Source organism: Calidris pugnax, unplaced genomic scaffold (genome assembly GCF_001431845.1).
Source record: "Calidris pugnax isolate Ruff unplaced genomic scaffold, ASM143184v1 scaffold133, whole genome shotgun sequence".
In the NCBI taxonomy this organism is placed as follows: Eukaryota; Metazoa; Chordata; class Aves; order Charadriiformes; family Scolopacidae; genus Calidris; species Calidris pugnax.
This window is the reverse complement of record NW_015090977.1, coordinates 5,855,635-5,927,723: the sequence shown is the minus strand read 5'-3', so window position 1 is coordinate 5,927,723 and position 72,089 is coordinate 5,855,635. Positions and strand designations below refer to the sequence as shown.

The following is a 72,089-nucleotide window of genomic DNA, read 5'->3' as shown; positions in this document are numbered from 1 at the left end:
GGAAAGATATTTTATTTCTTTGCACTACTGGCCCTAAACATCTGAACTGAGGGCCACAAACCACATTATATAAATGAAAAAAAGATGCTATCAGTACTGGCTCAAGTTGGCTTTTAGTGGGGATGTAAATGAAAGTGCACCATCAGCCAGAATGGCTGCTGCCCAGTTGAGTCCTCTTTCTGAAGCCATTGAGAGGAGTTTATCCAGGGTCTATCAGGCACTGTAGCAGCAGGAAATACATTATCATGGAACAACTCACAAGAAAATAGCTTAGATTTATGATGCAACTGGGTGAACTGGGAAATTAAGTCGCCCCAGGTGTAGCCTGAGAGAGCTCCCTGTAGCAGGAAGCAAAACTGAGCAAAAACTACGCAGCAACATCTCCAGGAAATGGTGCCTCTTGTTTTCCTAGAGATTTAATATCTTTTTAATATTAAGAATTGTACATTTTATCCAAATTCCTACCATAATCTTATGCGCATAGAACAAATGCTTTGACTCGCTATATACATGGATAGAAACATAAATCCATTTGCAACTAATATTGTGCAGATATAGCAAGTTTCATTCCTGTATGCAAACGATTCTTTCCCAAAATATTCACGTCCATGCTGTTGTTTGTATGTGTCTTTACGAAATAAGTCTAGACTACACACAGAAACACCATTGTGAGGGGATCACAGCCCCGCGCTGTCATAATGACATGATGCTAAATGCTCATATCATGTTGAAGACTCAGTGAAGTGAGGAGTCTGGTTTACATACTTCTAGAGCAAAAACCAACAGGAAAAAGAGAAGAAAAAAGAAAAAGAAGAGAAAAACAACACCTGCAAGCTTTACCACAGCAGTCAAAATAAAATAAATAAACAAATCAAGGGAAAAATATCAAGTGTGTCCAGCATTGCGCACTAAAAATTGCATTACATGGTTGAGCAAACACAGTGAAATACTCCCAGGAGCTCTTTACCCTTCCTGGAGGGCAATCTGCATCCCAGAATAAGGTTCAGCTTCAGCTCCCCCGTGTACATCTGGAGGGGAGGAAGCATCAGGGGGGCAAACCCTTCCTCCTGGGCAGGAGCTACCTGCATTGTAACACCTTTTGCAGGATAACACACGATGTGGAGCTGCTGCTGCCACCCAAAGAGAGACAGAGCAATCCTGTGCACGTGGATTTCTTTTTCCACCTCACAGAGCTCAGCAGTAATTCTTAAACCAACGCAGATGTGGGAATAGCCTGCACTAGCAAGGGAGCCAGCATTGCTTACCTCTGCCTGTAGCAAAGGACTCAGGATGATTAAACCACAGCACAATCCTGGCTCTGCCTCTGTGACAGCCAAACCAGCACCTTTTCCTCAGGCTGGACATCCCAGCACAGCTCTGCAAGTCTGCCCGAGGAACCTCCCTGCACATAATATCCCCAATGGCATCTTCAATTATTTACAGGGCAAAGGATTCCACATTTGTCTTTTACACAGCGTAATTGGCATGTCTATCTTGGGGAAAAAGCTAAATGATATTTTATTGTCACACTTCCCCTCCCCACACTTCCATTTTCTACATACATTCACAGATCTCAATCACAGAACGACTCCAGCAGACCAAAACTCAGAGGCTTTTTGAACTAGTCCTCAAGGGTTAGTTCTGCTCACGTCTAAGGTATAAGGCAAAAAAAACCCAACAAAACCCCAAACCCAACAAAACTCCCCACCAAAATTTAAGTGAAGAAAAATCAGCGTTACTTCAGTACTGACTAGCATTGTGGGGTAATTACTAGATGGCTGCACAGCACCAGGACAAGACTTGAGGGAACCTGGACACTTCCCTCAGGTCAGAGGGGATGGGGTGTATTAGCTTTGACAGGCTTTTCTGATCTAAGAACTGGAGTATGCCCGTGGAGAAGGCAAGGATGCTAGGATTTACGCTCTTAGATTAGCCCATTTTATTCACTTTCCTCTGATCCCAGGACAGCAGGAGTCCAGCACCCCCATAGAGCCCACTTCTTTAAGTGTCTGGCTTCAGCGATCCGAGTTGGAAAGTGGCAACTTATCCTGAGAACGTATGAAGAATAAAGCACTTCCATTTTGCCTCTTATTCAGAGCCATATCCTGGAACAGTTTGAGTCATAACCAAAGATGTCAATCCATGGCCAGTTAATTTATGCATTTCATTCAAGGATTTGACCTGGAGATGGCAGGAAAATGCATATATTCTGCCTCAACTTGTGGACAAAAGCCATTCCAATACCTTAGCACATAAACAACAACCTAGCATCACTTAGAAAACAAGTCTTACTTCTGTACAGCATTCATGTTTTGGGGCCTACAGCTATGAAAAAATACCCATCAGGACAAAGCAGACTAAAATCCAGGTTCTGACAAGACCAGGTGCATGTAAATGAAGTGCCTCCCTGCAAAGGAATAATCCCTTGGCTTCTTGGTATAAGGAAAAGTGTGGATCGAATGTTTCTTTATAAAAAGGAAGCCTGGAAACCATGTGTGCAAACTTGCCCTCTTTGTCAGATGAGAACTATCCCATGAAACCAGGAGAACCAGTCAATAAACACAGGGTGTTTGTTCACTCAAAATCAATGTTCTGCCATCAGTGATGAAGGCACCTCCCCAGGAAGCTACAGCTTCAAAAGCAGCTAATGGCAGGAGTGGAAACCACAGTGAGTGTGTGTTTGACCCTCCAAGAGGTCACATAAAGGTCCTCCAACACTCCCCTTCACACAACAGGGAGTTTGTGGAGAGATGCAAGTTGAGGGATGATGTAGTATCACAGATTTACCCCCCCCCCCCAGTATCTCTGCATTTCTAAAGCCAAGTCCTATAAATGAGCAAGTTTTTACTGTTCCTATTACATTTGGATTTGCATACAAACCGTTACAAACAAAACCATTACAAGGTATTTACATACATAATATACGAAATTCCTCCATTGCATCTGCATGACCTTGACTGTTATCTGTCCTGCTTCTCTTACATAATTTGGATCTGTAAAGCCATATTTTTCATGCTCCAACAATTTTGCCCTGCCTAATCCTAAAGTATCTTATTTTCATTAAGGCATCTTGGGTCCCAGCAGGTAAATGATGAGTGCTTTTGAGACAGATTTACCAAAGGCAAACCTGAAAATTCTGATTTGCACATCAAGAAGCATCTCATCTGTAGCGTCAGGTACATGAAGTTGAATACAACAGGGACATTTTTCTTTTCCAAGGCTGAGTTCCAAAGCTCACCGTGCTCACTGCTCCAATTTTGAGCTCTGTGCAAGGGAGCAAGCAAAACCTACACAATTATCCTCTCAAAACAGGCTCATTTATATTAAGAGCAAATGAAAGTACATCTGAGATGAACATCCTTATCCTGACAGAGGAGCAATGCCTCTGCATTTTGGTAATAAGACAAGTTGTTAGAGGAACACTGGTTTGTAATATGGTTCCATTTATGAAAATACTGCAAACACCTCTTAAATGTGTTGACCTCTTAAAGGCAATCACCAACTTAATGATTACAGTTCAGATCAGTAATATATTGTGCTTAGCCCTCAGAAATATTCAAGAAGAGGAATCTAATTGAACTTTCATGTCTTCTGTCTGTACTTCCCTTGTGCCTCCCAACAGAAAACCCAGAGCGCTTTAGTGTGAAACCCTGGGATGTCTCTGCTGGAAGGTCCTTCTCTGCTGGACTGTAACAATGCACACATATGGCTAAACTGACTACAGAGACTGAAAGGCAGCCTCCTTTCATGGGAAAGAAAATGCTTCTTTACATCATCTAACTTACCTAGGGAAAATCAGGGTGGCAAAGAAAATTTAGCATGTGTTAAGGAAAAGCAGTAGATTATAGGTAAAAGTGTATTTCCTCAGGAGATAACCAGAACAGTGTCCAGGTGAAACAAACCTGCACAGTTCTCCTTTTTACTGGGGCAAAATTAATCACTCTTGTGGAAGAGCTGAGCAAGTCTGGTCCCTCCTTAGGGTTGCCTCTCAGCTAGAAGAATTCCAGTGGAAATCTGGCCTATCACTTGCTTCACAAGCTGCTCCAGCAGGGAGTGTAGGAAGAACATCCACATCTGTCAGTAGAGCATGACAATCTCTTGGAGAAATCATGCTCTGGGGGGAGTTACAGAATGGACACTATTTCTGCGCCATCCTGTAGTGATCTGTGGTGATGCAAACACCAATTACACACGTGGCTGCATCCTCACAAGACTAGGGAAGAATATTGCAAGTTTATGTGCAGAGAAGTCCCAGACACCCATTAGCAGAACTTCCCTGTGCCTCTATTGGGATTGTTTCACTTCAAACATTACACACCCAGCAGCCTACTGCCTTGTCTCCACCAAGGGATGCCAAAATTAAGAGCATGAAGAAAAAGAGTAAGCAGACAAAAAGCAGAAAGTATAATTCAAAGAAATGCCCCTATCACATTGCAAATATCATTCTAATGCTTTGTTGGTTTTTTTAGGAAAATTTTTTACACTGAAATGGTTATTAAACCTTGGAATGGGCTGCCCAGGGAAAGGGTTGAGGCACCATCCCTGGAGATATTTAAAAGATGGGTTGATATAGTGCTTAGAGACATGGTTTGGTGATGGTTTTTATCAGAGTTAGGATGATGGTTGGACTCGATGATCTTAAAGGACCCTTCCAACCTGGCAATTCTATGATTTTATGTTGGAAGTCAAGTAACTTCCTTGTCACAAGGAGGACAGAGGCCTTGGTCAGGACTCAGACGATTGCTCCTCAGAAATAGTTCACCATACAGTGACACTCAGTCAATAAAAGCCTAAAATGCTTGTGTATCATGACATTTGGCCAGTCAGATCCATGATGTATTTAACACTGAGTCCTTCCTGCCTCCTGGTAGAATCAAAGTTACAAAGGCCTGCAGGCCCTGGCCAGTCAGATCCATGATGTATTTAACACCGAATCCTTCCTGCCTCCTGGTAGGATCAAAGTTACAAATAAATACAATGGGAGGGATTAATTTCCACAGCAAAAAAAACATATCACTTCAAATTCCAATTCTAGCCATAACGCAGGTGTTCTCAAATGCTCAGTATTGCTCGTGGTGGCGAAACATTTACACGTGGCAGATGAGAAGCAGCTGGAAGGGAATGACTTGGCTGCTCCCAGGCTTTGCAAAACCATGAACGAGGCAACTTCATTGTCCTACCAAAACCTGGCTGCAGTCAGAGCTCCTGAGCAAGGAATTCCCACTGAAAGGCACTGCTGGAGTCAATGCATTTTGAAAACCATGCAGAGTGTAAGCTCCTATTGTCCTGCAGGCCGTTGTCCCGTTGCAGCCTCTTCAATCCTCTCACCTCGGGGGGTTATAGTACAAGGAAACACAGGAGTAGCTCAGCTTAGCATCCTTAATGCTTATGGTTTGTGTTTTCTTTCCTCCTTCAGATCATAAAGTGCTTTCACACAGAAGCATTGCCACTCATCTTACATATGGCCAAACCACAGATCTTTGTTTTCCAGCCAAAGCCACCCAGTTTCACCCAAAGAAACCCAGTACCCCAGCCCCTGGTACAATTCAGATATCCTCCTCTTGCTCAAAGGCTACACACGTGGGACACAGCAAGAAAACCACTGAAACATTGCACCTGGAACCACGCAGAATACCTAGATATAGAACTTCCTTGTCACAATTTGGAGCAGCACAATCCCAAAAGAGGACCCCTCCCACAGGACTGCTGGTAAGAAAGGCTGAGTAAATCAGCCTCAGACACGTTTCTGAGAGAAGCTCTCAAAACCACATTATTTAAAATCAGAAAATGAAGCTTTATTCAAGTCTTTTGGCATTGATCTCTCCTTGTGATACTTTATCCTGAGTCCCTATTAGAAGGCCATTTAAGCATCACAGAAATCACTGACAAAATAGACCAGGAACTCCTTGGACCACACCTTTCAGCTATTTAAACCAACCTAGTGTAGCATGGAATCAAATATTCCCTATGGCCTGGAAGGATGCACAGGGTCACTTTAAAGCATCAATAGTACAATGTCTCTGTCATTAAAGTAATTCATGTCTCTTGCTGCTGTCTGGAAAACAAATCTTTAGCTGATGATGGCCCTAAGCTTTGCATGTTATCAGTCAGGACTCTAATTCTGTTGTTTGCTCACTCAGACTTTACTTTGCTGCTCTGTGTATCACAGCCCAAATTTATCCCAGAGGTCACCCCATTTTTAATCAGCATTTTGAAATCTCTGTGAATGGAAAACACTACAGAAAGTGTCAAAGGGTTTTCTTTTCTGCCTTTTTTTTTTTTCTAAATGAACTGCTGTTCTGTTTCTTTAATAGGTTTAGTTCTCACCAGTGCCCAATTCTTACTGATTTGTTAAGTTTAATTAGTCAGTACTCAAATGTGCCATGCATTAATTTGGACACTGCTCAAATCCCACACAGATTTCATATGAAAATGGATTATTTGAATTTTAAACACAGTCTGTTCCTCCAATTCTGACACATTAAGCAAGCTCACAAGCCATTAAAGCCATAAAATGCTAGTTGACCCAACAACCTGCAGTGGTAGGGAATGAACAAAGCTATTGACCTTATTAACTGATGCTCAGGAGCAAGAGCTACTTCCGCGCTCTGATTCTGTATCCTTTGATCTCTCCAAGATTTGGGTGAACTCCAGATGCCAGACTCCTTCAGCCTCTGCACAGAGCTGTTGGCCATTCCAACGCAGCAGCAGAGCCCTGAGATTCCCCAGTGCCAGAAAACACTCCAGCTTTCTCAGGCTACAGCCACAGAATACAAATCAGCCTGCCCGCTTCGCCTTGTTAATATGATAATTAACTCATTTTAGCTAATGGGCTTTAAATACATCTTTTAGAGTAGTCTAGACAACTCGTGGAGACTACTCCTTAGCGTTGTCTTCAGAGCAAGGAGGTACCTCTTGTATTTTTGTGCCAGTTTGTATTGGAGAAAAGGCAGAGTCTGGTCAGAACTCAGTGAAGGCCCAGCAGCACCAGTGAAGGCCCAGCAGCACCAGTGAAGGCCCAGCAGCAGCCCCCACTCCTCTCACTGATGCTAGCCGCAGTCAAGTTTACCAAGGTTTTGCCACTGTTATGATTTCTACTCTTAGTTTTGGGTTGAAATTCTCCTTTTTGAGGTGAAGGAAGAGTCATACCCACCAGCCTTTCAAGGCTCACCCGTTGCCTCTGGCACATAGATCTATGGACATTGGCTTGTCTAGACTAGGAATGCAGGGGGTGGTAGTTAAACTATTGATGTTAGCATAGAGAAAAAGTGCATTTTAACACACACATTAAGGCGTGCTCTATTTCTGCTAATGCCTTTTAGCAATCTAGCACAGACACTGCCTCTTCGAGTCAGTCTAGACAAGGCCATAGAGACTCTTTGGAATCTGGGCTGAGCTCTCGACATCCGTTTCCCAGAATTGCAATAGCTTTATTTTAATTCAGCACGATAGCACCTTCCAAACACAGCAACCTGCAAAATAAATGTTTCAGGGTTCATATCGGGGTTAGCCCGACTCCTGCGGCAACACTTCCTCCTCCAAATAAGTGCAGAAATTACAGGAGAAAAGCACATCCACCCAAACGATGGCAGGAATCCAGGACAGGAATGATTAGTAAAATTACCTTCAGGTGGAAAAAAATAAAGAGGACTGCTAAAATCTTGATAAATTACAAGCCCTGTAATTCCACCACTGAACCTTCCATAAGGCAGCAATATTCAGAAAGGTGATAGTATCCTCCAATTATGGAGTAATAAATGAAAGGGAAACTATTTGAGCTCAGATTATCTCTCCACAAAGCATCGGAAAAAAGCAAAGGAAAACCTCAGGGACAAATAGGGTGGTTTTGGCTGCCACAGTCTCTAGACACAACTGAGTTGGTGGCTCTTTTCAGAACGAACATGGGACTGGGTAGAGAAAGGGGGTGGCAAATCACCCACAAAACGTTGTTTCACAGCTCTGCCCTGGCAACAGGATCAGTTCCTTGTATCAGGACAACAGGAAAACTGATTAACATTCTTTAGGTCCTATAAACCCAGAAATGAACAAATAAAGGATTACGTTTTTACTTCATTAATGGAATTGCACATAAATATGAATTTGAGGGGTGGGAGAGAAAAATTGGAAGGGGGGGGAAGGGAGAAGCACGACAGATTTGCTTTGGGGTAAACAAGTAGACAATTTTTCCAGATGCAAGAAAAAAGCCCTTGGCTTTTGACCAAAGAGCATCTCTCTAGCCCAAATGAAGTATTTTACTTGGCCTTTGCAATATATAACACTTAAGAAAAACCCTAAGACTGATATTTTTTCCATTTCAAATTTTACATTTCCTAAGTGAAAGTCATTTTTTTCAACTGAAAGTCTTAAAGCAAAATGCTCTGGTGTTTTAAAAGCACCATCCTTTTTCCTTTTTGTCATTTTTAGCTAAAATTATTTGCGAGCTGCTTCACTCTTTCCTCAGTAAATCTGGAAGCCGGCAGAGCCGCTCAGGCATTTAGTGCTGAGCACAGCAATGGTGTTTCTTATTGCAGCTGTCCCCTGGGATTAAGGCACATTGTAGGACGGACACATCCTTAAGTCATCATGTCTGATAACATTTTTTAAGCTCTCAAGGACTGCCTATTATGAACACTCCATATCCAGAAACCTGGTCTTTTTTTTTTGCAATTCCTATTTTGGTCTGTCTTAAATCTTCTGGAAGCCTGGACCTATGAGGAATGACAGAATGGCTAAAGCTCCCCATGTCTGAATGTACCTAATTGTGTCTTTACTGCCCATTTTTTTTTCTGCAGCAACCGTCCTCCCAGAATAGCTTTTATCTGGATATAATTAAGCTGGTAAGTGGCAAAGAAGAAACTGAAGAGCTCTGTCTGATCACCGTAGTGGAGATGAAACAAAAGCTATTGTATAGGAGACACCTGGATTTTCCTCATGCAGGTGCCAGCTGTGAGCACTTCACTAGTGAGGAAGAGCCCAAACTGTAAACAACAAGAGAAGACACTGTCTCAAGGGCTTGGTATCTTTTTTTTCTTTTTTTCCAAGAGATGGCCAGTAACAAGAGAGCAAAGACATTGCTTTGTTGTGCTGCTCTCTCCTGCCTTGGAGTAGCTTTGCCCTGCAGCACTGACCCAGAAGATGGGCACTCAAGGGAGCAGATCAACCATGTTTCTGCACCTTCTGGAGCACCGTGTTCACTCATCTCTGAGGTACCACCCACAGCTTTCCTCCCAGCAACACTATGAGCTGCTCCAGGATCGATTTCCCCATGAACTGTAGGAAATTACGCATCTTTCTGTGCAGAAGAAAAGACTTGTGAGAGCTCATCAGGAAACCATGAAATGATTTTATAATTTATACTGCAATGTGGAAGGACACCAGACTTCATGGTACCAGCATTTCAGCACTTGCCATGCCCCTAATATGCCAGTTAGTTGGGGCTGGAATCACCCCTGAGCTCACCTGATGGCTGAAGGGGAAAGGGACTGCACCCTTGTAGGGGCACCATCATGCCCAGAAGGCCACAGCTGTGGGCAACTGGTCAAGCAGCTTTACAGCTGGTTGGGTGGACATCTTATTAGCGATGGTCTGATCCCCACCATCTCTCTGCTGCTGCTGTTTGCAAACACCCAGCTGCTGTGATGCCAGCTTTCCTGTGGCCAAGGAGCAGATCATCAGACTCAATCACAAGGCAGATCTTCAAAAATACTGATTTTTCTCTCCGCTCTTTGCATCTTAATGAAACATTTGGGATTGCTGATATCACAAGCAGAAGGAAAGAAATCTTTCCCTTCAGAACAATCCTAGCAGGAACCTTCTACATCTCCCTATGAGAAGAAATGCTATTATGTTATGCTTAATGACTGAGCAACCACCCAGCAGCGCAACAGGCAAGAGTCATCTGCTGAGATAACAAGCCCCACTCTCCACACGTTGGGATTCTCCACATCTCAGGCACTTGTGAGCTTTCATACGGCTCCCAGAGCTGCTGAGGATCTGCCTCTCAACGCCTTCACCATCCCAACTGCCAGCTGGTAAGCCTATGGGAAGCAAAGACAGTGAATTTGACTGTCACTTGCTCACATAAGTCAGTGCCAACATGGGTCTAGAGTTTAGATTTTTAAACTGCTTTCTCCATCCTCACCGAAATCTACTTTGCAAGCAAGACTTGCCAAGGCTTCAAATCTTAACCAAATGTCCTGCTTCCACAACACCAAACAATCAATGAAAATGATAAAAACCAGAAAAAATAGAAACTGAAGAAATTTTTTAAAGCACAAAGCTGTTGAGCCACACAGGCAGATGAGGCCATATGTGTAAGAAATAGGCTCTGCTGTCTGAATGGGAAAATGATGAATAATGGGCTACGTTTTGCAATGGAGGATCAAGCTTCTATTACCCTTGCCATTCATAGGTCAAAATCATCGAAACTCACTAAAGGAGGAAGGAAAGAGATGCACCTATGCTACTAGAGAATGAAACATGAGGAGAAAAAAATAAAAATAGAGGTGTAGAGGCCTTTGACATTACTCAGGAGAGAAAGGAGTTTTTTTATGGATTTAAATTAAAACTGTGCAAGGAGAGCACTTTGCTGGTAAAAGATGGATGGCTGTCATTAGCATGAATAAGCTTGTCTGACACATTTTGTCTGCAACCCTTCGCTGTAACAGGGAAGGCAAGACCTCACCAGATTGTTGTGGCTCAAAAAATTCACCAGAATAATGGTGAAACAAAGACACTGAAAAAAATAATACTTTTTTTTTTAAATCCACTTATCACAGTGCTATTAAGGATTCAACTCCAACACATATTTCTTTCTAGAAACAGGAAAAAGGTTCTTTTTGCTTGACTTACAAAGGAAATGAGGCATATGCAATTGTGATCTGTGCATCTATTAGTATCTCTGCCCTCTGCTGCCAGAATTGCTCAAATCTCTGCCAAAAGGTTACCAGTTTCATCCTAGTAAAGTGAAAGGTCTGTCTCTGGATGATGAAAATGGAAACGGGGGCCAAAGAGTACCTTATGAAATGCAACTCTAAACTACATTTCCCAAGACAGCAAAACGTTTGGTTTTGGAAAGAGCTTGATGAGGGTCTGAGGCAGGAATGGGTCTGGCAGTCAGGAACGTGCACCGTCCCACAAAGCAGCAATGGACAATCCATGGGCTGGTTGGTTTGGGGAGTTTGGGGCAGGGGGGGAGGCAGGGGGAGAAGCCAGAGGAATGATCTGTTTTCTCCACATGTTTAAGTATTGGTTAAGCACTATGAACTTGCTCAGTCAGTGTTTGGTAGCAGTTATAGGAGTGTTTTGTCTCCTCCATACCCTGCTGCATGCACGTGTCCATTTTGGAGTACAGACTGCCTCGGTTTGCAGGCAGGGAACAACAGGCACTGACACTGGCAACAGGACAACCTAAAATTAGAATTCTCCACTAGACCTAGGCCTTGTGGAAGGTCAAACCCCATCCATCAACAGTGGAACTCTGTTTAAAATGAGACACAAATTTCTACCGCAGTTGGAGGAGCAGAGAACAGCATGTTTGTAAGACAGGTTTACATTCAGAGTGGTATTTTATCCCATAAATTTGATGTTAGTGAAGGGCATCTGATGTCTCTGATCCATTTTGCTTCCACACTAGAACTGCAGAGCAGGCAAAAGCAGGACAGGTTCTGGGTGCCTGCCTGACCAGAAAAATAAGGCTTCCATGCACTTTCCTTGACCTTCTCAATCTTTGGACCCCACCAGGTCTGCTGACGGAGCGTGCCAGCTACTGCTAGTGGGAGAACACTGCCAGGTACTAGAAGGATTTGTGCTCTCAAGGTAATCACATCTCACTTCCATAACAAATGCAGCTTTATTTCACAACCTTAGCATGGGTGGAGGTTTGTCGAGCAATCCTGACTGGATCCAACACTGTATCCTCTGTGTGACAGTTCATCATTCCATTCCCAAAACACCCTCAAACCCCTTAGGTGTTACTAATGAGGAGTGAAGCACTACACTTCTCAGTTGTGAAACACTTCAGGCAGATACTGTATTGCACTAGAGATGAGAATATATTTAACTTGTACCATCTTTCCCCTGTTTTCACTGAATTTCACTGAATTTTAGAGTTGGAAGGGACCATAGAGATCATCTAGTCCAACTCCCCTGCTGAAGCAGGATTGCCTAGAGCTTGTCCGAGCATGGTGTTCAGGAGCATCCAGGTGGGTCTTGAAAATCTCCAGAGAAGGGGACTCCACACCCTCCCTGGGCAGCCTGTTCCAGGGCTCTGTCACCCTCACTGTGAAGAAGTTTCTCCTCATATTTGAGTGGAACCTCTTCTGTTCCAACTTGTGCCCGTTGCCCCTCGTCCTCTCACTGGGAACCACTGAAAAGAGTCTGGCTCCTTTCTCCTTCAACCCTCCCTTGAGATACTTGTAGGCATTGATAAGGTCTCCCCTCAGTTTTCCAAGCAAAATGTAAGCTGGAGACATACGACACAGACTGGTTCTGTTTGCTGGCTGACAGGGGGATATTACATGAGGTTACATCAACGTGGTGCAATCCTGGCAGCACAGCCTTTCCCACAGAGGAGAGCTCAGATAAGCACATGTCAGAAGGGAAGAGGAGGTATTTCCGTCTAACTTTGTTCTTTCAATGTGTTTGGAGAAGATGTAAATACTCAGCACTCTGGAGAAGGGGTGAGCAGCTCTCCCTCCTATGATGAGGTCGGCTCTTCGTTAGTCACAGGCAGCCCTCCAAAGCTCCCTGGTACATCTTGAGCTTCCAGCCTGCTTCCTGCTGTGCTGTCTGCTTCATTTATATTTTATTCTGTTCCCTTCAGGACAGCACTCTGTCCTCCTCCCTCTGAAGGCAACCCCCGTGCAATGAGCACAAGCGCTTGGTAAAGGCTGAGTCCAACATGTACCATCTGCTGAGGGGCAAGAGGCACCCAAAGAGAGGAGCTTGGCTCAAGCAGTGACCTGGCACTCAGTATCAAAGCCTCATGCAAACCCCCGAGGCTCACAAACACAGATTCCTAGCAAGACAGAAGTTTAACAGTAACAGGAGAAAAGCTCAGGAGTTTCTCCATGTTCCAGCACACTGGAAGTCATAAAGATCAAAGGAAATACTTGCTATGTGCGGGAGGAAACGTTCCTCAGCCCAGCTTTTCTGTGATGCTGAAGTCAATTATCACCGTTAGCATGACAAATTAGGAGAATTAACAGTGTAGAGTTGCTGTTAAAGGTCTCAAAATTTCCAAGGGCAATAGGGAAAAAAAAACCACCCTCCAAACCCATCACAGAGGGTTTGCAGTTAGAGATCCTTTAAAGGTCACTTTCCAGAAAGCTCAATATTCCATATGCCACACTGTTGCAAATACCCAGCATGTATTTAGGGTAACAGAAAAGACGTTTTCCTAACACTGATGCCAAATGCAACTGCTGCAGCCTTGATAACATAATTCCTACAGCTTCCTGCAAAAACGCAGGGAATAGATATCAGGCAGCTTGTAAACAGCAAAATAGGTCAGACCTATAATCTACTGAAGTCCCAATGCTTAACAGAAGAAAACTTGCAGATATTAGATAATACAACTCTGGAAAATGCTGTGGTTTTTCTCCAGCCCACAGTCAAAGGAATAGATATATTTTGGAGAGTTCTCCCTCTCCTAAATTGCTATAGTTATTATTTACTGTATTAAAAATGGCCTGGACAGGCAGTATTTAAGGAACTGGTGCACAGAAAGATTCCTTCCACGTGATCAGCATGGAGGTGCAGTAAACTCACAGTGCAACATGAGTTCTTTCTTCTAGAAAGAACTTCTTTGCTGTGAGGGTGGTGAGAGCCTGGCCCAGGTTGCCCAGAGAAGCTGTGGCTGCCCCATCCCTGGAGGGGTTCAAGGCCAGGCTGGATGGGGCTTGGAGCAACCTGGTCTGGTGGGAGGTGTCCCTGCCCAGGGCAGGGGGTGGGACTCTTACCATTCTGTGATGCTATGAAGCTTTGTATCAGACAGGTATGAATTTCTTCCTGATTAGAGTAGAAGAGAAGGCACAGACACTTAACACACAGAGGAGAAAGTCTCCTTAACTATTTAGATACCTCCTTCTGGCGATGCAGGGGGTAATGTATTAAATCTTGTGCTGGTGGTTCTACATAAACTAGGGATTTGACTATCTGTTTCTAACTGTTTTTATTCTACCTAAATAATAAGACCTCTCCAATAGTCAGTAGCATTTCCCTCTAAGCAGGGACCCAGCGACATTAACAGTGTAAAAATTCAGCTTCACAAATGTCAAAATTTGCACTTTTGCTTCCATCCTGACCTGAAATAAAGCAAAGGCTTTTTAATACCAACAAAGCAGCCTCAACCCAAAGTAGGTACTTTGCTACTAGCTAAGGTGCTACAGAGAAAATCCTGGTTCTAATTTGTGCTATTTCTTATATATATATATATATAAGATATATATTTCTTATATATATAGATTTGGCTCTAAATCCACTTTAGGCGGGGGTTGAGACTAGCCCATGAGTTCATCTCAGATATTTTAAAAAAAAAAAAAAAGAAAAAAGTTGTGGATTTGTCCAAAAGAATGATGTGCTGAACTGTGCTCTAGAATGTCAGACCTTCCCTTCCTGAGCAGAGCTTTTGAATATCATTGAAAATTCCTGAAATCTAATTTTTTTTTTTTTAAATTGCTCAGATGTTTTCCAGGAAATAACATTTAAAGCTGATGTCAGACAATGGAATTGATTAAGCTGCTTCAGAAGCAGCAACCAGCATTTTGTCAGTAAGCAGTAATGGCTATTACACATGAGAGCTCAGGATAGAAATCAGTTCTCCTTCATGTGATCTCATTTTCCTGATGAAAATAACCTTTTATTTAAAAAAGCATTGCAATTGGTTTTCTCCTGCAGCAGCTCTACTGACTTACTGTGTAAAGAGAAGCTGCTGCAGAGAGAACAAGTCAATTAAAGAAAGAATAAGTTGCCCCACAATCTTTCAGAGAGGTTGTATGATTACAAAAGTTAAATCAAGACATTAATCCAATTCTCTTTTGCACTGTTTGCCAACAAAAGCTTATGCATGACATGGAACAGTTTCTTCACTTTTTAACCAAAGTCTGAAATGCAAATTCAGTTTTTCTTTTCTCTTCTGAGAGATCAGTCTAGAATTAGAGGAAGACCACAAAAGGAACCGTTCCAGGTTTTAATTCACTACTATGACCCTTTCACTAGTGGTGTCCTGAGGCACCAGCTCAGATCAGATACATCCTTCAGTGCCAGGTACTGGGTGCACTCCTATAAACAAAGCAGTGCTACTTTACTTCCCAAAATAGCTTATATTTCACCAACAGACAGGCCATCAGTCATCTCCCTGCATGCTGGGCTTCGCTACGAGACACTCCAACTCCCTTCACTGGCCAGAGGTTTGACAGCAGCAGTGAATTTTTAGCAAGTAATAGAGAAAGTTGAATAAACAGGGCGCCGCAGAGAGCACTTTCACCGTGGCCATAACTCTCAGCTCATACAGCGGCGAGAGCGCGCCCAGGCTCACCCGGGATTACTCAGGGCTGTTCTCACACAGCTCGTTTCAGATGGTTTATGGAGTTCAGAGAAAATTGTGATGAGTAAGAAGCAGCCTACGCACTGACAGCTCAATCAGAACGTGCTTTGCGTGGCGAGAGCTTCACAAGAGAGGTCCCAGCACCCTTCACTCAATGTGGATTAACGCCACGTCGCAGCCTTCAGTCAGGTGAGGAGGCCTCACTCGTTTCAAGAGCCAGCAGCCTGGTGCAAGGCACACTCCTTTTGTCCTGGTTTTGGAACCGATGCAAATACAACCAGTAAAGAGTTGTCAAATCTCCAACATTCAATTTATGGCACTATGGTAAGAGTCAAAATTAAGCTGGATCCAGGGGTAAGCAATTAAAATTACGACTGGGGAAAGGTCCTACTCACATCTACCTCTGGCATCTCTATCTGCTACAGAAACACGTTGGTGTGATCCCTGCAGGGTTCAGAGGGCCAGAGAGCCACCTCAGCAGTGCGCCGTTACAGGCTTTGAAGTTGCGCCAGCAGCCTGGTGCAAGGCACACTCCTTTTGTCCTGGTTTTGAAACTGATGCAAATATGGCCAGTAAAGAGTTGTCAAATCTCCAACATTCAATTTATGGCACTATGGTAAGAGTCAAAATTAAGCTGGATCCAGGGGTAAGCAGGGAAAGGTCCTACTCACATCTACCTCAGGCATCTCTATCTGCTACAGAAACACGTTGGTGTGATCCCTGCAGGGTTCAGAGGGCCAGAGACCCTCCTCAGCAGTGCGCCGTTACGGGCTTTGAAGTTGAAAAGCTACATGAATGCTAAAGGGAGCATTTTGTTCATCCTGATGCCATTCACTGCAGGAATCGTTACTGGAAACATAAATGAGACATGGGTGTAGGACAAAGTCTGTAACAGAGTCCAACGGCTTTACATCCCCTGCCTGCTGGGGAAGCAGCTCTACTACCCGTATTCGCTGCCTGACAATAGCAGTGACTTTCAGTTTGGAGGTATTTTTAGTGGGTGGTTTAGGTTTTTTTAATCTACAAAATTGATAAATTCGCTTTTCAGCATTTACCTGACATAAATTTTAGGAGAAACTTGGATAGGTTGCAACCAGCCAGCTTTCTTGAAGGTTAATGTGGCAGTGGAGAAGCAACAGAGAGGAGCAGTAGTGCTGGGGCCTCCCGTTAGGCAGGAACTGATCTTTCCATTCAACACACTAAACAAGGAGTAGAACATTCACGTAGGTTGTCCATGGCAGAACCAAGAATGGAAACCTGCCTGCTGGGGAAGCAGCTCTACTACCCATATTCACTGCCTGACAATAGTAGTGGCTTTCAGTTTGAAGGTATTTTAGTGGGTGGTTTAGTTTTTTTTAATCTACACAGTTGTTAAATTCACTTTTGCACATTTACCTGACATAAATTTTAGGAGAAACTTGGATAGGTTGCAACCAGCCAGCTTTCTTGAAGGTTAATGTGGCAGTGGAGAAGCAACAGAGAGGAGCAGTAGTGCTGGGGCCTCCCGTTAGGCAGGAACTGATCTTTCCATTCAACACACTAAACAAGGAGTAGAACATTCACGTAGGTTGTCCATGGCAGAACCAAGAATGGAAATCCATTTCTGATAATAATTTCTGGAGAGGGCCTGCCTTACATAAACCATAAAAGGCGGGTGAATTGTTGGGGAATCCATTTCTGATAATAATTTCTGGAGAGGACCTGCCTTACATAAACCATAAAAGACCCCGCAAATAGTGTCCTTTCTACCAAAGCAGCTCGTCGGACCTCTGTGCAAGCTCCAGGCAGGAGCAACCCTCTGAGTGGGAAGTGTTATGTTTCTCCAGCAGGTGAGAAAAATACAATAAATTTCATATATTTTCTTAAAGGAATCCTGGATTCTAGCACATTTCCCCAGCCAGCAGCAGCCCCTTCCCTCCTGTTCTTAAACAGCAGCACACACAGGGCAGCGCACATGGGCTGGTGTGCGGGTGAATTGTTGGGGAAAAGCTGGCTCCAAGCCCTCTTTCAAGATGAAGTGGAAAACAGCATAATCTCCGGTTATCTATTATTATTCATTATTAGAGAAAGGAGAATCTTACGGTGATAGCTCACATAGTGAGACATCTCCAAAACTAAATTAGCTGTCATGCCACAGCTATTTCATCTTATTCTCTTCTACCTGCTCTGCCAGCTCATCTCAGCGCAGTCAGCAGAACGCAGCACGTATACCAGCCACTTCTTCATGCTCCACAGTGGGAAGGTACCTACGAGCCACTTGTAGGGCCTCTCCAGCCTTTTTCCCCAGTCACACAGGGGACCCAGAGCTTATGGAGCTGGGAAACATCCTATTTTCTTTTGATGCTATTGGGTTCATCACCTGGCCTTCAAGGACCTTGCTGTCACTCGTAAGTGAAGGGATTTTGGTGGGTGTGTGATTCATTAGCAAAAATTATGCTCAAAGCAAATACCTGGCAAATCACATGGGGGAAAAAAACCCCAAATTATCTCCATGAGAGGAGATTCCCAAACCACCACAACCAGCCCTTCAGTTATTAGAAAAGTATTTTGGGGAGGAAACGGAGTCAAACAAAGGCTGTGCCATACGTAGTGTGCAACATTTTCAGCGGCGCGATGTGTTCTCGTTCAGAATAGTGTCACTTACAGCACGAGTTAAACAAGATGTTACAGAAAACGAGCTTGTCAGCCCAACGAGGATCTCAGGCAATATCCTAATTCTTGAACACAGCCTATTGACAGTGATCTACATATGACAGGAAAGCTCCCTAGCAAATGGGGAACTGGCAGGCTGTTTTGATAGCTGTAGCCCAAGGAAAATTGCCACTGAAAACTCTGACAGTTCTATAGCAGCACAGACAAACTAAATACGCAAACTGTAAATATAATTAAAAGGACTAGAGGGATTGGCTACCAAGGGAGAACTAGGAGGGTTTGAAAGGTACGTGTGGAAATATTTAGGCTAACACATAGGAATTGTACGACAACATTAAAATACAAGAAACATGAGTATCAGGAAAATTCATGGCGAAAACCACGAGGCTGTTTACTAAAGCTACAGATACACTTAACTATGATAATTAAAAGCTATAAGCAGATATGACATTCAGGGGAAAAGACTATAGGAAACAATCTGGCATCAGCAAAGAAAAAGTGATCCAATGTAGTTTTCATGATTAAGTCTTGCAAAGGACACACTGCAGCCCGCACACGACACACACAGTTGCCATCTCCCCACATTTACTTGGTTCCTACATTTTTAGGACTCTTGGTTCACCACTGACATCGTCATTTCTCATATGATTTTAGGACTTGTCTTCTCAGAGTCAACAGCACGGAGATTTGCCTGTCAGAAACACATACACAGACCCCAACATGTGCCCGTGGTAGGAATTGGCCGGATCAGCCCATTCCTGAGGGTCAGACACCCTGCAACAGCACAGGATCCAGCATGAGTGAGCCAGCAGCCCTGGCACGGATGACACTCGTCCCAGATGGATGGGCCAGCACAGCAGGCACTCACCGTGCTCCACAGAGCGTCCAGACAGCCTGTCTACAGACAGGGATGCTGTCAGTTAAAGTAAGCAGATGACAAAAAAAGGCTCTGTACAGAGTTTACTCTTTCACCTGACAAGCGGCAAACAGATTGCGCATCCATTCAAGGTGTATATTAATTTTCCTCTTTGTTGTACTACTCATTAGGTATTGCTTTTACACTAGACATAAAGAGAATATGATGAAGACTAACAGGGATGTCTGACTTCAGACCCCCCCTAACCAAAGGAAAGCTCTGGAGAGCCCTGCAAGCAACAACAGAGAGAGCATCCAGTGTGATGAGGGACAGAAACCAGTAACGCTGCTGGGGGTGTGGAAGTTATACATGAACCCACACTCTCTTCTTGCATGAACACCAGGTCACCCCCCAAACATGTGACAGACAGTTGTACACTTCATCTTCAGTTTTTGTACCTGAGATTAATTAGTCACAGGCCAACAACTCATTCAAGGCATAGTTAACAAACATAAACTTACCAACATCATGGTGAAGATTCCCTTCTACAGAAAGCTGTCTTCTTGTAGCCAGGGGGATACATTTCCTGAAGGATCCTTTATTTTCCTTCCCTCCCAGGACTGTTCTTTGTTTTATCATGCTTCTTACACCTCTGCTCTCAGGCAGAAAGCCTGAAGCTGTTTGACTTGCTGTTTCTCTGCAGATACAGAAACCTGTCTTAATACTTCAGGGCTTTTTTGGTATATCTAAAGCCAGCCTCGAGCATCCCAACACATACCTGTTACTGGAGACTCCAGTCAGTGATATCCTGGGCATGACAAACTAAAAATGCTTCCTAAACAAAGCAGCATCAAAGTAGTCATTATTTACAATAAAAAAATTTACTTCTTAGGGAGACATACAAACAGAAAATAACTGAGAAGCCTAGCTAACATCCTATGAGTTCTTACAAGAATTAAAAATCCACCTGCACTTGGGACAGGACTGAAGTAAGTTTGCAGTGCTCTAATTTAACATGAGTGAGAACACCTGGTGGCTATTAAAGGCATAATCAGCGTAAGGAAAGTCACCTGTAACATGCAGAGCATTTGCAGACTAGGTAATAAGGCTGTCTGAGCACCACATGCCTTTCTAAACCATTAGCAAAGTTAGTATTTGACAAGTCTTTGGTAAAATTTTACAATAGGAGTAATGCAAGTGCAACATAAAATGCCCACTAAATATGGGCAAAATACACACTCTAATTTAACATGAGTGAGAACACCTGGTTGCTATTAAAGGTGTAATCAGCATAAGGAAAGTCACCTGTAACACATAGAGCATTTGCAGACTAGATAATAAGGCTGTCTGAGCACCATGTGCCTTTCTAAACCATTAGCAAAGTCAGTATTTGACAAGTGTGTCTTTGGTAAAATTTTACTATAGGAGCAATGCAAGCACAACATAAAGTGATTGATGAAGGTACACTAAATATGGACAAAACACACGGCCCAAGATAGAGTTTAGAAGTATGTAAAATATGCAATTTATGTATTAAAAGCTACACTTCTGGTTTTAGCAGATTTCCTGCAAAGAGATCAGTCTTGAATACCTCTTCCTGCTACTCCCCTACTAAATCAAAGAGATCGGGACTGAAATGGTTAGGGTGTGGATGTTAGTAATGAGGGTTTAACATCCCTCTTCTGGTTTCTGCTATACAAACATAACGTAACGTTATTAATTTTCACAGAACTTTTTTTTGGGTGAAATGTAATTAAATGACATCTATATAACTGCATTGTCTGGCAGCACTGTGAGTGACTGCTAGGGACAAGTATTGCAATAAAAGCACTGCCACCCCTGAGCTTGTCCTTCAGAGGAGCTTCTCTGAGAAACAGAGAGTTGGGAGCTGCCATGCCAGGGGTTGAACCAGGACTTTATCACACGGGTGAGTAATTCCTACCCTGGAGACAGACAGACAGACAGACAGACTCACACAGAGATGTTAAAGTAACACCACCCTTAGCTTGCTAGGAGTGTGTAGCTCTTTCACTCCCTTGCAACCAGTTTAGCATCTTCCCTTTAGAAGCAGGTGTATATATATTTCCTTTGCCTCTTTTCACCACAGAGCAGATCACAACTCTTGTTTTTAAAACCAGTGTGTCTGGTGAACACCCTCTGCTGCCTTTGGCAAGTCTCCCTGCGTGCGTGAGTGTTTCTTCTCGACAGACTGAGACACACTCCAGCCACCTATGGAAATGAATCTTCATTCATATTTCATCTCTCCACTTAAGCAATTCCCTTTCTACTTTGGGTCACTATAGTTATTTTTAAAAGTAATCAGCACACGTGTCCTTTAGTGCGTGTTTTATCCTGTAATACAGAAAATGGGCTTGTTGCCACCGAAGCTCTATGAAAATACTTCTAAAGCTGATTTTCACTAGATGAGGTTTTTTAGAAGCAGGAGCCGTGTCTGCCCAGTAGACACTTTTCTGTGTTCCCTGTGTCCCTTCTGCTGTCTCAGAAAGACAGATGGCCCTTCTGAGCTCCATGTAAAACTCAAGTCTCTCTCAAGCTCCAACTGCTCAGGAGCAATGGTCAAAGCTCAGTTCCACTCGCCTTACCCCACTGCAATTAATAAGTGACCAGATTTTCCAAACTCTTCTGCACAGTATATCCATCCTGTAGGGATGCTGGCCAAAAGTGTAACAATCTCAGCTGAGGATGCAAAATGTTTTGGAAAACTCAGCATGTCCTTAGGTAGCTCCTAGGGATTGGGCAATGAGTTTTCCAGTGGTTAAATCCATATACTCCTAAAGCATCAAATTCACTTAAAGTGAGATCTTGCACCTTGTCCGACCGGAGCATAACAATATAACACAATTCAATGTTTGTTTTAAACTGTACATCATTATTGGGTATCAACATTTTTTGCAGATATTAACAAAAATCTTGCTTCCACTGAAATTTTGGCAGCATCTTCAGTCAGGGGAGACACAGGAGTAATTTTGTCAGATCAGACCAGTGAAAAACTAATATCTTGCCTCCATCAGGGACCAGCCTGGGTTACTTCAGGGAAAAATGCAAGAAACACTGTGTAGGGTTTAAAACTACTGTATAATGTTGTAAAAAAACAGTTCCATAAGAAACTTCAAAATAACTGTTGTTCACCTCATGGATTTTTTTCTTGTTGCTCTCCACAACCTTTGGAAATGTTTCTTTGTATTTAAGTCTCAGTGCTGCTGGTACAGAGGAAGATATCCAGTGGTCTTCTCTTTTGGTTTTATTTTGGGGGTGGGAAATGCTTTCCTTCAAGAAGTCTTACAATCGTTTTGGACAAGAGTTCCATGAACCCATTGTGCGAGGACAAAATAAACAGCTTGGATTTTAACTTCACAACCTTCTGTGATTTCATCCTCTCATGGTTCTTTGCTCTTTTATTATGAGTGAGGGTGGTGCAGCCTGTAAACAACCTCATCTTTGTTGAGATCGAGTGGTGAAGTTTTAGAAAATCTTTTTCTATCAGGCACTACATAACTGCAGCCCTTGCTCTCTGGTCTTATTTTAATCCTCTTCAGAGGAAGTCACAACAATTCAGGAGATACCTCTTCTGAGTAATTTTGGCATTTGAGTGATGCACACAGATTTCTCACTTGTCATATCTTGGGTGAGGGGGCACAGAGGTATCTGACTGCTATAGGTATTCCACTGCCTCAAGTGCAACTATCTTCTTAATACTGTATTTTGCGTGTATATATATATTTAAGCATCAGACTGCAATTTTTTATCTACCCATAAAATTACAATGCAACCAGTAACAGACACTTAATGAACAACACCCTGATTTTATAAACAGACCTAAATTTTCTCCAAATTCACTACACCATTTTCAAAAGCAGTATCACAGACATCATACTTTTAAAATGACAAACACAGCCTGGGGTTATTGCCAGGTGTGAAGCAAAGCAATGTTTGGATAGCAACTACAACATTCTTCACTGTTACATATAAATACGTATTACTTTATATAATTACCTATAAATATCAGAGGAATACAAATTACTTTGATCTAAGGAAGAGGCAGTGCAGTATTCCAGGTAGAGTTTAGCAGACATTTATTTCATGAAAAGCTTCATTAGCCTGAATCATTTTACACCACATTAGCTTCAGACACTCTGGTTTAGCATATGTTCACTTTCTTCCACTCTTACATTCCTTCCTCATCTGTCAAATCCTTCCAGAATGCTTTTCCTATACACCATCATTAGCTTCCACCACCACCTCTTGAACTCTACACCATTAAAAGATGCTGATTCAGAAAATACTTCATCTGGCACTAAAGATACCCTCTAAGCTGGAAGCAGGATTCGTCTTGGCTACAGAAAAATTATTTGTCTAAAGTTTAAACTTACATACCATGCTAGACAGAATTCCCTTTCACATCCTTCATGAGACAGGATCTAGTTAACAAAAATTGGTGAGACTTCCACATCCCCTGGTTGCAGACATCACTACACTCAAGAGACAGAGGCCGTCAAGTCTTTGCCCTGGAATTCCCATGTGAAAGCCAATAGCTTTTTACCTAACTGGAGTAGACCTTTTAATCAGCCATTTGGCAGCCCCTTTTCTCCTTTTTGTGGATCCCAAATACCTGCCCCTAATCCTGCCATCTCTCCTTTGATTTTTCCACCTTCGGCTTTCTTGTTGTTGCAGTCCTGGCTTTGTGTGCCTTTCCCTACTTTTAAGTTAGGGCACTAAGCCTGTTTAAATTCCTGCCAATTAAAGCTGCAGAGCAGTGAGCCCTCCAGAGAAAACTCACCTGTTTTCTGCTGGTTTAGGCTATAAGAGCTGAGCATCTGAAAGCTTTTCTGTAGTCTCTGTGAAGATCTGATCTTGAAGCTGGCACTCTCCGTTGGCCCTTTGCTGCCCACATCCCCTGCTCTGGTGGCTGTTATTTCAAAGCCATTCGGAACAGTTTTCTCCCCAGCTCCTCTCCCAGCAAAAGCAGCAGGTAAATCCAGTGAGGGGGTCTCAGGAAGCAATCTGAAGCAATCTGTGTGGAAGGCATGTGTGGCTTCGCTCGCCAAGGCTGATAGGCTTCAAGTTCCCTTGGTGGCTGCTTTGTACATTCAGAATTCTCAGAACAAGCAATCTGTGTGGAAGGCATGTGTGGCTTCACTCACCAAGGCTGATAGGCTTCAGGTTCCCTGGGTGGTTGGCAAACATTTTTCCTTTTTTTTTTTTTAAAGATAAAAAAGAGAAACTGAAGAAATCTGGAGGAAAGTCAGCACTTAAATGTTATGAAACAACCATGGCTTAGGTACTCCGTCTTAACTCATTGCAGGACGTTTTTCTGGTTCTAAAAGGCAGAGCAAGATAATTGAAATCTCACCTGCTCTGGCAACACTATCAGTGAATACCACTGGGAACATTTTTAATTAGCATTTTAATTATTGGCATCTACTTTAGAGCCCTCTTAAAATCTTTCGAAACAGATCTGTGCAATGAGAAGCTTACTACCACGTGAAGATGCAAGGCTGGATCACAGTTTCTTTGGGTTTCCATCCCTTCCAATGCATCAGCCAATTTGCTGCAGTAAATGGGCAGTAATGCTCAGTTACTCCTCCCACCTCCGTTAGGAATAGCACTGTAAATCCACAGGCAAAGCTGCAAGGGACAAGCCTAAAGGACACTGTGAACCATCCACAGGCAAAGCTGCAAGGGACAAGCCTGAAGGACACTGTGAACCCACCTGTGGTTGCTGCAAGAAGAGCAAGATAATTGAAATCTCACCTGCTCTGGCAACACTATCAGTGAATACCACTGGGAACATTTTTAATTAGCATTTTAATTATTGGCATCTACTTTAGAGCCCTCTTAAAATCTTTCGAAACAGATCTGTGCAATGAGAAGCTTACTACCACGTGAAGATGCAAGGCTGGATCACAGTTTCTTTGGGTTTCCATCCCTTCCAATGCATCAGCCAATTTGCTGCAGTAAATGGGCAGTAATGCTCAGTTACTCCTCCCACCTCCGTTAGGAATAGCACTGTAAATTCAGATATAACTGGTGAAGGGACAAGCCTGAAGGACACTGTGAACCCACCTGTGGTTGCTGCAACACCTCTGGACACTCACCAGAAGAGTTAAAACAGTCAAGTTCAAATCCCCGCTGTACCTTGACTAATCCACTTCTCTGGGCTTTGTTGCCATTAAAAAACCCACAGATGACACTTACCCATCTTCGTGAAATACTACTTGGCATTTTTTTGGCTAGTTACAAGTAAACTGAGTGTTATATTCTTCCCTCCTTCCCATTTCACTCTTTTTTTTAAACCGACATATCTCATAAGGTGGAAAAAAAGTACAATACTGGTGCCAAAGTCTTCTCGTCGGTCTCTGCAGAAGCTGAGAGAACTACTGGCAGTAGCCCAGGAAAAGCAACAAAGAATAGTACAAGTTTGGGTAGCAGCTAGACTTGCAAACCTAAGAGCAATGCACAGGATGCCAAACATGAAAGAGAAGGATGATTGGCAGAGATATGACTCCTCTACTGCTGGAAATAAAAGTGCTATGAATAATTAGCCACCTCTGACCCAGGAAAACATTGACTTCATTTGCAGCACAAAACTGATTGCAGATGGTATTGGGGAGGAGAATCAAGCTATTCACTGTGCTTTCCCCTCATCAGAAAAATTCATTTCCTCTCCACTGTTGAGCAATGAAATACACCTGATTGGATCTGCTGAGATGACTTCCCATAGGAGATTTGGAATGAAGAATTAAAGAGCCCATGGGGTGAGCTAAAGGTAATCCTGCTAGAACAGTGGGCTAAAGGAGAAAACGCACATATATCTCCTATTTAAATAAAGAATTAAAATAAATCCCTAAAGGAACAGATTTATTTGGACATTTCTTTGAAATCCTAACGCCACGGTTGCTGAATGGGATGCTGGATATCAGTGCACAAACGAGGACATTTCTCATTCCCTCCTCCTCCTCTGTGTTCCCGTTACTGCTCGCTTCTTCCCCCACTGCCAGCTGCTCCCTGCCTCCCTCGGCAGCCTTCCCCGCACGCCTGCCAGCCCTCGCTCCATCTGCCTCACCACGTCCCTGCTCAGCGCCAGCTCCTGCCCAGCCTTGGCTGCTGGAAGGTCTCACCTCCACAGGGATGAAATTCTGGGCTCTCGGCACCCCCTGGCCACTGTCACACATTTCCTATAGTCACGGCTCCGAGGGCAGAGAGACAAAGCAAAGACCCACTCCTACAGTGGGCTGAGATACCCATCTCAGAATCACAGAATCACAGAATTATCTAGGCTGGAAGAGACCCTCAGGATCATCGAGTCCAGCCATCCACCCTACTCTAATGTCCTCCCCTACACCATATCCCCCAACACCACATCTAACCCGTTCTTAAACACAGCCAGGGATGGTGACTCAACCCCCTCCCTGGGCAGCCTGTTCCAATGCCCGACCACTCTTTCTGTGAAGAATTGTTTCCTAATGTCCAGTCTAAACCTACCCTGGCGCAACTTGAAGCCATTACCCCTTGTCCTGTCATCTGTAACTTGGGAGAAGAGACCGACCCCCGCCTCTCTACACCCTCCTTTCAGGGAGCTGTACAGAGCGAGAAGGACTTCCCTCAGTCTCCTCTTCCCCAGACTGAACACCCCCAGCTCCCTCAGCCTTCCCTCCAGACCCCTCACAAGCTTCATTGCCCCATGTTCTCCTCTGTGCTCCTTGTTTGTTGTGTGGGTGTCTATTTTTGTCAGGTTGACGGTTGGACAAGATGATCTTTAAGGTCCCTTCCAACCTAGAAGATTCTGTGATTCTGTGATTCTGTGCTCTTGTCAAGCACCTGGGCCTTTCCTCAGCTGACATCAGAGGAGTGAGGCATCTCAGCCTGGAAATAAGCCTGAAGATAAAGAACAACATCATCCCTTATCATCCCTTGCCACAGCCTTTGGCTAGGGGAGGGTAGGATGGAGAAAAGCCTGAGTGGGAAGAAAATACAAATGGCTCAAACTAACTGTCTCTCTGGCAATATGCGTCGCCTTCAGCGTGTACGTGTCTGACGTATGCAGAAATCAGATATTCCAGCCTGATATTCTGCTGAACGCTGCCACACAACAAATGAGTTTTAATACCGGCTTTCCAGGGCCATTAGAAGTAAAGACTAAAGGTGAGGAGGAGGAGGCGGCATCTGGACCCTTTTCTTGCACTTCCGCAGCATCACTGGAGGGCAGAGGTTTCTCACATCAGGAAGAAAAACAGGCACCTTGAAGCCTGCAGCTCAGCTTGGTTTTAAGGCAAGTTTGCAACGCTCAGTGAAATGTAATTACTTGTCGTGAGTCTGCTCTGGAATTGTTGAGATCACAAAAAATCCAACCATTTGTTGAGGCAGACCCATCCTCTGGCCACACCTCCTCTTGAGGCAGTTACAAGCTCCCTACCAGATCTCTTTCTTCACTGAAAAAAGCTATTCTTTTCTGGTTAAACATTTGCTTTTTTGGATCCAAATCTTCCCCCTTTTCCTCCCATATCTTGCCTTTAAAAAAACATAAAAGTTCCTCAGTAAAGTTGGCAAGTCCAGGCAACCCCAGTAAGGATGAAGATTTTCTTCTCCCCCAAGGACAGATAACTGGCTTCCTTCAAAGCCACCAACGTCCACAATTTGGTCTTGTTGTTTGTGTCAGTCTCCCCCTTTCCAGGAGCACTTTGAGCCTCCGGTGAAGTGCACCAAAGAACATTAGTCATCTGACTAAATCAGGAGACACAGACCCCCCAGGACAACATGACAGTGTTTAACAATACAAACTAAATTTACAGGAGAAAGCAGCTGGTATGAAAATAACTGCATCTGCTTCACTACCAACGTTCTCCCACTTGCATGCGCTTCGCGGAGGTGACGATGAATCACGTTTAATCACATGCTATTAGAGGAAGATCAGACCACACAGTGTGACCAGGTTAATAGGTTGGAGATACACATATCTGATGCCCAATTAATACAATCCTAAAAATAGAACTGCAATTTTCTTTAGGAGCTGTGCCTCCTCACTTTACAGATCAGGCAAGCAGCTCTGTCTTCTATGACTTCCAGGCAAACAGAGAGCCAAAGAAAAATAATTCCCTTGTTCAGGAGTTTACCATGTAATTCCCACTGGATTATTCTAGGTTGCCCAGATTAATGGGAGGGATGACTAAGGGAGACTGCTGGCTTGCAGAGGCTTTTGTGGCAAAAATCAGACCATGAACATAATTTTCTAGAAGATACTGTTTAATCATGATCTATCTGCCATTAACCATCCTCTAGGTGAACCAACTCTAGTCATTCCTAATAGAAAACCCAGGCTAATACGTTTACTATGAAAAGAACAGGATCACTTAAACAGCATTTCTCATCAGTCACCTCTCCTCTTCGTCCCATGCTCATGCTCACGTACCTCCTTCCATCACGCCACACTGCTGCCTTCCTGCAGTGTCTTAAAAATCATTGGTGGGGAATCTGCGATCTGCATTTTATTCTACTACCAGATGAATCCACAGAGTTCTCCAAAATGGGCTGAAGAAACATCTTTTCGCCTGGTTTTACCGAGGAAATATTCTCAGCAGGAACTCAGGTGTCCTTTTTCACTCCATGTCCTCTTTTACCACAGCTCTGTCTGCTCCCCGCTCGGACATGACATACCAGTGACATCTCCTCTGCAGTGGGTTGTCAACACACATGAAGAACAAGGTCCTTCACTGAAAATGAAAACTGTAAAGGCAAAAAGCTATGAAGAAGTTAACATTTGCAATATCTACCAGACTGAAGATTAAGAAGTACTCGCAGACCTGCATTTCTTTAAGTGATGTTTTCATTTAGCAGGATAGAGATATTCCTGGAAAAGATGCCTACAGTGAAGATTTCAAAAATTAAGTGCCTAAGATTCAGCTCTGAAACCCATAATTAAGTCTTTAAGTAAATGGCCTGATTTTCCTGAGTTTTGAACACACAGCTGCTCAGAGTGCCTTCCCTAGGAACAGAGGGAGGCCAGGCTCTGAAAAAAAGGCGTGAAGAAAGAAAAGAGTCAGGCCAGTCTCCAGGGTGCTTTATGATGGCATGAAATAGCTAGCTTGAAGTCAGTACTTTCAAAAATGGTTCCCCTTTTTACATCAGTTTCAAAACTACGGCTCAACACATTAAATACTGAAAAGAAAATTACACCAGCATACATGAATGCAGGAATTTACCTTTCAATTCCATTTAAAAGCTTTTTTTGTAGCAGTATAGAAAATCATTAACTATAGGAAACAAACCACCACAGTGTATGAGCAGATAAAATCAGGTCTTAGCACCACAATATGAGCAAAGTCCTATACAGATGCATTGCTTTTACAGAATCCCAGTTTTATGGAGGCAGCGCGTGTCTCCAGCCCTGCTCTCGCTCCCTCGGCAGGGTTAGACCCACTGGGACTCAGGCACATTCCAAATCTGTGTACGTTTAACTGTGCAAACTAACAAAGGACCTTTCTGCAGTGGGATTTGACAGGACTTACATTAATCGCCCAAAATTGCAGCCATTTTATTACTGCAGGATATGTAGTCAATTTACATACTAATAAGAAAAGTATTATGCCCACATTAAATTACACAAAGCAAGACCGACGCAATTTTGGTCAGCTACACAGCATTAGGATCAAGAGCCTTTTTGTATCAACCTTTGCTTCCTTTATAAACAAAAAGCTTTCTAAGAACCTTTCCAAGGCTTTATTGGATTACAATGGAGATAATTATAGAACTGAGACGGACCCAGTGGCTCTCTTGCAATGGAAGACAGCCAGGTCCAGCTGCTTGGATGCCAGCACAACTTGGCAGGGACTCACAGATGTTGTTCTTTCATCGCTTATTTTGGCCTGTCTCAAGGCAGGAGGTGACTTCTCTCCAGGTCCCAGGCACCCTCCCAGACAGCAGGGTAGGAGAACTCAGTGCTCGAAGGAGGTCTGAAGAGTGAACAACGTTTGCAGAACAGCAGAAGGATCTCTGGGGAAAACTTTTGCCATAAAGGGTTTGGGATAATGGAGGATTTTTAGGTTTCTTAGTTATTTCAGAATTTACTTCAACAGACTCTGTATCTGCATTTTAATGTTAGGAGGGGAAGGTAAAAAAGCAGAGAGGATGGATCTCCTGGTAAGAAAACACTAATATCAGCTACAGCAAAAATTTGGCTGATCTGACCTTTCTGTGCTCATATTATGTTATTGTCAGGTAGAAAGTGTCTACTTCTTTTAGCTTACTTTCCAAAGAGGAATCAGTTGATTATTCTACAGATTCTAAACTAAGAGGACATCTGTACCTAATGACAAAGGTAGAAGGTGAATCTCTGGTCACTGGACAATGGAGGGAGTACAAGGGGAGACAAGAGCCGGGGAGACAAGAGCCAGGGAGACGAGCAAGAGAGAATTCAGCCAATTCTTCTGCAATAGAATAGGAGGGGGGCACTGCCAATTCTTCATCGAGGGAGTACTGACACCTGGGAAGCTGCTAAAGTCTTCTTCAGTGGAAGTTAGGGAAGAGTCAGTAAAAAAAACCAGCTCTGGGGGTTGGTACTGTCACAACTGGTCCAGTCTCATCAGAGGTCTCTCAGAATGAAGCAGCAACCCAGAGCCACAGTTGTTCTGCAAAATATTTTGCAAAAGGCAATTCAGCTGCAAAAATGATTATGGCAAAGAGAAATAAAACACAAGAGCTTCTGAGGAGGGAGCAGCCTGGACAGAATATATAAATGTGCAGCCTGGAAAGCTGCGGTCTGCCATCTGCACACCTTCAGCCACAGAAGAGAGTCTTCTTCAGGGCTGCGAAACCCCTTTCAGGAGCAGAGCCCAGGGCAGCATTTGCTTGGAAAGGAAAGGAAAAAGTTGCATAAAAGGTCTTTGACAATTAAAATTCTGCTGATAGCACCTCACACAACATCTCTGGTGGAAGCAATCACGCTGGGGAAGCAGTTACACACCACGGTGCTGTTGTATCTTAGCCATGTCCCACCCACTTGATGCCTTTTTACAGGCATTTAGCAGGAGCTAGAAATAAGCACCACTTTGAAGGCAATTTTTATGCCAAGCAGAGTTCTAAAACTTCCTTAACAAAATATTCACATAAACAGCACTAAAGGTCAGTACCAATCACCCGTCCCTGCTTTGGGGAATGAGGGAAGGGGAGGAAAAGATCAAAATCATTACCTGAATGGACTTACAAAAGCTCACCTTTTGGGGCTGTTCCAAAGGGCCTCTTGCCCCCTGTTTTGGTTGGAAAGCGCAAAGAAGAAGTGTTAAAGGTAGGAGGAGAATATACAAACAGTTGAGAAAACACAAGTTATGTCAGCTTCTTTGATTATCATTCATCTGATGCAAGGGACACAGATTCCAAGGACCTGGAATGTTGCAGAACAAACTATGTCAGTAACCAGCAGCTTCCAGCAGTAGCTCTTTCCAATCTAGACAGAGCGGCAAATTTAGTAACCTTTGTTAAGCCCTACATTTTTTCTTACTTCTACCCAATTTGAACCATAGAAAACAACTGGTATTGATGCCTGAAGAGAACTTATTGCCATTGCAGGAGAGAGCTGCTTTTCTATCAGCCAAACAGGAGGCGTAGGAGATCACATGGATCAGACCTTGTGTCTGAGAATTAGTTCAAAACTGTACTTGAGGCTACAGAAGCCCCTGCCTGATTAAAGGTGATATGTTGAAGCTACTGCTGTTACAGCCAATTATGGCCTGAACTCGTTCACTTTCCTACCCTGGGCAGCCCATTCAAACATGCACACTAATTTACAGTTCTTTCAGTTTTCTTAACTTCATGTCAAGAAAACCAAAAGATTTTAAGTCAACACACGTGTTGTATTTCACATTCTTTGTTACCCTACTTCAAGGTCTGAAGACCTTGCAAGAACATGACAATGTCCGAGTAGAGATTAAAGGGCAGCCTTTGTTTCTGACGTAATTCAACCTCTTCACGCGTGGATATACACACAATTGCATTCAAAAAGAAAAGATTAAAAGCTGTACGACTGCAAAACCGTATTAAAGAGGTAGGAAATTACTATATGCAGTCTTTAAGAACACCACATGGGCACTCTCAGATCTTGAATGCTGTAGCTTCATTCCTATTTTGTATTCAAAAGCAAACTTGAACATCAATCTTTTGTGGGAGCTGAACCCCACATCACTTTTCCAGTTTCCTTTCCTGCTTTTCCTTTTCTTTTCCTGATCTTTAGCCTCCTCCATTTCAGCCCATTGATTGCCTTACACACATCCTCCCGCATCCCACACTGGCTTCACACACAATAAATGCAAGTGGACAACGGGACATGCTGGGACAGTTTTGACAGCAGAGTGAAGAAAATCCTTCTGCAGTAGCCCCAGAAGGCAGAAGGGGCAATGACAAAGGTCTGCTGCTTCCAAAAAGCCCTGGCCCGTGGCATTGCTGCTGGGGCTGGGGCTGCGCTGCAGAACATGGAGACAGAGCAGGAATTTCCCAAAGGGTACCTGCAGAACATGTTGCCACTCAACTGAAAGATTGCAGCCTTGTTGTCAACACAATTCCAGTGATGTGCAGGCGTGGAAAGAGGTATTATTGTAATTAGAGCTAAAATAGAAAGATTCCCTCGTGCCAATATTTATTCCAAGCATGGGAAGATGAAGCATTAACAACCTTTAAAAGTGTAGCTCAAACTAGGAGACACCAATGGTGCTGAAAAGAAGCAGCTGAGAAAATTCTCTTCTGAAAATGTCCTGCTTCAGTTGCCACAGAATACAATCCCAGAGCTCCATCCTCTGGCTCCACCACTTAAGACAACAAACAAAAAACCCTCACCAAAATAATACATAATAATACAATAAAAAATACAATTATAATGCAATAATATAAGAATAGTAATACAAGAAGAATAATACAAGACAGGCATTGCTGAATCCCCTCGCCCCCATAACAACCTTCCTGTAGAGCCTACACCATGAGGAAAAAACAGTTTTCAAAGCAATTCCTCTCCTTGCACATCCATGTTCTAACACACCCAGATCGGACCTTCATACTGTTTGTTGTTCCTTGAGGCTCATTTTTGGCTTTAACAAATCTACATACTCCATGAAAAAGCATTTCAACATCTTCATTATCCTTGTCTTCTGAACTGGGTTCCCAGTCAGATTCTTCACCAGTAGGCTCACACTCCTCTTCCTCACCATCTATCATGCTGTCCTTAAGGTTAAGGAGAGCTCAATAAAAGCCCTGGTATGGAGCGCTCCCAAAAAGCCCCAGAACAGATTGCTTCAAAACCAGACCTTACCACACAATACAAAACACAACACAATATGAAAAACAACACAGGACAAAACACAACACAATATGTGATGATGGGCTCCTCCAGGGCCATGTTGAAAGGCTCCTCCAAGGTGGCATGGTGATGGGCTCCCCTGGTGTCACACAATGAAGAGCTCTGAGAAGAGCCAGGCAGCATGATGAAGGACTCCTCCAAGGTGATGTGACTGAGGACTCCTCTGAGGTGGCACAATGAAGGTCTTCAAGACGAGGCAGGCAGTGTGATGATGGACTTGTCCAGGGAAGCAAGGTGAATGGTTCCTCTCAGGCGATGTGGTAAAGTGCCCCAACAAGAGCTGGGTGACACGATGAAGAGCTCCTCCGGGGCAGTGTGGTGAATGGCTTCTCCTTGGTAGCACGGTAAATGGCTTCTCCTCGGTATCACGGTAAATGGCTTCTCCTTGACAGCATGGTGAAGGGCTTCTCTGGAGTGGTGTACTGAACAACTTCTCTGGGGCAGCACAGTGAAGGGCTTCTCCGGGGTAGAGTGGTGAACAGCTTCTCCAAGTGGGTGAGCCACCCACCCAACCAACCACCAGCCAACCACCCAACCAACCTATCCAAGAAAACTACTGAGCCAACTACTGAGCCAGCACCTGGGCACCCTTTGCTAGGCCTTGCCCTGGGCACCTACTGCCTTCGGCAACCCTGAGCCAGGCCGTGCCAGGCCAAGCCCTCCCAATACAGCCCCAACATGGGGGGAACCAGAGGGCTGAGGCCATGCACAGCTTGGTGCAGGAGTGGCAAGGATTGATGCTGGGTTGGTGCTGGGTTTGGTTCCCCCTAGGTTTTCACCCTCCAAGAGAAGTTCTTCCGCGTCACTACCAACAGTGCTCATGTTGACTCACTGGAACAAAACCAGGAAAAACTTGGTTAAGGATGCAGGAATCTCTTCTTCCCTTCCTGTCCAGGCTCAACTTTGGTTCAGCACAGGCAACGTACATATTGCAGGATCCACAAAGACAGTGTCTTGTGGATGCTGTATTTGAGAGAGATATTAATCACCAGTATTAGAGGAAAAATACATATCCTGAAGCCTTCTGTTAATCTCTAAAATACTCCATGTATGTAAATTATGATCTTTGTTGACCGCTTTGAACTCGGCCAATTACAAGCACAATACAGAAGTTCAGCACTTCACCATTTCTGCAACTAATCTGAGCCCTTGAGCACTGACACAGGGGAAATACTACACACAACTCCCACTGACACGGCAGGGTTTGCTTCAGCTTCTCACAGAACTGGATCTTCAGTTCTTGCAGAAACAGCTCTGCAAAGCTCCCACATTCTGGTATTTCCCAGTCTTTGATCTTTCCCAGCCCAGGCACGTCCTTTGGCAGTGCTGAGGGTAGAACAGCCCTGAGGAAAACCCGGGAGCAAACAGGCTGTCGGAGGGGTTGCCACAAAGAGCACGGCCTTTCCTCAGGGCTGAATTTAACTGGGTGCCCTCATGGCCATTTGGCCAGTGGTTACTACAGGCATCGACTGGTAGGGGAGTGTGGCCAGAAGGGCTCCTGCCAAACTGGGAAAGGATGTACAACAAAGTGGAAATCATGGGTATCCTCTTCTTTTGAGGGTGCAATTATCATCTCTGTTGATTACAGAACCTTGCTGAATCGAGGCAATTGTACCTGGAAGAGCTGGGTTAAAGCTTCCAGCCTCCTGGCTCCATGGTGGAGGGGTTGAGGGCATCAGCATCCCAGTGAGGAGACACAAAATGCACCACCCACCTCTCTCTCCTCCTCCAGAAGGCTGGAGGTACCTTATGAGGACAGCAGTGAAGCTGGGCACTCAGCAGTGAGGTCATCTGAGCTACGAATGACTCTCTCTGATGTCGGGCATGTGTTTCTTGCCTGACCATCACAAGGGGAGAGGGACCCCAGTTTGAACCAAGACAGAGGACAATGCAGCTCCAGGGAGGCCCAGGCCCAGGTCAGAGCATCCTGCCTCTTGGCTGGGATGTTAGTCCTACTGCAATGCAGAAAAAAAATTAAGAAAGAAGTCCTCTTCCCTTACATTACAAAGAAAAGAGAGAAGCATTTGAAAAGATGGAATTGAAGTAGTCAGAGTGATCCTGCTAATTTCTAGGCACTGACTTTCACAAAGGAGAGAAGAGTAGGAGTAGGAATGAGCTTCTCACGGACTTCATGTACCGTCTCCAGAGCAGCATTTGGCATCGCTTGCTCATATGTCACTGCGTGCCTCGCGCTATTCCAGACACAGTTTCTGATTTATTTATTTTTTTTAAAGAAGAATTTAATGCTGATTTAACAAAAGTGATAAATAGATCATCTGTTTACAGGGCAAATCATGAAGATACCAATAAAGAAGTACTATCAAGCTGCTTAAATCCTACCATAGCTGAATAATGGGGGGAAAAAACGTGATTCTCAAGAGCTTGGCCTGTCTGCCAGAGTTTCAGGGAATCAGCTGGGGTGTTGGGAGCATCTGGTTTGCAGTTGTCAATGACTTTAGCAATTGCAAACTTTGTCTCTAGAGTTTGGCAACAAAGGTAGAATGTTGTGATTCTGTTACTGATCCTCAGAGCTCTGCAAATCCAAGCTCAGCACTTTTCATAGTATCAGGTTATCTCGTAAAATTAATTCCTTACTAAAACCAAATGATTTCCTAATACCAACAATCTCAGACTATTTCAGAATATACATGACTATATATTGTGTACAAGAGATCTGAGGCACAATGCAAATCTTTATGGTGGTACACCTACATAAACCTTCTGAGAAACCCCAGTAAAATACTAAGGAAGGATTTTTGTGGCACTGTTGGCATCAGTAAATATCAGAGAATTAAACAAAATAAATAATTGTATGTCCTCAAATGCTGATGTGCACTTGTCACAGAACTCTTCCATCAGTTTCTGGGCATACGGTGATGAAACAGTAAATTACTATTACACGCTTACTGAGTATCACAAAGAAGTTTCTCTATTATTTCCCATAATGGCATAAACTCTGACCAAATTTCACTACCTGGGTTTAAATCAGGTTTCAGAACTGATTTTTTAAAAATGAGGGAGAGAGAGCGAGAAACAAAAACCTGCAGCTGCTGAATTATGCTATTTCTGATGACATTAGATATTCACAGCCATTACAGGAATATTGTGCTTTATGATCCTTATGATTTACTGGGAGAATCCGGCAGGAGTCGAAGCATTTGAAAAGATGGAATTGAAGTAGTCAGAGTGATCCTGCTAATTTCTAGGCACTGACTTTCACAAAGGAGAGAAGAGTAGGAGTAGGAATGAGCTTCTCACGGACTTCATGTACCGTCTCCAGAGCAGCATTTGGCAGTGCTTGCTCATATGTCACTGCGTGCCTCGCGCTATTCCAGACACAGCTTCTGATTTATTTATTTTTTTTAAAGAAGAATTTAATGCTGATTTAACAAAAGTGATAAATAGATCATCTGTTTACAGGGCAAATCATGAAGATACCAATAAAGAAGTACTATCAAGCTGCTTAAATCCTACCATAGCTGAATAATGGGGGGAAAAAACGTGATTCTCAAGAGCTTGGCCTGTCTGCCAGAGTTTCAGGGAATCAGCTGGGGTGTTGGGAGCATCTGGTTTGCAGTTGTCAATGACTTTAGCAATTGCAAACTTTGTCTCTAGAGTTTGGCAACAAAGGTAGAATGTTGTGATTCTGTTACTGATCCTCAGAGCTCTGCAAATCCAAGCTCAGCACTTTTCATAGTATCAGGTTATCTCGTAAAATTAATTCCTTACTAAAACCAAATGATTTCCTAATACCAACAATCTCAGACTATTTCAGAATATACATGACTATATATTGTGTACAAGAGATCTATTTCAGAATATACATGACTATATATTGTGACTTGAGGCACAATGCAAATCTTTATGGTGGTACACCTACATAAACCTTCTGAGAAACCCCAGTAAAATACTAAGGAAGGATTTTTGTGGCACTGTTGGCATCAGTAAATATCAGAGAATTAAACAAAATAAATAATTGCATGTCCTCAAATGCTGATGTGCACTTGTCACAGAACTCTTCCATCAGTTTCTGGGCATACAGTGATGAAACAGTAAATTACTATTACACGCTTACTGAGTATCACAAAGAAGTTTCTCTATTATTTCCCATAATGGCATAAACTCTGACCAAATTTCACTACCTGGGTTTAAATCAGGTTTCAGAACTGATTTTTTAAAAATGAGGGAGAGAGAGCGAGAAACAAAAACCTGCAGCTGCTGAATTATGCTATTTCTGATGACATTAGATATTCACAGCCATTACAGGAATATTGTGCTTTATGATCCTTATGATTTACTGGGAGAATCCGGCAGGAGTCGGAACACTTCACAATTCCCCTGCTAATACCTTCCTCAGGCTTTGGCTTTAAGGTGCTGCTGGGAACGACACCACCTCAATGAAAATTGGTGGCACTACCCATGTCCTGTTTGGCACCTGACACGATATTGTGACAATAGATACCACATCCAAAGTCTTATGCACTTTAGAGATAAGAGCTCAAATGGATCATTATATTTAAGTGGTTTTACAGCTACTGCTGTTCACTCATGAGAGGAGATACTTACCCAAGGCCTGAGGATTCACTGAAGAGCCTCAAAGGATTATAAAGAGGCCGTTAACATATTAGATAGGAAATGATCACAACCCTCTACTGTTGAATGTGACACTGACTTTGATAGTTTCTGCTTCTCTTGGTCATTTCAGATGACTGAGAACACGTTTTGTGCTGCCTACATTTTCCAAATTCTACAGGCAAATCTTATCCTGCTGAGAATTCATAAAGCCTCCCTTCCTAACCTCCACGAGACGTTCTGCCTTAAGTGCTCCTGTCTTGTTGAGGTTGGCAGCCCTGCCTGTGACAGCTCCACGCGCTGCCTTCTGGAGCTCCCCAGCTCCTCACAATACTGGGGCCCGTTTTGCAGATGGGGGAGGGCTGCCATATGCCAATGCAGTAGCAATTTTTTGACTCACAGTCAAAAGCATCCCAAAAAGTCAGTCTGCAGGGTTTTCTGCCATATGGAGGAATTGTTATTTTGGCCTTTTCTCTAGCTGTATCTCATTAAATAAAAAGGAAAGAAAAAGGGGAGGACGTTCTTTTCCTCTTCACAAATCTTGCCCCAGAGTTCATTTTCATTTGAAAGACAGCATTCATTGCTGGTACCTAAAAAAACAAGTCAGAGCAGAAGGAATTTGTAAGAATCAAGATGATTAAGGACAGTGTTCTGTCCAATTCAACAGGTTTTCTTTAAGTCTTTTGCACTTTGAATATGACTCCTTTCAGGGAAGAGGGAGAAGGCTAGGACTGGTTCTAATGGGCTCAGAAAGACCAGAGCAGAAAAAGAACTGCACTTTCCACGAAGTGGAATTTGTGCATTACCTCCAGTAAAGCTATTTCATTATCTCCATAGAGTGCAGCATTTCAAAGGTGTCACTAATGTGCCACACAATGATCCTTGTGTGTTCTGCAGTCTATTTTGCTCAATATGGGAGGTTTGTTTAATCTGTGACTTTGCTGGGATTTTGCCTTTATTTTTTTATAGAAATGAATGTGGTATTAACATAATGCAGACATTTGTGTTTTAACTTTACAGAGCCAATATCCTGGCTCACATACAAACAGGAAAGCAATGGGGTACAGGTTTAAAAGTTATAAAGATGTATAGAAACCTCAAAGCTGTTGTGCTTCCTTACGATCTTCCTCGATGTAGAAAGATGTCAGGAGGAAAAATGCTCCTCCACAGACACCAACAAAAGAGCACAGGATGAAGCTGTACTGCATGCTCCAGAAACTCCACTGGAATGAGTGAGCATTCTTGTGCTGGATAGCATGGGAGATCTAGGGAGGGAGAGTGAACAAGGCTGTCCTTAATCTGAGATAGATAACTTCATCATCCTCTCTTAGTTTAAGCAGACTATTTGCAGCATGGTCCTTGAAAGAATAAAACTAAGCAGATAGGGATGAAAAGCCAAAGTTTGTCAAACCCAGTACCCAATACATCTATACTTCACTGCTGTCCAGCTTCCTTTTGGTCAAGGAATCTCATGTTCTTTTATACCTTCAGTGCCTCCAGTCACAAGAGTAGGAAATGCTCCAACCAATGTTTATAATCTTTGGTAAACTTTAACTCATTTTATCATTTTCTAGCCCACCTCCAGATAGGTAGCACAGACATTTGACGATGACCTTTATCATTTCTTGATGCTATTCTCTAACTTTATCTATCCCTAAACAGCAACAAATGGATAGAAATAGGAGATTAGGATCAGTCCAGGCACAAGCAGCTATACTCATTGAAAAGGGAAAAGCTGGAAATTAATTTGAGAGACAAGAGTGAAGTCCTCTCTGGAGCCAAAAGGCATTTGTGAAGAAGATATCAGGCAGCTACTTTTTGCACTGGCTGGAGGATGAGCTTGTAAAAGCTATAAATGATAAATGTGAATTTTATTTTTGTAGACAGAAAGAAAATCTGATTTCAAGAAACTCAATAAGATTCAATATTTAACCCAGGAACTTAAAATCTCTTGTTAGCATAAACAAAAAGATGAATGTTGAATGCAGTCATTTTTATTCCCACATTTGTTCTTGATGGTTAGAATATGTTACGTGACTTGAAATACACAAATATGAGACTCTTCAACCTTTTCTGGGTTCAATATGATTATTTATGACAGCTCAGGCAGATAAGAGCAAGATCAACTCTAAATGGGCACCTAGGGACTACAGCAAGCATAATGGCCAAAATACAAACCTAATGCATTTAATTTTAAAATGCTCAGCAAGAAAATCTCTGGAGCACCAAGGGAAGAAAAACAGACTGTGAAAAAGACTATTCCCTGACTCTCCAGTTTTTAAACTAAAGGGTGAGCTGAAGCAGGTCAGTAAACAATATCTAGACATGAATGCAGAAGATTCAGTGGTTAATAACAGCGGACAGGGGCAGCACTGGTGAATTGGTTCCCAGAAGCATCCCAGAAGACAGTGCTGTGCTCATAGGAACCCAGTTGGACATACATCAATTTTATTCCTGGATTTATTGTCTCTGTTCTTTGCAAAGTTGCAAGGTTGCTTGAGGTTAATCTCATCTGGATAAGCTTTTTTTGTCTTCACACTTTTTGATTAGCTGCTATTTAAGGCAACCCCATGCAAAGTGCTGCATAAGAGGTATCCTGCACACAGCTACTGGCAGGATGCAGCAGCACGTTCAGCAGGAAGCCTCAGTTCTGCCTCTGCCTCAAAGATGGCAAGGAGCAGTGGGTAAGAGACACAAATATTTTCATCTTTCAGGCAGGAAGCATAAATCAATGGAATAGTCAAAGAAAGGAGAATGCACAAGACACGTTTCAGCTTTTAAGATACCTCCCATTTTTGCATATCATTCCAGCCACTTTTCATGACACAGAGATGTCGGTTTTTCTGCTCCCCCACGCATCCAGCCAAGTCAGTGTGAAGGCAATAGTTTCACAATACACACCAATGAGCAAAGTGATCTCTTCATTTGCCAAAACAAGCGAGCCAGCAGGAGGAATATCTCAGTGAGAGAGGGCTGTCTTCTCTGCCAGACAGATTACACCACTTAGACTCTGATTTTCACCCAGTTGAGGAGAAGGGCTGGAGCAGCAGTAGCTACACCTGCAGGCACAGCTCACTCGGGCATTTCTGCCTGGCCCTGTCTAACCCTAACACTGCTAACAGGGGACAGAGAATCACAGAATCACAGAATCTTCTAGGTTGGAAGGGACCTTAAAGATCATCTTGTCCAACCGTCAACCTAACTGACAAAAATAGACACCCACACAACAAACAAGGAGCATCAAAAGAACAGACATAAAATAAACTTCCATAGAAACAAAACTTTAAAGCAGCAACAACAACGACTCACTCTGTCCCATGTCCAGTAAAGCAGAAAAAAATCAAAGTGATCAGTTAGCTACTGTGTGCAGAATTAGTGTCTTAAATCAAAATGAATGACTGAAGGAAACAGCACTAACAGGTATCATCCAGCAGAACTAAAACAAATGAACTGCAAGGAGAACACAGTACTAGGCTGCTCTGCCCAGAAGCACCTCAGATCAAGTAAATGTAGGAAGGGCAAATAAATCAGGTCTCAAGCAACATGGGAATTCAAGGTTAAGGCAATTTGAGACCAGAGCTTTGAATGCCAAGTAGTATCAAAAGGCAACCATTGCAGTCACTCTTGTTCTGATTTTCAAGAGGGTATTGATTAGTTGCAAGTTTTCAAACCTTAAGATTTGAACTAACAGTTTTAGGTTTCAAGATATAAAATGGTATTTTGATTAATTTCCATGAAAGTCCTCACAAACTTAGCAGAAAGTGCTTAAATCCAAGTACAATACCCATGGCACTGTCTTTGCAAAAATGTATGCCTTCAAAAAGTTATGAGTGTGCAAATGTAAAATCAAAATAAATTTCTACACACTGCGTGGAAGTACTTACACCTACAGGTACAGGATTATATTCTACATAACTGCAGTGTCACAGGGCCAGAAGCACCTAAAAATGTCTTTCTGTATACTAGTATCAAGGCCACCAATTTGAGTAACTTTTAATTTTGGACCAGGAAGTGCCTGCAATTCTGTGAGTGTCTGTCTTTCAGTTTCGAAAAGTTTTAGCCTAAGAAAAACTCAATAAGCAGAGAATTCACTTACAGCCCCAACGAGGTATGGGCTGCCTGCATCTCCCAGCAAATGGCTCACCAAAATCTGCAGGGCAATAGCTGTGGACTGCCGTCGCGGTGTCACAACATACTGAAACAAAACACAAGCCACAAGAGAGTGAATATTAACAGTGTGAACCTCATGAACTTATAACATCCTAAAGAGATGAATATAACATCCTAGAGAGATAAATGTGCCTATTTTTATATATTTCTTATTCAAGTACTGTTTACATTTTGGAGATAGGGAAGTTATTCTGAGCAAAAGAGTGCGCTGGATGTTTTGCTGAGGGAAAAAAAACATTAAAGAAAGCAACACACAAGGGGTAATGAAAATAAAGTAGGAAAACCATGAGTCCCCTGTCTCCCCTTCACAGCAGCCTGTACAGATTCACTTGGCCACGCAACTAATAGAACCCTCCAGCCAGAGGGTTCTGTTCTCCAGTATCCCATCCAGTTGTAGATTTACTAATATGGAGATTCATCACCAACAGCCTCTGAGAAGATCTCTTGGGACACTGTGTCTGCACGGTCTAGACTGCTGGGGGGCACCTGGGGTACCTGGAACCTGAAGTAGCTGCCACAGCTATAAAGGATGTCAGCTGAGAACTTGCAGACCACATGAAGATAGAGGGAGGGGACCCAACCTCTCAGAGCAGAAGGTGCCTGATGGTGCTTTGATGATAGCTCTGGTGGCAGGAGTTTGCTGGTTGTAACTGGAGAGCACCTGAGATATAGCTGGTTTAGTAACAATACCTCAAAATTTTTATGCTTTTGAGTGCACACAGTTTAAATAACTGTGTTGGAGAAGACATGGCATGCATCCAGCAAACAGCAAAGCATCACACAGATTAGAAGTATTTTTCAAAATGAAATATAGTCATTTAGGGGTAATAAGGGCTTTATGTCTGTGCTACTGAAGATCAACTGTGCCTGAAGAAGTACAGCAGGATTCTATATAATTTGTGTCTCTCTCTTTCAATAACACATTTACGCAAAAATGCATTCACAGTCAGAATGAGACAGAAGCAATTTTAAACCTTCATACCTTTGTTTTCCAACCACTTGCGTGTTTCAGAGACAAAATGCTTAATATTCTCCCACTCCTCCACACCCCATGTTTTTTGGAAACTGATCTGAGTATCACTTAGGGTATCTCAAACACTAATTAATAGGGTGATGGTGTTTTTCCAAGAGACAAACTCAAGGTTTATAACCTATTGTGGTTCTATAGCTGTCTTCAAAGAAACACTAATACGCATGACAAGTGGGGTTTAGAAAGAAAAAAAAGATCTTGCTTTCACGTTTGAGTTTTATCACCACTCTTTGTGTTTAAAGGGGCCTCAAAATATTAGATAAAAACCCATTTACCTACCACTAAGATGCAGCTATATCGCAATAGCAACATCCCTAGGGTGGGTGGAACTCCATTAATGGATATTAAAACAGGCAGGTAAAGAAGCAACATTGTCCAAGACCCCAAGGTGTGTCTCTTGTGAGAGTAAGCACCACATGCAGTCAGGACCTACACATACCAGTAAGTTACAGCATTTTAACTATTCTGAAACTACAAATCCATAGCACAGAAGCAGAAACAGGAAGGACAATAAGCTGTGTTAATGTAATGGTTTGCATTCAGGGATGGATTGACAGAGGACACCATAGCATGGTGTTCCTTTCCCTCCTGCAGCCCCCCATAGCACGACATACATTCCTGGTATGAAGATTGGGGCACATATTGAATCAATGCATTCAGGGATGGATTGACAGAGGACACCGTAGCACGGTGTTCCTTTCCCTCCTGCAGCCCTCCATCTGCAGGAGCTAGCACGACATACATTCCTGGTATGAAGGTTGGGGCACATATTGAATCAGACCACCTAAAAAACATTATTTTGATAAAAAAACATTCACGGAATAATGCATGATTTACATCTTGTGCTTTAAGTATCATGCCAAGCTTTTTCCATTGCTACTGTTTTCATGGTCTCCCACACAAACCTATTTCTACCATTTTCTCTCATGTTTGACAAGATGTATCTGCTGCAGAGTCTTTCCCTAAAACACAGCTCTTCTGGGGGGTGCCAAGTTGGATAGTTTTTCTTAGCAAGGTCACCTATTTTCACAAGGTTGTATGAGCTCTGGTCTTCCTGAGGTGTCTAATTCTTTATCAAACTGGAGTGAAATCCATGGTTTCAAAACTTTGAGAGAAAGCAGACACAGACTGTAGTTAAGCCTTCTTTCCTTAGGAAATGAGGTTATGAATCCCATTTAGATTTAACAGAGCATTTGGTCTAAAGTGAAAAAGAAAATAGTCAGATTCCTCCAACATAATTAACAAAAATTATAGCCAACTTGGCTATCTGTCCTTATCTCTGCCTAGTAAACCTATCTTGTAGCCAGGGTTTTCTCAGCAGTAACATGCCTTACACCCTGCTGGAATGCCAGAAACACAGCAATGAGCAGTGACGTCCTCTTTTCTACAGCCAAATTTTCTCTGTGCAGAGAGGGAGTTTCTTAAGAGCTCGTGTAACTCTTTCCATTCAGCGGGAGCCTTTTGGTCCTGCTTGACCCATATTGCAACCTATATTGAAACCCCTTATTCTTTCAGTAAAAAACCAGTCCACGTTGGCAGTGCCCCTCTCAGTAGAACTGGTCACAAACTTGGACACACAAATTATTCAACATCTTAAAACAGCATCTTTGCACCCAGTAAGAGCACTCCATACAATGCAGTTTTATTAAAAGACACAACCTCCTTCCTTACTTTGTACACGTACAGCTTGTTTGTATCCCTTTCCATTCCTAGCATCTCCAAAGCAGATATTTCTAGCCATGGATGGAACATTTAGTTTTCATTAGGAATATTTAGATAGAGTGCTTCAACAATAATAAATACTAAAACAGGAACATGTGAGAGATTGCACTTCAATGTCCTGGTGCCATCACACTCCATCCAGTCCCCTGCCAGTTTAAGAGCAGAGTCAGGTGAGATTGGCTGATCTGGAAGCTGAAATCGTTGTCATCCATGGGATGAAGGAACAGTCCAACAGCTTCTCCTCACCATGGCCATGGCACAACCTGAGGGTGTGCAGTCTACCCAAGTTTTGTTTTCTCCCAGAACCTGCCTGGAGTGCCAGAAGAACATCTGAACTTTAGGAACAGGATCTTGTAAAGAAAGAGAGAGAAAGAAACTACAGTAGAAAATTCTGAGCTTGGGAAGTAGACCTTGCTATGACAGACTGTACTAGACTGGAGACTGTCAGTTCTTGGCTCTCCAAGTATATCATGTCATCTGTCCCAGGCTGAGATTTCTTTTATTGATAATGACAAGCTGCATTTGAGAAATACAAATCAAATATTGTTATGCACTTAGTGTACTGTGGGCATTGCAGGCATGAGGAAAGATAAATGCACTTTCTCTCTCCCAGTGCCCTGTACCACTTCCTTACCACATTTATTTAACTTCTCATATCACTAACCACAAGAGACACACTGAACAAAGCTGTAACAAGAAAAATGGAAGAGAAGGATAGGATGTTTCCTGTAGGTACCAGGCTCATTCAAGCTCTGGCTGTACTATTATTCAGGTTCTTCTGCACAATGGAAACCACATGCAAGAGCTCAATGCACTGTAGGATTCACTAGAAAAAGAAAAAACCAAACACTCCCCCACACAGGGACTTTGAAATAGCCACAGCACCCTGCCTGTCCACAGTGACCGCAGTTACTGTGTCAACAATGCAGATGACATCCTACACACTGTCATCTCCTAGGAGATCCCAGTCCAGATGCCTTGACAGATAAGCAGGGTGCCCCAAACAGATAGTTTGCAGACCCTGTTGTGCTGTCTCTGGAGGTTTTAGAGATACTCCTGCAGACTGTGTGACAGAGCTGTCAGCTAAAAAAGCAGATGGAACAGACAGGCTGGTGTAAATGCTCCTATACCTCCCCCAGACACTTCCAAACAAAGCCCGGGACATGCTGGTAGCCTTCACAAAACTCGTATTAGCTTCCACTTCCAGCATCTCCTACACTTTTAGCTGCCAAAAAGCTAAAAGACAGAGTCCCAATACCTGTCAGATGGCAAACATATTTCATAAGGGACACTCCACGTCCAGCCTCCCAGTAAGCCAGTGTATTGTAAGCAAGGCAGCTACAGCACTTCTCCACTTGCACATTAAAACTGTAGCCATACAGTAGATACCTTCATGTTTACAGCTGAATAAGAGGCACAAAGGTTGCTACATGCAATGCATCTTGATGTATTAGCCACAAAGGAATAAAGTCCTTATCATTCAGTGAGCATCTTCCTTTGTCTTCAGCTCCACAGGTCACAGAATAAATGAATTCCAAGCTACATTGTCTGGCTAGTAGTGCCACGTGGGAAGAAAGAAAAGCCATTTTCATGGCAAAATAAGAACATGCATTAGCAAATCCAGCCACATTATCAGAAATCCTACCGGTTCACAGGGGAAACAATGCAAAAAGAGAAATTACTGTTACTATCTGTGACACCCTTCAGTCAATGTAATAGCAGTAATACACTGAACACACGGGTTTGCAGCACGATGAAACACAACTCTCAAATAAGATTGCCACCGAATGAGCAGACATCCACAAATTTAGCTGAATTCCACCTGATATCCAGCTGATAAAACAATTCCACCTGAATTCCAGCTGATAAAACAATTAGCAACATTTAGAATTCAACAGATTCAACATTCATGGTAATACACTGAATGTCAGGGCGGACACAGCACTACAGAGCTCTGCTTTCCACCTTCCCACTTGTTGCCTGTTCATGAAATACTGCTTGTACCTAAAACCAAAAGATAAATGAGAGGTGATTCTGCCACTAGAGAGGTGATTCTTCCACTTTACTCTGCTCTGGTGAGACCTCACCTGGAGTATTGTGTGCAGGTCTGGAGCCCTCAATATAAGAAGGACATGGACCTGATGGAGAGGGTCCAGAGGAGGGCCACAAGGATGATCAGGGGGATGGAGCACCTCTGCTACGAGGACAGGCTGAGGGAGCTGGGGTTGTTCAGCCTGGAGAAGAGGAGGCTCCGGGGAGACCTAATAGCGGCCTTCCAGTACCTGAAGGGGCTACAGGAAGGCTGGGGAGAACCTGTTTAGAAAGGCCTGCAGTGACAGGACGAGGGGCAATGGCTTCAAGCTGGAGGGGAGCAGATTTAGACTGGAGATGAGGAGAGGGTTCTTCACTGTGAGGGTGGTGGAGCACTGGAACAGGTTGCCCAGGGAGGTGGTTGAGGCCCCATCCCTGGAGATATTCAAGGTGAGGCTCGATGAGGCCCTGGGCAACCTGGTCTAGTTGGGGGTGTCCCTGCTGACTGCGGGGGGGTCGGACTAGATGACCTTGAAGGTCCCTTCCGGCCTGGGCAATTCTATGATTCTATGATTCTGTGATTCTATGAAATACAAATAAATACAAATGAAGGGCATCAGTCATTCAGGAGGCAAGAACTTCCTCCTCTTCTGGATTTAGATGGATCCAGGACATGGCAATGACACTCCACAGAGACTTCCTGCAGGCTGCAATATGACACAGCGTTCCCTAAGCAGGCTGGGACCCGAGTGAGTGAACGGAATGAAAGCAGAGCCCCTTGCTGACTTTGCAGCTTGGGGTCAGGAAGGAACTGAAGGAAAGAGCTGCCAGTAATCACCTGTCTTACTTTCCCCATCATGTATCAGCAGTATCTAACTCAGTGATGTCCCCTTCCTCTTTAACAACAACAAAGGAGAGAATTAAAATGCGGATGTAGAAGTTCAAAGAAAAGTAAATTGAGAAACTTTCAAAAAAAAAATCCTTCAATGGTGTCTTAACTGCTGTAAAAAGAACACCGACTGTAATCGTTTACTTGGTTCTGCTGCAAAAAAAAAGAAAAAGATTTCAAAATAAACTGAAATAGAAGCTAATAAAAAATTTCAATTTGAACCAGCGATAGCTTTTCTGCACCTGTTCACTGCTTCAAGGCTACAGCTCCTGTCTCATAGGATAGTTGTTTCTGACCATTCTTTAAGAGTTAAAGAAGAAACAAAACCCTCTTGCTGCTGGCAGAAGTTTTTAGCTGGCAACCAATTCGCTAATGCTGACTGCAATTATGTTTTTTTAATTAAAATTCCAGAGTGCAGAAAACTGCCATGTAGAGAGCAGTAGCATGAAAGAGTAACTTGAGAACGTAACGCGACAGTCAGCAGTGTCTTGTTGAAGAGCCATGAAATATAAGTTGTTCCATTCCTTCATGTAAATCAGAATGTAAAGAACATTTCTTCAAGCTATGAATTTTGAGGATACGCAGGCTCATGTCAAGAAGGCAAGGTCAAGTCAGTGGAAGGCGAGTTCCCTAGTGCTTCTCAGCTAGTCCCTTTTGTCACTGCACAGTGCTCAGCATTTGGCTCTATACTTGCACATCCTTTTACACGGAAGACTGTAATACAGATACTTTTATCTCTGCTCAGCTTTTCTGTTTTTAGTGAGCTGTTAGGAATATCAAGCAAGCTGTATATCTGCAGATACTTTTATCTCTGCTCAGCTTTTCTGCCGCTTATTTTAAGTGAGCTGTTAGGAGTATGAAGCAAGCTGTATATCTAAGCAACTAAGACCATAGTGACAGCAACCTCTGTTGTAAATTTTTGGTTCCTGTGGTAGCAAGCAATGACGACAGCCTTGTGGGCAACTGTCTTCCACGAGCCACAGGCTGCAAGTTTTCTTTACTGCCCTTGACCCTTGTGACATGTTACTGTGCATCACTGCATGTTGTGCTACATATTAATGCATTCACTGTGGTTCTTACAGGAAAGATTTGTGATGACAGTGGGGTTTTCAGCAGCAACCCACAAATAGACTTGAGCTCCCTTAGAATGAAAAGCTGTTACATAAAAGGGAAGATGCTCAAATGGCTCTTGCTTAGAGTCTCTTCAGCTACTGGTTTTCCATCAGTAGCCTCAGGGTGGGAAACAGTCAGAGATTTCTGTTCTGCTTTGCCCTTACCTTTGTGTCTCCTCTCACCTGTCCTGATGGCTTTACACAATTTCCCTATATTGTCCTCTAACAGTACTAACTGCATCAGCATTTTGCCCGAGCCACGCTTGTCTCAACATTTTCTGTCTCTCGGGTAGCATCTTGCTTGAAATGTTTGGGTTACAGTCACACCCACTGTTCCACAACACAGTGATTGCACAAAAGAATACTCTTCAAAGTAGAGTCTGTGTCACATTTGTGATACTGTACTCTACTCTTTGCAGAAAAGGACAGTGCCAATTTAAATGATTTGTCTTATGCCCATGGCTAGCAACGAAAGGACTGTCAATCATTTTAATAGCTCTGGTTTTGGCACTTAAATGATCTTTCTGCAGTTTGCTCACTAGATATGAACAAGGTAGACGATTTCCATGCTTATTTGACTGATAAACTACACTCAGCTTGTTCATACTATGGATTTCCAAAAAAAAAAAAAAAAAAGTCATATAAACGTCTTCATAAAACTGTGATGATCTGCGTAGTTCAGTGACAGTAACAATATCTGTCCCATGTTTTACACAGACACTGATTAGCAACTGTGGTGCTACAGCATAAACCAAAGTTTGCCAAAACTTCCCTTTGAGTAAAAACTCAAGTATATTAAAAAATTACTAACCCTAAAAGCCTTTGCAATGATAAAACGAACGCGCTGCTCATTGATACCATTGATATCCCTGTTGCAAGATGTGTGCTTTTCACACCACTCCTCTCTAAAGACCCTTGCTGATGACAGAATTCAAATGAAATAATGCACTGCTGTTCCTTGGGCTTGTGGTGTCAGTCCTGGAATGCCCAAGAGTCTCATAAGCTGGTGCTTACCTAACGCTTACAGAGTAGCACCACTTCTGAATTTGACTTGCAAGGGCTGGAATTTATCTGCACTGTGTTCTGGAATAAGGGAATAACTGGAATAACTTGCTAATAGCTCACAGAATGATGAACTGTAATGGATTCACTAACTTTAGTTTACAGAATATTGACTTTCCTTCATTTGGATCACGTTTTCAAACCTCTGAAGCACAGATAGAAAATCTCTAATTATAGACAGAAAGTGACCCTTTTTCTGGTGCAGACCACTTTCTAGCAGACATCCAACAACACAGAGCTGTATAGAAAATCCAAACTCCTGTGGGTACCAGCAGCACTAGATAGTTCCACTTGCATGAGTTTCACCCAGATCAGTACATCTCCTTTTTGGGCTTACAATGATTTTGGACTACTGCACCCCCACACCTACACTGCTACTGGCACCTTTGCACAGCAGTATGTTGTTGCACATAAATACATCTCTAATGTTAGCAGGGTAGCAGTAAGAGGATTCTTCATAAGACTTTGTTCATCTCTTCCTAGAAGCCTCAGGTCCTTCTGGCCACCAAGATGCAGGCGTATGAACAATATTATGTTGAGAAAAGCCAAAAAACTCAAAATAAGGAAATGGCTTCACGAGCACTTACCAACAGTATGTCTGTCACAACAGCCCAGTTTACAGATAAAAACAGTTCTCCCAATGCAATAAAAATCTGAAAAACAAGAAGAAATCAGTGACTATACACACTGCATTGACCTTCTTTATTGGGAAAACGAAGGCTCACTAACCATGCTTATCTGTGTAAGAGTTGTACATACCCATCTCCTAAATTAAACATCTCTGTCTATGCTTACAAACACTAATTTTGTCTTAAAAAGAGAGGAAAGGAACCAGAGAAGGTATGTCAGTTCCTTTTGTCACAAATTGTCAGCCAAAGATTCAAAATAGGAATCATACCACACTCCCAAATAAACTGTAATGAACGGCTGAACCCAAGAAGAGGAAAGCAAGAGCCTGTGAAGAGAAACATTCAGCACAGGTTTAAAAGGTACTCAAAGATCTCCCTTTGCTCCCATTTCCAAATGAAACCAATAGAACACCTCTGTGTATGTACATGTACTCTTAAAGGCTCCTTCAGAGAGATAATTTCCAAAATGAAATGGACTCCAAGAGACAGGCAGCCTCAAAGCCTTGGTGTCCCATGGGAATTCCCTAATTCATCACAGATGGAGACCCAGCCATCAGGAAAAGGGGTACAGCCCCCAACAGTTCTTACAGCTGTGGTCCTAGAAAAGATTAACCCTTTCAGTCAGCCCCAGACATAGATTTAATCAGGCTGTACAGTCTAATGGATACTTGAGGAAAGCATCAAAGCTACGCTATTAAGCTGGAGCAGTTCTAGGCGGCAGAATCCATTTAGTGACACAGGCCTTGATGTTAGATGGCACTTAGGAAACAAAATCCATTAAAACAACAGGTGCCAGCGTCTTGTTCAGTAAGGTCTTGATCAAGATGCTGTATCTGGTTGATGAAAACACAGTCCTAAGAGAGGCACAGGGGCAAATTATCAGATGTTCACAGAGAGGGAGCTTACACTCTCCTAAGAAGCACTATTATACATCTGCCTGTGACACCCCTACCTCCTCTGCATTTCTTGCCTATACTGTTCATGTGCTGTCTTCTCCAAACCAGCCTGGAGAAAAAGTGCCTTGAAGTACAGAGATATTTAATATAGACCTTTATCCAGACATCTTTTCCTTCAGAATGTTTTATATAGATTTTCTAATTTGCAGCTGAATCTAATCCTCCATACATAATTATTTTCTTTAAGTTTTAGAACAAATATGACTCGTTTCACATACTCCTTGTTTGACATAGTCTTAGCTCTTGGATTTATGCATCCCACTCTCAAGGTCTTTCCACTGACCTTGCATGAGACAGAATGCAATCATTCTGCTCCAATCCCGTGACTGTTGCAATAACAGTCTATAGACTAGAGAAACCACGCTGCATTCCAGTCTTAGCTGGCAAGCAGGTGACACACCTTTTATTAGAGAACTTTGGGCCAAACACAAAATGAAAAGTGTTTGTTAACATGGATAGCAATATCACACAATCCAGCTTTTTGCCAAGTCACCTTGCAATAAGGACTATCAATGTCAAATCTTGCAGCCACCAGAAAATTTTAGCCCTTCATTGCCTTATTTCTAGCTAATACTTTCTGAATAGTCTTGGAAGATAGATGTTCATTAAGAACCTAATTTCTTTTTTTCCCCCTGATTCTGTACAAAGAAATTTCAAATGTGTTACTGCTTAGCTTAGAATCACAGCCTGTGGTCAAAGCCATACTCACAGGCAAAAGCAGAAGTACAGTGATAATGGTGTGAATTTATGTAAATTCTGCCGGTTGTGCCACAGCTAGCAAGAGATAGGGCAGGTTAAAGTGGAACAGGAAGGAGACAAAGAACAAAGAGATTCATTTAAATCCTGGCTGATATAGCAAGATGCAAATAACGAAGGTTAGTACAGAAGGTTCTAAAGACTCCCAAACTGTTCCTAGATACCATCAATGGAATATATGGCTGCCTGCTTTTACACATCAAATGAGACATCGCTCTGTCTCCCTTATAGGAATCTTGTGGTGTTAAGTACTTTTAAAGTGTTGATTCCAGTTTTCCTTTTTCTTCATGTTTTTGTTTTTTTTTTCATGCTATTTAATCTCTGCAAGCTCCTAAGAACAAGAGCATGTCATGCCTAGTGTGAGAAAAGGTCAAATTCATCTTTAGGAAACAAGTTATGCGCTCAATCTAGAGTTCAAAGTAATAGGAATTAATGAAAAATTATTCATGATAAGGAAATGTGATATTCAGTGGCTAAGGCCACATACTCCAGAGAATAAATATTTCATACATAATTGTGTTAACATTAAAGACACAACTTTGTTGGCTTTGCTTTTCTTTCCTAAGGCTTTGTGTGGATTGCAGTTGTAAGGTCTCCAGAAAAATTTAACCCAGACAGTTTGGGAAGGTAATAAAACATTATACAGATTGTATCAAGGTATTCTGTCTAAAACCAATATCAATTTTATACATTCTCAGGAAGAATAAATGCAATATGGTTGAACAGCTGGCATACTCAGCCATCCAACTGCAAAACAACTGCAATCAATAGAGGAGAGAGTTGTGTGCTCCTTTCTTCCAAACAGGTGGAGATACCCTGAAAGTACTGTGCTCTGTTAGGGAGAAGGGACTGCAGAATGTCTCCTTCACAGGCAAATCACAGGGCAAGACTCCATCCTGATACAGCATTACCATCAAAGATAAGGCTGTTTAAATCTAAGTTACCAAATACTGTCCAAGGTTCCCAGTCACAACTTTCCAAAGCACCTGCTGCACTGCAGAGCACACGTCTTTCATCTTGTTTTGGAGACAGGAACAGATTTAGACAGAGCCTCCTCTGAGATAACAAAGCCAGGTAATTCTTCTCTGTCTTTTCAAAGCTAGTCTTTGAAATCAAGAACTGGGTGTCCAGAAAGAGCAGAGAAATTTCATTACATTTCAGTTCACCTGCCCCAACAGAAACCTTGGAGGTCCAGCCATATTTCCATGTCAACTTGAGAGTCTTGTGTTTTTAAACATTCCTTCCAGCTTTGGCCATAGCTGATTAAACCTGACTCGGTCCCTTTCATTATCCACTCAAGACAGTGGAAAACACTATCCAGAAACTACTGTAATTGCACATTGATGCATTGAAGCTTTTTTGCTTCAGTAGCTTCCGCTCTGTGAAGTGATGGAGACAGGTTTGCTAACGCCGGTGTGCCTGAGCAGACAGGGACTGGAAAGCCACAGTTTCCTGCTCCTGTCCTACACAAATGGAAGATTTGTTTCAGTGGGACCTTCAAATTAGATGCAGCAGCTGGCACGCCACTCCAATTCTCACAGCAGCATGACTTGTGTCAGATCTTGTTTAGAAAGCCAGGAAAGGCACGGCTGGCGCCAGAGAAGGCCATAGTTAAGCAGCTCTAGGGGTAAAAGTACTAGAAGAATAAGGTGCTTAGCTTATGTACAATTTATTACCACTGCACATTGTTGACATTATGTTTTGGAACACCCGAATCAAGCACATCAAGGAAAAGACAAAATGCCAAAGTGTCTGGTTAAAAGACCAACTGCTCTGTTTCTGCCCATGAGAAGAAAGATAAGGAACACAGTTATCCATATCCCAGCTCAGAATTTCCTCCCTGATAACACACTGCTTGGAAATAGAATGCTGTCTGCAAGAAGAGAAACAGTTACACAAATTTCTTTTTATCAGTCCTAATAAAAGATATATTTTTGGTAATTCAAAACCAAGATATTGATTCACTCCTCTAACACAAGCTGGCAAATGAAACTCTTCTCCGCCTTTAATGCCAGAAAAAGAACTGAAGAACATACTCAGAGAGGAACTATGTGGGAACCTGAGAAGCAGAAAAAGAAAATGGCTAATTCTTTTGGCACTCAGATCTGCACACTTGAATCTAAAAATAATCTTCAATTTCACATTTTGCTTTGTGTACACACAGACATGCAAATCCATTTGTTTTTTCCCTCGGTGTAAAGGTGTTTTTCCACAGGAATACACATTCCTGAGAAATCAAAAGGAAAACCTCTTTGAATAAGTGTTATTCTTAGAAGGAAAAAAACCTGCAAAAGTACCATTTTGCAGAGAACTGTTGATTACTGTAATTAACTTTACTTGGACCCTCTTATTTATGTTAATCATGTTAATTGAGGCTATGGAGTCACAGGGAAAAAGCTTGGAATCTTTCCCCAGCTGTTAACAGATTATAGTTAAAATAAGGTTTGCATACAGTTCCCTCTCACAGGGATTTTTTGGAACTATTTGTCATTCCTAGGAAGTGTCTATTTTCCCCTTTTCTGAGAACAGAATTTAAGTGATTTATACTTAAGTTTGCTTTGCCAAAAGCTTGACTTTGAAGATCAGCTGGTGATTTGGGGCTTTGAAGGTGACGGCTAAATTATTCTTAGCAAGAACTGTATGTATTGTACAGTCACAAGTACACCAATCTTTAAGTATTCAGAGAGCAAAAATAAACAAGAATACTAAATTAGTCACATAGCATTAAAAATTAACATAAGATTAAGGCTTCCTTCAACTACAGTTTGGAAAAGGAATGCTTTAGCTTTATGCAGCTACCTCCACAGGCTTCCTATTCTCTTCTTTAGTGTAGGCAGACTCTGTAGGTCCTGATGCCCAGTTTGTAAAACTCTCCCTGCCCTTTTTACTGGACCAAGCAATGAACAGGGTGGCTGTCACAGGACAGATTGCAGCTGAGGGACTATCAAAGCAACAGCACAGTGCTCAGCTGGCAGCCCACCCTGTCACCAAGTCACTGAAATCTCTTAATGGTCTAGAAGATTACAGAGAATTCTGCAAAAAGCTACCCCTTGCCTCCTCCTCCCCGCCTCTTCCTATTCTCCCCAGGATCCCAGAAGACATTTTGGTCATGATAGACTGATTAGCACTTACAAAAGTGGAAAGGATGTTTGTCTGGGCCACCATCAGAGCTATGTAGAGGCAGACAGCGGAAACGAACATGCTTGTGGCACAGATGAGAGGATCAGCTTTATTGTTTATCTTCCTTAATCTTCTTGCAGCTTCTGCCCCAGCAACGACACCCAAGATCCCTGTCCCAATGGTGATGCCTCCAAATATTAGGCTGGTGACAAAGCAAAGGATTCAACTGAGCATAGTGAGACCATACTGTGGGGAAAAAATGGTGTTAGCTTGCACGTTTAGAGGAATCTTTAATGGGGGAACTTGAATTTTATTCCATTTGATCTAACCCTCCCACTCCTTCTAAATGGATGTAATCCCAAGCCCCAGTTGAAGCTGTGTCTCTGCAGCTGAGGTCCTGTCCTGTGGAGCAGATACTTTCCCATTTACAGAGCAGGTGTTGTGCACCCAGGCTCAAGGACGACTCTTCTTAGTATGACCCAGCCTGGACATTCAGTGATTTAATGGAGATACAGTCATCTTGGTTACCCTGTGACCCAATCTACTCAGGCATCCCTAAAACACAGATGGAATCACTCTGTATCACAATCTGCTGTCTTGGAAGAGATCCTATCATGTGGAATTGATATATATCTCAATTATAACCCTCTAGTTAACACAGCTGAGATGAGTCACTTCTCTGACTATGAGAAACATCTACCACATCCCAAGAGTTCAAAGACTATGGAATAGTTAACTAGTGGGAGGTTTATGTAGTATTTTCTGAACGCAGAATTTCAAATGCCACTCAGCTTTGTGTGTCTGCAAATGCTAATGTGTTCTCCAGGAATGACAAGTTCATGTTTTAAAAGTATATGTTTGAATAGCTCAGAAGACTGAGCTTCCAAAGGGACTTCCATATATGCTTTTCTCTCTGTCCCAAATGAGATCCTAATGACAAAGCAAGTCTCCTGCAACAAGACCAGTGGTGCCACTGATTGTTTAATGCATCATAATTCTCCTGAGGCAAACGGGGACAGGAGCATTGTGTTCTGAGCCCGAGTGCTTCTAAATATTTCAGAGTGCTACATGATAAGTTCTGTACATTTTTCTAAGCTTTCTCTGACTGCAAATCAAAGTAACCAGCCAGGATACGATCTAGTCCATTAAATTACAGCACATCTACTTTTTAATTTCTTTCTGAGTGATTAGGAAGAACTCAATAATTCTACAAGGAAAAAAAAAAAGTATTGCTATACAAGATAACAAACTTTAAGCATATTTATACTCTCCCTGTGAGAGAGTACAAATATTCTGATTCAGGATTCTGATCCATCACTCACTAAAGCTTGATAGTGCCAATGTAGATTGTCACTAGGCAGAATAACTACCTTAGACATTTCTCTGGGAGAGGCAAGTTCCAAGGTGACATTAGTTGATCAAAGCATTCATGGAATTGTGTTTAGAAGATTCATGTGTTGTAAACTACAGCTGAAATAAAACTGCAGCTGGAAAAAAACGGGAACAGCGAAAACTAAAAAAAAGCACAGTACAATTGACAGGGAGGAGGAAAGCACAGAAGCCTAGTCCTGGGGAAAGTCTCCTGTGGGGTCTTTTAGGGTCTAAGAATGCTCATTTATCCGTCCAATCTGTTGGAAAGTGCCTGCAAAAAGACCTGAATAAAAATTTCATACTGCCTATTTATCTACCTTGAAAGGATTGAGACCTGAGTCAGCTCTGGTGCCATTTGAATTTGTGTTTCCAGGGACTCTAAGTGACACAGCCCTGATCCTTAAACAAAGCCTGCAAGTGCCGAACAGCCAGAGGGGAAAACATCCTTAAAGCATCCCTGGGAGTGTGCAGCTCAGTTCTTCCAGCACCATCAGCTACAGGTCTGACACAGTCGTTTATATTATGTTCCTTTACCTCCCCATGGAATAACAGTCTAAAACCAGCCTTATGCTGCTTCTGGCACTAGCTTATGCCAAGGTTATTTTTAAAGCATCTTGTAAGAAGCAGTACATGAGGTTAAACTATGAGGTGCTCTATTTTACTTCCCTGAAGACATGTCTGCTCTGGCAACGCTACCATGGAATAATAATTCAGAAGGTGGATTAGAAAACAAAACACAGGCTAACACCTTCAGCTTAATAAAGGAAGTATTTAAACTGTTTCTGTTAACAGCTTCCTTCTCTTCCCCACCGACCCTAAGCCAAACTCCTGAGTTCACTCCCTTCCTCAGCATTATTGGCAATTAAGCAATGTGCCAATGGTGGCATCCATGGAAAGGCAATTGCATTTCCCCTTGAAGTATTTGTGGATGGCTATTCAATCCATCTGCTTTACACTACACCTCAGAAATCAATTTTGACTTGACTCAGTTATTCCATTGCAGAAATGCAAAAGAACCCCATTACCAGAGGACACACCTCGAGGTGTGATTGCTGCTTTTCCTTTCAATTGTCTTTGCCTGGAAAGACAATGTAGTAAGCACTTAGTTCTTGTAGGGAGTCAGCACATAGAAGAAGAGCGTCCCGGTGCTCACTGTTACTGAGGGGAGCCATGAAGGCTCAAGAGGAACAATGAATACATTTTTCTATTCTGGATAACACATTGTAATGAAAAAACTTCCATTGCTAGCTGGGGAAAAGTGATATCTAAGAATGTGTATTATGATTACTTTCAATTCCTCTCCTGTTGTAAATTCCCCTATCCCATCCAACATTTGATACTTATTCATTAATCTTTATTAGTCTGGACAGTCTCTGTAAGTGGAGCTCTGCTGGCAGCTACTCACAAAACCAAATTATCATGTTTTGATGTAATGCTGTGAATCTAGATCAAATTCATCAAGCTTGCTTTATGCTGGGAGTCACAATGACCTGGCCAACCCAGCAGTAGTTTTAAATCCAGACTAACAAGAAGGTAACAGGGAAGTTACCAGAACACAGGATCCAAACACACTTAAATTGTTATTGGGGTTCACAGTCAACTGCCAAGTGAAGTCTCCTTGCTAAAGCTGCTCCTTTTCCTGCAAGTGTTTCTCTTACTTCTTCTTTCCACTTTACTTAAATAGGGCTGGCAGCATCTTTCCAATTAACCAAGTGGTTAGAAACAAACAACTAGGAGTGTCTCAGCGTCCCTGGAAGTAACTTAGTCTGACATTCACACCCAACTGCCTTCATCAGAAGTGTCCACAGTCACATCCCACCTTCTGCCTTTGGAAACAAACTATGACTTAACACTAAGTAGTGTTTCCAAGTGTGTTTCCACAGTCGTGCACACCTCACCTGTTAGAGGAATCGCATGATTCCTCAGGGCACGGTGGGACAAGGCCCTGGACCACCTGAGCCCTGTAAAGAAACACCGGTACCCACATTCCCAGGGCTCCAGTAACGAAGGCCATGGCAGTCAGACCCAGCGAGGACCAGACAAAACTCCAACTGAAAGTCAAAAGAAAGAAATGAGAGATATTAGAAAGAATGGGGGGGTGAGGAAAAAGGGAAAAGCCTGAAAGAAATGAGAGATATTAGAAAGAATGGGAGGGGGGGGGTGAGGAAAAAGGGAAAAGCCCACCTGCAATATCCAGGGTTTCAAGCAATAACAAAATTCATTCAGACATCTTATAATCAAAATGCACTCCCTTGAAGATATGAACTTTGATGAGGCTTTATCTATGAACTTCAACAGTAAAGTTGTAATTAGAGTGAGGAGTATGACCTACTGATTTCATGTTAAACCCCAGTGCTGGTCTCTTGCAGATTTCATCGTCAACTTCAGCTAAAACAATAGCTGTGAAATTTTTGATAGCAGAACTACAGCAATAGAGAGTGGGCAAGAGTTTAATGGCTTAGTAGCCAAATGAAAGTGTTCTATGTGCAAGTCTAAATGCCTCAGGATGGTTTTAAGTTGTTTGTGTGACCAGTATAAATGAGAGTAACATCTGAGTCTTCCAAACTGTTAAGACGCAGTAGCTGAAGCAGTCCTTAACTCTACCTGAGTAAGTAAATTTAGACTCTCAGTTTGCACAGCAAGTTTTCAAACAAAAGGATAAGCATTTTTAAAAATTCTTTTTTTTTTAAATCTTGTCCAAATCTTGTCTGCTTCCTGCCCTGTCCTAGGAGAAAATTAATTTCTTACTTGTGTCTTTCTAGTTAATAGTTTAGGAGAAAGTCTCCTTTGAGGTCAATAGGGAGGTATGAAATCTTAAGACTAAACAGAAGTGCTGTAAATGACCAGGTGACCACTAGTCTAGAGGATTTGTTAAGATACTAACCTACTTCTTCATCTTCTAAAGAGAAAGGGCTCTTGGACTTGATTAAAAGTGGAACTACCTGGTTTTTGGCAGTATGTACTTATGCTTTGGATATCAATTGCTAGAGAAAATTAAAAATATATATATATATATTTTACAACATTGCTGTAGGTTGTAAGGAACATCTTGGTAGGAAAGCAACTCTGATGAGAGTCTGTATGTACTTATGCTTTGGATATCAATTGCTAAAGAAAATTAAAATATATTTTTACAACATTGCTGGAGGTTGTAAGGAACATCTTTGTAGGAAAGCAACTTTGATGAGAGTCTAGTTGTTGAAATGTCAGAAAGGTTCATTTTTGATTCAGGAAAGTTCATTTTTTATTCACTTCAGACTGTACTGCCTACAAACTGTGATGCAACGCAGTCTCTAAGGTACTTGCTGTTCTGGAGGCAAACAGGATGCAAATCTAATTGTCAATTAGAAAACACCGGATCCTCTAGAATAAGAACGTTCCAAAGACAGCCAAGGTCCCAGAAAAGCAAATCTTTAAACTCAAAGCATTTGATGGTGACCCCGGGGAAGCAGCGGGTGCGGAGCCGGCTCTGGCGCAGCTGCACAGCGGCACCTGCTGATCTCCAACCACAGCCAACTCCTCCTCCCTGCCCCGACAGGGCTGTCAGGGACTGCAGGGAAACAGGAGCCACAAAACTGCTGAAAACAGTATTTTACTTTGTCGTTAATTTAATTTTTGTATGATTAAAAGGAAGAGGTCATCTGCCAGCCGCAGGTTAGCTGGTCAAAACATATGTACAGTTACTTTATAAACCATATTGGGGTCCTACAGACTCTGACCTCTTGTATCAGAGGCACATCAGGCTCACAAATACCATATAAAGGCTGCCTGAGATATGCTGATGCAACCTTCCTCGGGCACTAAGAATTGCAGATAAAGTTACACCTGCAAAATATGCACTTTTATCAATGTAGCTTACCCTACGTGTTAAAGCAAGAGGGAAGGGGAAGCTTAGTAAAAAGTAGAGCTGGGTTTAAACAGGAGCACACTGTCATCATAAGCTGGACATGAGCAGGCAGTGTGCAGCTGCAGCCCAGAAGGCCAGTCCCATCCTGGGCTGCATCAAAAGAAGCGTTGCCAGCAGGTCCAGAGAGAGGATTCTTCAGCTTTACTCTGCTCTGGTGAGACCTCACCTGGAGTATTGTGTGCAGGTCTGGAGCCCTCAATAGAAGAAGGACATGGACCTGATGGAGAGGGTCCAGAGGAGGGCCACAAGGATGATCAGGGTGATGGAGCACCTCTGCTATGAGGACAGGCTGAGGGAGCTGGGGTTGTTCAGCCTGGAGAAGAGGAGGCTCCGGGGAGACCTAATAGCAGCCTTCCAGTACCTGAAGGGAGCCTACAGGAAGGCTGGGGAGAGCCTGTTTAGAAAGGCCTGCAGTGACAGGACGAGGGGAAATGGCTTCAAGCTGGAGGGGAACAGATTTAGATTGGAGATTAGGAGAGGGGTCTTCACTGTGAGGGTGGTGGAGCACTGGAACAGGTTGCCCAAGGAGGTGGTTGAGGCCCCATCCCTGGAGATATTCAAGGAGAGGCTCGACGAGGCCCTGGGCAACCTGGTCTAGTTGGGGGTGTCCCTGCTGCCTGCGGGGGGGTCGGACTAGATGACCTTTGGAGGTCCCTTCCGGCCTGGGCAATTCTATGATTCTATGATTCTATAACTTTCCCTCCTCCTCCCTCCTCAAAATGGGAGGACAGCAGAAGCAAAGAAATTTTTGATCTCTTGTGTAGCATTCCTGTCAAAGTGAAAGAAAGATTTTTGTTAATGGTGTTTCAATCCCCTTGTATACAGCACGTGATACAAAGGAGCTGAGCAGGATTTGATGGTCATATTTCTAATAATGGAATGGTCATTCCTCAGTGGATGGAACCTTTGCTGCTAAAATCACTTACTTTTTGGCAAGGGATATGACATCTTGATACCAAGTAGTCTTGGCAGTTCTGCGTACGCCTGGTTTCTCAGCTGCTACTCGTATTGTCCCGGAGATGCTCAGTGCTCTGTGTGCTGCTGTCCTTCTCTGTATCCTGTGAGGGACCAGTAGAATCAGAAGAACCAGTGCTAGACCTGCCATGCAAGGAGTTACCTGTAGACACAAAGCTGGTTAGATCAAGGATACCTTTTTCTTAGAGTGAAAACTCCACAGCAATTCAAATTCAGCATTAGAATTACGTATCAGGGAATTGCAGTATGTTCAGAAAGAGATGTGACTTCTTGTTTGTAGATCAGATTTGTAAAGAAGAGTGACTTTGGTGATTTATGGTGACTTTGGAGGAAAGGTAATAGATCATCCCTCCCCATCATACAGATATGTGATCACTCCTGCTCATTTTGGAGAAAAATGGGAAGAAAACAAACTGTACTGTAGTACTTTGGCCACAAATGCAAGAGTCACTGATACAGTCATCAGTGTTATCTGAATAACACCAGGCTGTTAGTCCAGCAAACTTTCTTCCACACTCATCCTGTACTTGCTGATTAATTTGGTAGATAAGTTAGGAGGCTCTGACAAAGTACTTCCAAAGCACTAGGTGTTCAGTATGGAGAGACATCATGATGACATGATCAGAACAGAAGAGGTTATTTTCTTGAAACCCTCAAATAATAGAAGTTGTTCCCAACAGCATTTCAGAAAATAATCTCTCTATATTTTCCTGAAGAATTATACTGGAACTAGCAGTATAATCATCATTTTATCTTTGGTTTCTTTTGTTTGAGGAGGTCTTGATGCACTGACAGCCATTCCAAGTGTGTCCTCAGGTAAGAGGAACATCAGCACCTGCCCTGGCTGCTGTACAATTTCACCTACGCCTGCTTTCATTCTGCAAGAGTTGGGCATAAATCTCCCACTTGTCCAGCAGGAAGCGTTCTCTTAAACACCAAGTTCACGACCAGTCAGACAGTAGAAAGTCTTTCCACTGCTCACCTCTTTTAACACAATCACAGAATCATAGAATCGGCATAAATCTCCCACTTGTCCAGCAGGAAGAGTTCTCTTAAACACCAAGTTCACAACCAGTCAGACAGTAGAAAGACTTTCCACTGCTCACCTCTGTTAACACAATCATAGAATCATAGAATTGCCCAGGCCGAAAGGGACCTCCAAAGGCCATCTAGTCCGACCCCCCCGCAGTCAGCAGGGACACCCCCAACTAGACCAGGTTGCCCAGGGCCTCGTCGAGCCTCTCCTTGAATATCTCCAGGGATGGGGCCTCAACCACCTCCCTGGGCAACCTGTTCCAGTGCTCCACCACCCTCACAGTGAAGAATCCTCTCCTAATCTCCAGTCTAAATCTGTTCCCCTCCAGCTTGAAGCCATTTCCCCTCATCCTGTCACTACAGGCCTTTCTAAACAGGTTCTCCCCAGCCTTCCTGTAGGCCCCCTCAGGTACTGGAAGGCTGCTATTAGGTCTCCCCGGAGCCTCCTCTTCTCCAGGCTGAACAACCCCAGCTCCCTCAGCCTGTCCTCGTAGCAGAGGTGCTCCAACCCCCTGATCATCCTTGTGGCCCTCCTCTGGACCCTCTCCATCAGGTCCATGTCCTTCTTCTATTGAGGGCTCCAGACCTGCACACAATACTCCAGGTGAGGTCTCACCAGAGCAAAGTGGCAGAATCCCCTCTCTGGACCTGCTGGCAACGCTTCTTTTGATGCAGCCCAGGATGCGATTGGCCTTCTGGGCTGCAGCTGCCCACTGCCTGCTCATGTCCACAATGAACACAAGTAATCCAAAACCCAATGATGATTCTGATTTTACACCGAATGGCCCAGCCCCGTGAGTGAAAGCAAATAACTCACCCTGAACGCCCAGTGCCAGTCTCCTGTGACATGTGCCATGCTGGCTGCCAGGACATAACCGAGACCACTATAAACAACAGAAAGGAATAATCAGTAGGTACTAATGAGTTCTTGCTGGCTGAAATGACATGTCTTGCCAGGTAAGGAGAGCACAGAGAAATATTTTGTCATAGTTTTCAAAATGGATGAACAGAAACAACTCTCGTGGTCTCTGCAAGTCTACTTGCCAGCCAGTATGAAAAAGAGAGTCTAACTTCCTCGGAGCAGACTTGAGATGGTGGCAATAATGGTCCAGATTCCCCTGAGAACACATATTCTGCAGAATGACATTGTATACTCACATCAGACAGCCTATAAAGCAGTTTATTATTTACTCTTTTCTGTGTTAGTCACGTGAATTAAGCCCTGCAGGAATTCCTTTAGTTTTATTCTGCCTTCTGGGCTCAGCCTTGGCTGCCTGCTCTAACAGAGTATGCCTCCGAACCACTTAAAAAGCTCTTTTCCACCTCTTCTTCAGACACAATGTCAATTTAACTAAAAGAGAAAAGGGAAGTGCCTTGGGGAGACATTTAATGAAGGATTCTTGAAAAATTTGTCAAGTAAACTAATATTTGAAAGCTTTTCTCTTCCAAAACCCAGAAATAAATTATCTATCCCTATGTACCTATTTCCTTTAGAACCGATTCAATATTTTATTCAAAGCCTACAGCTTTGCAGACTTTAGATTCTCTCTAAAACTGTCGGGGGAAAAAAAGCAAATTCTTCTTCAAGGTAAATACAGAAATAAACCTAACCAGCTCTATGTAAACATGCTAAGGAAGTGACAAATCCTTTTGCAAGAGACAATGCAGATATACATCAAAATATATGTAATCAAGGCTCAGGGTATATTGAATTGCAGGTGTGGTCAGACAGAAATCCAAAAGGTGTGTCAGTTATTAGGGCTTAGGGTTATTAGGTCAGTTATTAGGGAGGCTGAGGGGAGACCTCATTGCCCTCTACAACTACCTGAAAGGAGGGTGTAGAGAGGTGGGGGTTGGCCTCTTCTCCCAAGGGAATAATGCCAGGAGCAGAGGAAATGGCCTGAAGTTGGGGCAGGGGAGGTTTAGATTAGATATTGGGAAGAATGACTTTCCTGAGAGAGTGGTCAGGCCCTGGAACAACCTGCCCAGGGAGGTGGTGGAGTCACCATCCCTGGAGGGATTTAAGAGACGGGTAGATGTGGCACTTCAGGGCATGCTCTAGTGCCTGAGACTGTAGTGGGGTTTTTTGTGTGTGTATGGTTGGACTCGGTGATCTCAGAGGTCCTAACAACCATGACGACACTGATTCTGTGATTAGGAAGAAAACCAACCTTCCCACTGGAATGAAGATATAGAAGACAGACAGCATTGTGGTCCTTTTTCCTTCTTCAAACAGGTCTGCAATGATGGTAGGTGCTATTGTGGAAAAACTGGCCGTGCCAATGCCAACTAGTCCTCGTGAAAGGAAGAATATCCAGTAATACTGCAGGCAAAAGACATATTATAGTCCAATAAAAAAAAAAATTACTATTAAAGAGGTACATTTTAGTGGATTGAATGTAAAAAAAAAAAAAAAATACTATTAAAGAGGTACGTTTTAGTGGATTGAATATACCAGAGGAAATAATAATTCAACTGCCTTTTGCAAATGTCTGTATTCCCTCCACTCACACCTGCTTCCCTTGCATCCCACTGCTGTGCCTTCTACTTTCTGCACAGTAGTGACTTCTTAGAGTGAGACCCAGAGGGAATTACAAATGTGATGTGTTTTTCTAAATGCGATCAGAGAAGGACCCTATCAATTCCTGCAAGACATATGCAAATTATTTTCATAATACCCTCTGACAAAGCAACATACCAGTTCATTGATGAATGAACTGCCTAATGTTACACCAGACCAGAAGAAAATACCAGCTCCAAGGATGATCTTCCTATTGTACCGGTCACCGAGATATCCAAAGATGGGGGCAGCCAGCATGTAACACAAGATGAACACTGGAAATCCAAGAAGAAGCACAGACAATATTGGTCAAATTATTTTTATCGTATGTACTCCTCACCCCTCAGACAAACTCAGGTTACTTTTCAGGGCAGAGACTAAAGGCAGGCTGAGTTTATAGAGCTAGTAGGTAGATTGATATTTAGAAACATAAATGCAGATTCAAAAAACCCTATGTCAAAGTAAACCGTGTGAATTGCTCAATTTCTGTATTTCTTGAGAAACACATCCTTTTTTCATTTTTTGTGATTCATATATTGTGGGATTTTGAAGGACTCAACACCAGTCTTCCCTGAACCAAAGACTTTCATTTTTGCAGTATAGTCAGCCTGCCCACATGTGGAAGTGAGCAATACCACACACGAGTAGGAACTAGAAGAAAAAAGTAACTAGACTGTGTTTTAGGAACAGTCCACATGGATGCAAGGCAAAATAAACTATCTGAAGTAAAGAGATTTTATTACCTGTTTGAAGCAGACCTGTATCCCCATCACTAAGCTGGAAGTATTTCTGTATATTTAACAGGATCCCTGCAACAGAGTCAAACATTAAATGACAGCAAAGTACCCTGTTCATTCCTTGTAATTCTATTCATTTGCCACCTCAAAGTCTATTTCAAGAACAGGGCTTGCAAGAACTGCAGCACATTTAGCTTGCTAGCTTACACGTAAACCAGGACTCCACCACAAGCACAGACACACAGAGTATTCAAAATTCTTATCACACTATAAATAATCATGGTTCCGATCATGTACTTCTGTTTATATTTCCTTTACAATTTTGCAGAGATCAGACGAGATATAGATAACTGTGGGTTTACAAATTAACATTTTTAGCGGTGACAATGACAGACAAACTTCACCAAAAGTGATCATTTCTATTTTGACAAACAGCTGATGGAAATTCCATCTTGATTTCTAACCATTCAAAAGCTGTGGGAAAAGGTTAGAAGAAGGTCTAGCCCAACAGCAGCACCAGAGGCTTTATAGCTGTTTCTCAATGAGTCTTGAACTTATTCTGCATTTAGGGTTTTTCTAATGGTCTCAGAAAATTAAATCCATTACATCATTAAAACATTTTGTATCATTAAAACAACTCAATTGTATCTACTCTTTGTGACAGTCAATTATCAACACACAGAAATATTATATTACAGGAACTTCAGTTTTGGACTAATTGAGTATTTAGAATAGATCACAGCTAAAACAAGACTTGAACTGAACCACAACTTCATCCCAAACTAACTTTCACATTGAGCACCATTAAGATGTTATCCCCTCCACATAACTGAAATAACTGGCCTGACCAGTTATTGGCAAATTGCAAAACATTGATCTGAACAGTTTGGAACAGGGCAACAGATCAGAGGGGGGAAATTCCGCATAATCACAATTTTTAACAAACTGAAGACTCAATTCCAGCAGAGAATTAAGTGGAAGAGCTTGTTTTCTGTGTGAAGATTGATGCAAACTCTGTGAAAGCCTGTGAACAAAACTGCCCAGAAACCACAACTTTGTAACTGCCCCCAGCTTACTTTTAAACTTTTAAACTTTTAAACTCAAGCCTCTCCTTCTTCACTTTCCTTATATTAAGGAAATTAACTTATATTTAACATATAGCATATATGTAACATGTAAGTTATATTTAACATCTATGTTAACTTATATTTAATAAGTTCATGCATATGGACAGTCAATCTCAAAAGTCCTGATGCAAGAATTCTGCAATGCAGCTGAATTCTAGCAGGTTAACAGTATATTGCTGTGGTATAAACTGCAATTTACAGATTCCCCCCGTGGCCCAACAGGTCATAGAGTTCACTTAAAAACGTTTTAGTCATATATTGCAATTAAAGTAGATGTTTGAATTCTTACATATCCCTGAAGGTACCTCACTCACAAGACACTGAGCACGTTAACAAGTAGGCAAGCTTTCCTGCACAGGCCTTCTTGAAAATTTTAAGCTCTTGGCATGTACAGTTCAAAGCCTTGAATGAGCCAAATGACTTCTTGCACTTAATACTTAGAATCACAGAATCATAGAATGGCTGGAGTTGGAAGGGACCTTAAAGATCATTGAGTTCCAGCCCCCTGCCCTGGGGTTTCATTAAGAGTACGACCAACAGGGACACCTCCCACCAGACCAAGTCGCTCAAAGCCCCATCCAGCCTGATTTTCAACCCTTCCAGGGATGGAGCATCCACAGCTTCTCTGGGCAACCTGGGCCAGTGGCTCACCGCCCTCACAGTAAAGTCTTTCTTGCTAATATCTAATCTAAATCTCCCCTCTTTCAATTTAAAATCATTACCCCTTGTCCTGTCACTGCACTCCCTGACAGAGTCCCTCTCCAGCTCCCCTGTAGACTCTCTGGAAGCCTCCTCCTTCCAAGTGCATATCCTCCTAGCATCCCAGTTCTTGCTTGAAGACATTTTCATCCTCTCCTGTTCCCCTATCCTTCTCCAGGGAAAATTACTTGACAACAGAACTCATACACTGAAGTTTTTCACTAAGAGTATCATTCAGCATGCACTCCTACTTGTTTCCTTCCCTCTTATATATGTGGTTAAGAAGTATTCAAAAGAAAAAAGCTTAACCTCCTAAGCCTACTAGCCTCTCAGTTCTTAAAGATACTGATCGAATGTCTTACATTTCTGAATGGTCTAAGTAGTAAAAATAATTTGTTTGTGTACTGTCAGTAGATATTAATTCCAAATTTAACAATCCGTCCTTTGGGGTTTTTTTTCAAGGTTTTAAATCATTTATGATTTCCAGGCCACTCAGAAGTAAAATAAAGCAAACTCACAACAAGTGTTTCCTCCTAATTTATAAATGAGATCCCAGGAAGCATGGTAGATGCTTAGGAGTGACGAGAAACAGAAGAATTTACACAGACCACAATTTACATGGGAGGAAAAAAGATAGATTTCCCACCAGTTTACTAGAAGCAATGCTTGGCTGTTCACAGCTAGGTAAAAAAAAAAAAAAAAAAAAGCTTTTTTTGGAAGAAAGATGTTATTTATTAGAGAACAAGCTGTAAATTTGGTAGCTGATGCTTAAGGAAGTGAGTCTCCGTTCTCTTTACACAATCACATTACAATCTTCGTTGCAGAAACCACACAATCTCCAGCAGATCATGAGGAAGTTAAGTCCCCCCTAAACCAGCTTGCACAAAGATAACATCATTTTTGTACTTTTAATGGGGGGAAGGGCATCACTATTCTTCAGATAAGGGGATGCCTTATCTAATCTACCAGATCCAAAAAAGGCCTGTTAAGCTGCTGTACAGAAAAAAAGAAAGCCTGTAGAATCCAGACACAAAAATGGACTAGTTGCTCAGAATGCTGGTCTGTTTATAAAAGACTTATATTTTACAATATGAATCCTAAGCATTTAACAGATTTGATTTTTGTAAGCATTCTACTAACCATTAATAACTACATACATCCCTTATTGGTCTTTCAAGATTTATTAAGAGTACGACCAACAGGCTAAAGCAGGTAAGTGAGAAAGATTAAAAAGACATAAAACACACCCTTATTTTAGAAAACATTTGTAACTACAGAGTAAGTAGAGCTGATGAGAACTTAAATTTCTTTTTCCTTAGAAGGAGAAAATAGGCTCTCACCTGGTACAAGGAACCAGTCCATGAAATTGATTAAATTTGCATAGCACAGCACAGCAGCTGTCAGGTACTGTCTCTTGGCTGGAGGGTGCCTTGGCGCAGACACAGATGGACCTTGTCTCCCATGTGCTGCAGTAGCTCCATAATTCTGCTCCTCAGGAGGTGGCTGGGACTGCAGGCCTGTGCTTTCATGTGCACCAGGGGTTTGCATATTTCCCAGTGCAGAAAGTCACCGTAGGTTATGAAGTATTTCCTTAGCACAACAAGCTGCAAGGCAACGCTGTGTTCGGGCTATGAGGAACTTCAATCACTACGGTCATTTCCGGCAATGAAGCCCAGCCACTAAAAACTGAAATTAAATGTTCCTTGAAGTAGGGAGAACTTGACAAAGAGAGAAGCTGCAGTCCCATGGTTTTGTAACAGCAGAAGCGTTGAGGCGCTATACAGCACAAAGAAAAGACAAGGAAAAGTGAGCATAAATAAAAGCAAAATAATCCATTGTGCATCCAAGACATAAAAGTGCACAACTTTGCAATGATGTCACAGAAACTGCACAAACAAAATTAATAATGATCTTTGCTAAGGACTCAGTGAGTTGTCAGAGCTAAAAACAGCTTTTCTAGAGAAGAAAAGAAAGACAGAGACTCTTCCTTGCTGGACCAGGTACCTATCTTTGACTTCAGCCCCCACAAACTTCTCATCCAACTCTGGGTAAGTAATTTTCTTTCTCTGCACCTCAGGTCTTTATTCCAGCCACACACACACATCCCTGGGCTTTGAACTTGAGCTACTGAGCCTTGGCCCTGCCACCTGAGCTGTCACTTCTCCCTGCTACCACCCCTCTGCTTTGCAGTGGCCAGATCTACACCCAGAACAAAATCCTTTCTAATAAGGTCCTGAGTCAAATCAGCAATTAAAACAGAAGACTCATACTCCAGGCTACTTGGTGGTTTTCAAGGTTTTTTTAGGGGGGGGAAATACCAAGCAAACAAAAAAATCCAAACACAAATAAAAAAACAACCAACCCATAATGCTACGGTAGGCAGAGAGAGGGAGATGGAAACAAAACTACTCTTTTTGACCCCTGCTGGAGCTGTACAAATTCCAGATTTCTTCCTCATTTTCCCCCAGAAATGGGTCTGAAAGAGGAAGAAAGGAGGACACGCAAAGACATTCTTGTTCTTTCAGGGTGTGCAGATACCTTCCTTCTGGCCACTTAGATTTGAAACAGTATTCTTACTTAATTCTTCCAGCATCAGTTTTCCTATTATATTAATTATTTTTTATACAAATAACTACTCACGTGCCTTTTGAGCCATTTTGAGGATTACCATCTTCAGAAGGTAATTTAATTTTTGCACCCTGTTAATAAAGTTTAAAGTGAAAATTAACAGTAAACTGTAAGAGTTTAAGAGTGAGACAGCTAATTGGAATGACTAGTGATTACAGTTTATGACTTATGCATGAAGACAAGAGTTTACGGTTGGGATTTTATTTTTTTTAAGAACTGTGTGTTTCACACTTCAGACTAAAGTGGAAAACAAAATAGCACTTAGTATTTCTCAGGCATTTTGTAAAATCCCCAGTCCTTTACTTTTGTGTGCTCCAATGCTGTAGTATTTAACTCTATCTTCATTTCATGAAGACCTAGTTCTTAATGAATGAGAAGGCATGTTTAATTTAATCATGGGTAAGTCTATATTAATTTTATTTCAAGCCCAGAAATGGGTCTGAAAGAGGAAGAAAGGAGGACACGCAAAGACATTCTTGTTCTTTCAGGGTGTGCAGATACCTTCCTTCTGGCCACTTAGATTTGAAACAGTATTCTTACTTAATTCTTCCAGCATCAGTTTTCCTATTATATGAATTATTTTTTATACAAATAACTAGTCATGTGTCTTTTGAGCCATTTTGTGGATTACCAACTTCAGAAGGTAATTTAATTTTTGCACTGTTAATAAAGTTTAAAGTGAAAATTAACGGTAAACTGTAATAGTTTAAGAGTGAGGCAGCTAATTGGAATGAGTAGTGATTACAATTTATGACTTATGCATGAAGACAAGAGTTTACGGTTGGGATTTTATTTTTTTTAAGAACTGTGTGTTTCACACTTCAGACTAAAGTGGAAAACAAAATAGCACTTAGTATTTCTCAGGCATTTTGTAAAATCCCCAGTCCTTTACTTTTGTGTGCTCCAATGCTGTAGTATTTAACTCTATCTTCATTTCATGAAGACCTAGTTCTTAATGAATGAGAAGGCATGTTTAATTTAATCATGGGTAAGTCTATGTTAATTTTATTTCAAGAGGGTTTTTTTTTTATTGTAGCATCTTAGCTCTCAACTTCCTAAGGAAGGATTTAGATATAGATTAGGGGTATGTATCCCCACTCCTGCTCAAGGGAGCTCCACATAAGTCAGCTTGTGTCTGAAAACACTAAGTTGTGTCAACGGTAAGCGCTGACTTACTATCAGGAAGGAATTTTTGCTCTCTATTCAATATTATCACTACTACCTTTTTCTCTACTATAGGCAACAGAACTTCCACTCAGAAAATGTCATATTATCTATGCATCTCAGTGATTTATTAAACCAATGAAGTCAAGAGTTGGCTATACTTGAGAGCAATGAAGAATCAGCAGGAATTTATAGAGACGAAAAGCTTTATTCCCATCCACAACTGCGAATAAAAATAAATAAATAAATAAATCTGTAAAAAATCACTTTGAAGAGTTACAGTTGGCTTTAAAGGTGGGTAAGGTAAACGGCAGCTCTGCTTTACTTCAGCCCAAAAGCCAAGTGTGAGGAGGAGGAGGAGGAGGTGGCTGTTCCCCAGTGGCCCCCGACAGCCGCTGCAGCACCGCGCTGTGCCGCTGGGTGGCG

At 42.5% G+C, this 72,089-nt stretch overlaps 1 protein-coding gene across 1 annotated transcript; it reads right to left on the bottom strand.

Moving 5' to 3' along the window:
- Nucleotides 1-38,156: 38,156 nt before the first annotated feature.
- Nucleotides 38,157-69,428, bottom strand: SPNS3 (spinster homolog 3 (Drosophila)). The gene is made up of 12 exons (XM_014953091.1): nt 69,212-69,428; nt 66,052-66,117; nt 65,447-65,583; nt 64,920-65,071; nt 63,566-63,632; nt 61,665-61,855; nt 58,730-58,882; nt 55,473-55,662; nt 50,587-50,652; nt 42,080-42,178; nt 39,080-39,248; nt 38,157-38,573 (listed from the first exon to the last, which is right to left on the bottom strand). The coding sequence occupies exons 1-11, from the start codon at nt 69,417-69,419 to the stop codon at nt 39,081-39,083; spliced, it is 1,497 nt and encodes a 498-aa protein (XP_014808577.1). The 5' UTR covers nt 69,420-69,428; the 3' UTR covers nt 38,157-38,573; nt 39,080.
- Nucleotides 69,429-72,089: the final 2,661 nt, after the last annotated feature.

What these genes read in the sequence shown, in the direction of transcription:
- SPNS3 (XM_014953091.1), bottom strand. Translation starts at nt 69,419, where the DNA reads ATGCAAACCCCTGGTGCACATGAAAGCACAGGCCTGCAGTCCCAGCCA. An exon ending in TACAGGTCTGCTTCAAACAG is followed by an intron (nt 65,584 to 66,051) that starts GTAATAAAATCT and finishes TTGGATTTCCAG; the next exon opens with TGTTCATCTTGTGTTACATG. An exon ending in GTCATATCCCTTGCCAAAAA is followed by an intron (nt 58,883 to 61,664) that starts GTAAGTGATTTT and finishes TTTGACTTTCAG; the next exon opens with TTGGAGTTTTGTCTGGTCCT.